The sequence below is a fragment of the Impatiens glandulifera genome, chromosome 1, assembly GCF_907164915.1.
Source record: "Impatiens glandulifera chromosome 1, dImpGla2.1, whole genome shotgun sequence".
In the NCBI taxonomy this organism is placed as follows: domain Eukaryota; kingdom Viridiplantae; phylum Streptophyta; class Magnoliopsida; order Ericales; family Balsaminaceae; genus Impatiens; species Impatiens glandulifera.
Window position 1 is genome coordinate 87587144 of NC_061862.1, and position 70250 is coordinate 87657393.

A 70250-nucleotide genomic window follows, 5' to 3' on the forward strand; every position below is an offset into this window, starting at 1 on the left:
TAAATGTTTTACTAATCTAACAACTAAAAAAGATAAAACATTTATAGTAGAAACAAAACAATAAAAAGATAGAAATAACTTACATTTGATTTTTTTTGACAAACGTGTTGGATGCAGTTCCAGGAATGATATCTTGAAAAGTAAAATAAAAGAACGTTGTTATTTTTCGGCAAAAAAGAGAGTTTCGAATGAAAAAAGACAAATAGTGTTGAAGGCTTACCATTTTCGAACGCCTAAAGATAAAGAACGGGTATTTCCGAACGAAAGTAAAGATGAGAAGACAAAAGAATGGTGAACTAGAGTTTCATAGAAGAATAACAGACAAAGAGAACATTGTACTACGAAATCTTCTCTGCAAGCTTGCTCGTTTCTGGACAAATAAAAATCGTGGAAGAGTAGATTTTTCTTGATAGTGTTTTAATTCATGTTTATCTTGAATAAATTATAATTACGGTAAATATTTTCTAATTTTATGTTGTTATATGTTTCATGTTGAAACAATATGTATCATTGTTTAAAATTTAGGTGATAAGACTCAACTTATAAAAAAATAAAAGTAAATGAAACTCACAAATGAAAGAGAAAAAAAAGATACATTTCATTTATTGAGTTTTGTTTGTGTAATAGTTGTATAAAAATAATAATAATAATAATAATAATAATAATAATAATGATAATGATAATAATAATATATTTGGCTAAGTGCATGAGTGACACCAAAAAATTACTTAAGTTTATATATAAATTGGTAAAAAGTTCTCTTTCTTTGTTTTAGTAAAGAGAAAGTAAAGAATAAAGTAAATAGAGAGGGTGGAAGAAGAGAAAGAAAAGTGTTGAGCAAATGGGAGAAATTTGGGAAGAAAAGAGCTTAGGATCGATTGAATTAATAGATCTAAGGGTGGGATGGATTAATGGTAAGAAATCTATTCTAACTACAGTTTACTTTTATTATAAATATATATAGATATGTATTGTTGTTTCAAGATAGAACATGTTTATTTCAAAAATGAGTTTCTAAAAATATGGATCAAGAATGCATGTATATGTTGATGATAAATTTTGAAATAGTTTTGGTAAAATGATAGTTTAGGATTGATGATTCTGAAATGAGTTTTGATAAAGTGGGGGTTTATGATAGATGATTTTGAAATGAGTTTTGATAAAATGAGGATTTATGATAGATAATTTTGAAATAACTGTGATAAAAGAATGGTTTATGAGAAATGGGTTTCAAAACAGTTTGAGTTTATTATTTCGACAATTAAATGAAATACGATATACTTGGACTTGAAAAATGAAGTTTTACATAATTACGACGATTGGACTATTTATATTACTCGGGACATAATCTTGTACTTGTTTATCTAATAATGGACTATTTGTGTCTCGAGTGTCGGTTATGCGTCAACGCAAGACCTTTATGTCTTGGTTGATGGCTATTGCATCAACGCAGGACTTTTATATCTTGGTTGATGGCTACTACGTCAATGCAAGACCCTAGTTTTGATTGATGACTATTGCGTCTATACATAACTTTTATGTCTTGATAAATGACTTATTATGAAGTTATTACGATATTAGATTCACAATCTTGATCCAGAGCTATTATAAATATATATATACGATGTTGTGATAAATAATTTCTACATCTATTTAAGAATTGATTTCTATCAAGTTATACATTATTTTTGATCCGAATGTAGAAATATGTGATTTTCTTACTAGGCGTAGGGGTGAGCAAACGGGTAAAATCGATCGTTTTGTCCGATCTGAATTAAATCCAAACAAATTGATCCAATTCGTAATCCAAACTATTTTACTAATTAATACGGATCGGATATGGATTGAATATGGTTTGGACAATCTAAACTAATATATATATATATATATATATATTATTATTATTATTATTATTATTTAAATGTGAAATTAAAATTATTTAATAATATTTTTTTATAATCAATTAACTCATTTATTTTATTTGTATTTAATTAAAAAATGAAAAAAATGAATTAAATATATTATATATTTTAATTCAAATTATTTTGATCCTAATTAAACTAAATCCAAATTTAATTTAATCTGAATTTAATCTAAACCGAAATAGTCAATCAAATTTTATAATCCGAATTCGGTTCGGATTAATCCGTCAAATGTTCACCTTTAAGCTAATCTCATTTAATATTTTATTATTTAATTATTTAATTTTGATTAATTTTATTATTTTTATTAAAATTTTAATGTTATAATTAAAAATATTGAATATGAAAGAAAAAAAAATAGTTGAATAAGTGATGCGAAAATAAGTCAAAAATATATTATATTAAATTGAAATTTAAAGAAAAATAAATTAAAAAATATATTTTTATTTATATAGTTTGGATAATCCTAATCCAATCCGAATTTAATCTAATCCAAACTCAATCAAATCAGATCTCAATCTAATCCGAATTATCCAATCTGAATTAGTATTTCAGATTTGGATCGGATTTAATTTCAGATTAATTCACTCAATATTCACCCCTAACGGAGTGTGTTTAGCTCATCCATTTAAATGAATTTCTTTTGGATAAGAATAATGATTAGTCAAGAAGACGATTGAGAATAGACGATATATATTTAGACTAGCCAGTAAAGAAGTTTAACTGTCTATTTTGTAGTGGTAAAGATATATAAAGAGTGTGCAAATATGAAAAAACAGTTCTATATAAGAATGTGATATATCATCACCTACTCTGAACTATTGTTGAAGGTTTTAATTTATGGCAAAAGCATTAGGTAAGTTTGATGAATGTATTAGTCTATTATGTCAATGCTTAAATATTTTTGGTTAGCCTAGCATGTTATGTATGGATAATGACATGCGGCGACTTCGAAGCGTGACAGTTTGAGCCACAATGATTGTCCTAATTTTAGGATGATATTTTATTTCTCTACAAAATTTGTGTGACTTTTAGACAGAAATGTTAATTTTTAATCTAATAAGACCAACTCTATTTGTCCTATCAAGATTTGTCTTATTAAATAAAGCAATACCATAATAATGAAAATTTTATAAATTAGCATATTTTATTATCTTTGAAAATTTTATTTTGTATATATAAAATTTCAACATTATATTATAATTGTGCAACTAACTGTCACAATTCTAACATTATGCTATAATAGTGCAACTAACTAGCACAATTCTAGTAAATACTTTAATTACATTACAACTTTTTTATTTGTATTGTAAGCCCACATTCAAACAAGTGTCTGTGTTTATTTTATCTAATGAAGTCCAATCCAAGAAGATACATTTCAGCTTACAATTTTTATAAAATTTTATTTAATTTTTTTCTTTATGTTAAAGATAAAAAAATATTAATTAAACATTACACAAATGAGTTGAATTCAAATTACGTTCAAATTCACATGAATAAATTTTTCAAATTCAATTTTCTATATCATTATAGTAGGTTTTGAAAAGTTTTGAGCATGTAATTGTATGATATATGGGTGTTTCTTCATGTATTATCAACTGTCTCGAGAATTCTGGTGTCACCCGAATTGGCACGACCCAAAGGAAGGGAGGTATGCAAACTACCTATGCCGAGAATTTCATGGCCCCAAAATTTCAAATATCCCTTATTTTAACTCTTTCCATATATTATAGTAGTATAGATATTAAATTTTATCATATTTAATATTTTTAGTTTATATATATGTATTATTTTGTTAGTATTCAAATTTATTATGTATATATATTTTAATTTTAATTTTAATTTTGTGGTAACCAATTTTGTATTTGCATTATGCTCAATTTGGCCCGGCCCTTCATCCGAATAGATAATAAATCTAAAAATGAATCATTATTGATGGATTCAGTCATTTATTTTTTTAAACAAAATATCAAATGTATGTTTCTGTATATAAAAATAAAAAATATCATATAATATAATAGAAAAAAATATAAATATATATAAAATAAATAAATTTTATATACAATGAGAAAAAAATATAAAAAATGTCAACTTATATTTATCTATTTATAAGTAAAAATTAATAATTAAAAAAGACCATAAAAATATAATATTAGAGTAAATATAAATATATATAAAATAAATAAATATTTATATATAATGATATATATATATATATATATATATATATATATATATTAAATAAATGGATAGAATAATGAAAAAAGAAAAAAAAATATATTTATATAAGTTACTAAATTAGTCCTTCATCTATTTAGAGTGTTAAATAAAATAGCTCAAACTTAAAAAGATTTAATTTTGAACAACATCGGTTTCATCGAACTGATTGGTTTAAGGAGATTCAAAACCCTTCTTTCTTCTTCGTCTTCCTCACAGCCTCACACTCTCTCTCTAGCAACAATCAAGAAGAAGAAGCAAAACATAGTTAACAGAGAGAGAAGAAACATCATTTACTACAATGCAATCACTTCCATCTGTTGCTTCTTCTTCTTCTTCTCTTCGAACTTCTCCTCTTGACTCATTTCTCAATAGGTCTCCACAACTATGTGCCAATGTCAGGCCAAAACCCATCAACAAAAAATTCAAAATTTCTGCTTCTACCATCTCTGCGCCCCAGCGAGAGAAGGATCCAAAGAAACGTGTGGTGATTACGGGTATGGGTCTGGTATCAGTCTTTGGGAATGACGTCGACACCTATTACGAGAGGCTTCTAGCAGGAGAGAGCGGAATCGATCTGATTGATCGGTTCGATGCTTCTAAGTTCCCAACTCGATTCGGCGGGCAGATCCGGGGATTCTCTGCTCAAGGGTACATTGATGGGAAGAATGATAGACGGTTGGATGATAGTCTCCGTTACTGCATTGTTGCTGGCAAGAAGGCGCTTGAAGATGCCGATCTTGGCGGAGAAAAGCTAGGAAAGGTTTGTAATTTTGATATTGTCAAATAAATTAATCTTTCTGCTGTCTAATTCCATGGAAATCGAACATGCATGGCCAAATTGAAGCATTTTGTTTTGTCTGAATTCTGAAATCTGAAATCAGAGCTGTATTGGGTTACTAATTTTGATAAAAAGTAGTATGATTGCTCTTATGCTATTTAATTCCATGAAAACAGAACATGCATGTCCAAATTGAAGCATCTTGTTTGTTATCATCGATATTAGAATGATCAGAGCTCTGTTCTTTTTGATTTGATGTTCAGATTGATAAGGAGCGAGCTGGTATACTTGTTGGGACGGGAATGGGAGGTCTTACGGTCTTTTCTGATGGTGTTCAAGCTCTTATAGAGAGGGGTCATAGGAAAATAACTCCATTTTTCATTCCTTATGCTATAACTAATATGGGATCTGCTTTGCTAGCAATTGACATTGGTTTTATGGGACCAAATTACTCAATATCTACTGCATGTGCTACTTCAAACTATTGCTTTTACGCTGCTGCAAATCACATCCGGAGGGGAGAGGCAGATCTCATGATTGCTGGTGGAACCGAAGCTGCTATTATCCCCATCGGTCTTGGAGGTTTTGTTGCTTGTAGGGCTCTTTCTCAAAGAAATGATGATCCCAAAACTGCTTCTAGGCCATGGGACATCAATCGAGATGGTTTTGTCATGGGAGAAGGTTCCGGGGTCTTGGTAAGTGAGATTGTTTTGTATCTTTTTATTATTGTTATTTATGATTGTATCCCACCAGGTAGCTCAAGTCTCAGGATCGATTTCTACTAAGAACGCCCTAAAATTGAAGTGGGATCATGGTCGTGCTAGCTTCCTCTAACAATGAAAACCTGGTTTTTTGTTCTCTCAATTAAAGACTCTTTTTTAAACAATTTATCTCATTCTTTACTAGTTCTTTGACCACACAAATTATTTATCTTTGAGCTTTGTTGGCTAGTGGTGTAACCTTATTAAAAGATTTTGTTCTTTATAGAGATGTATCACTTTTAATGTTAGAGTCAAAATTTCAATTAAACTTTATATGGTTCGAGTTGAATTCAAATTATGACCAAAGGTCTCAGAATCGATCTCCACCAAGAACGCTTTGGTTGAAGTGGGAGGTCGTGTTTGCTTCCTTTAGAGAATAAAGCCTAGTTTTAATTTTGTTTTTCTATGATTGTGGTAGGTTATGGAAAGTTTGGAGCATGCAATGAAACGAGGTGCACCAATAATTGCGGAATATCTTGGTGGAGCTGTTAATTGCGATGCTCATCATATGACTGATCCTAGAGCAGATGGTCTTGGTGTTTCTTCATGCATCATCAGCTGTCTCGAGAATTCTGGTGTCTCACCCGAGGAGGTAGTAAATCTAAAAATCAATGGTTATTGATGGGTTCGATCATTTTTTCCTAAAGTTTTAAAAAAGAAACCAACTTGTGTTTATCTGTTTTTAGGTCAACTACATTAATGCACATGCAACCTCAACTCCGGCTGGTGATGTAGCTGAAGTGAATGCTGTCAAAAAGGTCTTCAAGAACACATCGGAGATCAAGATGAATTCCACCAAGGTAGTGATTTGATTATTGCGGTTTTTATGCTGAAATTTGCAATATTAACCACTAACTTTTTTCAATTTTTTTTCCATATAGTCCATGATTGGACACTGTCTTGGTGCAGCAGGAGGTTTGGAAGCTATTGCTTCAGTTAAGGCTATTACTACAGGATGGCTGCATCCCACCATTAATCAATTTGTATGTGTCCTTTTTTTTATGATCATCATATGTTCAAATTGGAAAATTGATTTTCAAAAAAGAAAGGTAATGTAACATTTTTTGTTTTGATATATTTACGCAGAACCTGGAGCCTTCTGTTGAGTTCGACACAGTGGCAAACCATAAGAAACAACATGAAGTGAATGTCGGTAAGATTCAAATTTCGTTTGCTGTTTGTTTTAGTATTTTGTGTAAAAATCGATTTGAAGGCATCTTTTTATTTACATAAAATTAAGTTCCTAATTCATTTTAACCTGGATTTGCTGCAGCAATTTCAAATTCTTTCGGATTTGGTGGACACAACTCTGTGGTGGCGTTCTCTGCGTTCAAACCCTAGACGTGTTTTCTTAATCTACAGAAACCGAATTAAGTGATAACATGGTTCAGGTTTTTTGTTGTTATTTTAACTTTTTTCTTGTAAGTTTCTGTTGTTTTTTCTTTACGAGATTTTGTGTTCGCAAATGAGTCTCGAGAACCATTTTCATCAAACCTTTGGCTATTTTCTATGTAGTTGGTCTATCTTAATAATGTGAAAACTATTAGCATGATTAATCTTTTTCAATAATTAAATTTGCTCTTTTTTATAGTTATATGTCTATAATTTGTTTGACAATGTTAAGTTCTTATTATCACTAAAAATGCTTTCAGGAATTTACAATCAGATTTAAAGATCTTATTCAATTCAAATACTTTTTAGAACTTGTTATAACTTTAAATTCCAACAATATTTTAATAATATAATTGAACTTTTGGTTTATATTGTTTATCTTTTCTCCTTTTAGTAGGTATTTTTCTTAACAAATTTGGGATCATGAGTCAGCTATATCATTTTATTTGTCAAATTGATCTGATCATCTTACTCAACTTTTTTTTAAAAAAAAATATTTATTGTAATTAAATGGTTTTGAGAAATTAATTATTGAGAGTTCAAAGTATTGACTATTAAATCAAATTATATATATTTTTAAATTTTAAGTTGATAAAGCAATTCAATTTCTATTATATCATTCAAAATTCTTTGTCAGTCGGTTATATAAGTTTTTCACTTAACCCTTATTGGATATTGATTTGCATTTGCTTCACTTTGAATTATTTTGTCATTTATTTAGTGACACTTATAAATGGTCAGAAAATAACAAAAATATAATGTTTAAAATATTGTTTGTCTACTAACTTGTTTTTTATAAAAATTATTTGTGCATTTATTTTTAATTGATTTTGTTCTTTATCATTACACCAAATTTCATTTTACAGCAATACACAATAGGTTACTCTCAATACAATTTTTTTTTAATTATAAATAAAATATTATTAAAAAATTTTTTTGATTTTTTTTTATTTACAATCTTGAATTTTTTTAATAAATTAAAATATATTTAAAAATTTATATAAATAAATTAGTTTCTACAAGTTTTAATTAAAATAAAAATATCCTTGTTAACAAAAAAATATATATATTATTACCTAATAAGAAGGGATAGTTGATATCAATTTTTGAAACTTATTTTCATATAAATATTTTATTGTTTTTTAAAAAGTGTTACATCCAAGAGTTTGTTTATTCTTGGTTTTATGGGATTTTTTTGGAATTTTGTTGAAACAATAATAATATAATAAGTTATTTGGGTTTTTATTTAGTTTAATTATTTAATGATGAAGTAAAAGTTATATAAATAAAATAATTATAAAAAAATAAATCAAAATAAAAGTTTATAATAATTTTGTTTGCAATTAAAAAAATGGTAAGACACTCACTGTATATTACAAACAAAATATAATGTACGGAAACAAAATATATATCATCCGAGATATAATATTGTTTTCAAACAAACAAGGTAGATTATTTAGGCAGAACTCCATCTAGTCACATGGATATGAAATAAAAGATTTGAAGAACCAATTCTCCTTATGAATTGACATCTATGATAGAATATATTCCGAACAAATTGAAAGATTTTGAAATCTTCACCTAGCTTAATACTTGTTTCTCTTGAAATTATTGTAATTTTTCTTCCATCATTTTTTACTTCATTTCTTCATTTATATAAACAAATTCATTTAAAAAAGGAAGTTATTTTTCCCACCCTCTCTAACATCCATATCCCAAGTCTGTAAAATTGAGAGTTTACGTAAAATCGCTGTCAATTGTAAACTCATAAAATCTAGAGTTTACTTAAAATCGTAAGAGTTTAATTTAAAAAAATAATAGTTATATATTATTATTATTTATATATATAATTAAATATTTTATACTTAGTCAATTTAAAAATTTATATATTTAAATATAAAATTAATTAAAAATAATAATAATTAAATAACACTATAAAATAATTATACTTATAAAATTAATTATATTAATTAATTTATTTGAATAAATAATAACTTTATTTTTTATTTTTTAAATATAAATTTATTTTTTAATGTAAGATTGTTTAAAATCGTAAAATCGAAATTATTTATAAACTTATAAAATCGTAAAATTTTATTAAAATAAATTTAAAATCGTAAGAGTTTAAATATTTAAGAGTTTTACTTAAACTCAAACTCGTTAATATGTGAAATCGTAAAATCGTAAGATTTTAAGAGTAACTCGAGATTTTAACAGTCTTGTCACCCACAATGACATCCCCACCCACAGCCTCACTTTTAACTCACCCCCAAAATTATTTATTTATCTCTATCATCTTTATATATTTACTTTTTTTTTTTATTTACTTTTTTTTTTATTTAATTATTAAGTTTTTTTATCATTAAATATAATTAATTAATTAATTTTTAATATATTTTTTCTACTTTATCTATTTAATTAAAAATACAAAATATTATTATTTTTATATTATAATTGTTTAAAATATATAAAATATTAAAATGTGTTTTAATTTAATAAAATATAAATATTTAATATTTTTTATATTAATTATATATATATATATATTAAAATATTTATAAAAAAAATAAGTGAATGATTCAATTTTTTTATTTATAAATAAAATTATCTATCAAATTATCAAGATAAAGTATAATATTATATATACTTTAAAATATTATATATTAATAATTAATCAAATTAAATATAATATTTTATCGCATAATAAGATTTAACTGAAACACAAATGAATTTATATTTTTTTTAAATAAAAAATAATTCTTAACTGAAATAAGAAAACAAAAATAAATATTCGAAAACCGATATAAAGAATATTAAATAAATAAAATAAAAAATCTAAAAAATAATTAATTAAATTTAATGAATAAGAAAAATATAATAATTAAATTAAATTAAAAATTAAATAAGTAAATTTAATTTAAATAAGTAAAATAAATAAAATTAAATAAGAAATGTAAATATATAAAAGTTAAGTATAAATATGTAATTTTGGAGGTGAGTGAGAAGTGGGGTTAGATAGGGATGTCAAGAGGGGTGAGAAACAATTTGTTTTAATTTTCTTCTTTAAATGTAAAAATCAATTCCTCTACCATTTAATTAAAGAAGGATCCATTATTTTTCAATAAAAACTGGAAAATACATATTTTGTAAGTTTAATTAATTAAGAAAAATAATAAATTTAACGAAAAAATCATCTAAAGCAAATCAATGTGCCATGCCATGCGAGTATAAGAGAGAAAATCTTAAAAATGTCCCGAAACGATATTTCGGGATGAAAAAAAATAAGAATAAACTCTTTAGAGTAGCTCAATTGGATTTTTTTTTTTTTTTTTACCAATATATTAAAAGTCTTAAAGAGAATTATGATTGTGGAAACAATATTAAATACATTTGATTAAAACAAATTAATTAGTAGGAATAGTCTAGAAGTATATTTTCTTATGCTATTAAAATTAATATTTGGGTGGGAATTAGATGAATATAATTAAAGATCCTCCACTCATATATTCTCTATCTCACCTCTCTATTATATATATAGAACATCATCAAACCATTTCTTAAATGTATCAGCCAAGCTCTTGATTGAAGAAGACATTGCAGGTATTTTTATTTTTTAACTTAGAAAACTAAACCAATTCTTCGCTTCAAAAATACTTTGGATCTTTTCGACAAAACTCTTTTTACTTAAGCTATCACAATGAATTACGGTGTGCAAATAATATTTCTTGTAAACAATAAAATTTGTATTTATAAGTTGATAGCGCATGATTAGGGTAAACTTGCTTTTATTTTTAACTTCATTATGAAGTGTTAAACTCAATCCCACTTCATATATACCACTTAGGACTTAGGAGGTGGAGAAAATGGAATCCATTAATAGTGAAGGAGCTAAGTACGAATGTTTGCTCTTTGGTAAGTAATTAACTATTCTAATCCACAATTTGTATAAATTTTAACTAATCATGTCTTAACTAATTAGACATGGATGATACTTTATACCCATTGAGCACGGGCCTCAATTTTGCTTGCCGATTAAACATACAAGGTGCATTTCTTAAGCAGTAACATATAAACAATTTTATTAGGAATAACTGTTTATATGTAACTAATAATGAGATGCGTTTGAAAATGGAAGATTACATGCGACAATATTTGCATATTGAAGAGAGTTGTGTGCCAAAAATGTGCGTTGATTTGTACAAAGAACACGGAACCACCATGGCTGGTTTAAAGGTAAATCATACTCATATTTACTTAAAATAATCATGTGCTAAGTAATTTAAAATGAAAATTTATAAATTTTTCTTTAATGATGCAGGCACTTGGTTACCAATTTAATAATGATGAATTTCATGAATATGTGCATGGAAAATTACCATATGATGTGCTCAAAACTGACCATTTGCTCAGGACACTTCTACTTTCCATACCACATCGCAAAATCGTCAGTCTATTACTTTGGCCTTGTTTCTGTTTATTTGGATAATCACTTTTTAATTATTTGAATGAAAAAATAAATATTATTGACTTGTAAAAAATATAAATAAATAATAATTTGAAAAAGCTAAAATTAAAAGTGCTTTTATTATTGAAATAGGATCATTTATGGATCAGATTATTTTGTCATCATAATAATAATCAACTACCAAAATTAATACCAAAACAGTACAATTAAAACACTTCACATGTTGACAATTGACACCCATAAATCTAATAATAAAGAAGGTTCTAAAAATCTAATTTAAAGATGCATAATAATAATAAGTTGCTTATACATTTTAAAAGGTACATTAATGATTGGTTTGTTTTTTTAGGTTTTCACAAACGCTGACAGAGCTCATGTAGATCAAGCTTTGAAGAAACTAGGGCTAGAAGATTGTTTTGAGGATATCATATGCTTTGAAACCCTAAACCCATGTAGCCAAATTGATGATCATATTAATGGTGACAACTCTAACCCTTCGATCCTATGTAAACCATCTCTCAAAGCATTTAGTGATGCCATTCGGATTGCAAAAATTGATCCAAACAAAACTGTAAGAAGAAGAAATGAAGATTTCTTTCTCTAATTTGCCAAGTAAATTGTTTTCAACTAAGACTCACTCATTTTTGTCAGATTTTCTTTGATGATAGCACTCGAAACATCGCGAGTGCTAAATTGGCCGGTCTGCACACCGTTATTGTAAGTATAATTGGAGTTTATTTACATAGTAGACAACATAGATTATAAGTAAAGAAAAATCATATTAATATTTAAATTATAAGTAATTAGGCTTATATAAGAAGAGTTCAAGAACTAGAAGAAACCCTAAAATAATAATAAGAATAGAAATGGGCCAATTAATGCAGGTAGGGAGTTCAAAGCTTGTGGATGGTGCAGATCATGCATTAACAAGTATCCATAATATGAAAGAAGCACTCCCTGAGATATGGGCAGTAATGGCTAACAATGAAAATATTGGAGAAGCTGAAGAAGATTTGATCATCCAGCCAGATTCGGTTTAAACTGTAATTTATGCTTAGATTAGCAGTTAGCTCATACAATAAACAATATCTATATAATTGCTGATCAAGGGTTCCTAGTTCCTACATAGAGATTGATGAACTAAAATCTCTAATCATGTCCAATTTACATTAAATAAAATGAATGATGGCTGTGGCTGATGCTACTCTCCATTTATGAAAACCAACCAGTTCTTTGTAATTGAATGAAATGAAGATTAGATCAAGAGAAACAATCTCCCCCTTTAATTTCTTGCCAATTTATATGAATGCTTTGGAAATTTTTAGCATTCTTCAATAGATATGAAATGAATCAGATATACATATATAAGAACAGATGGAAATCATTTGTTGTTAATAGTGCTTTATACTAAGTCCTTCTTTGATGTGGGTTATAGTGATTATTTTCAAATAACTCACTAGCCAATCAACAATCAAAATATCCAAATAACATCATTCAAATCAACAACCAAAATACTCAACCCACTTCTTACACCAAACAAGGTTATTTGGATCAAACAAGGCCTGAAATAACTAATATAGACAGGTACAAGTTTTTCACACAAATAATAAAAATTCTAACTGCATTTATCCCTACAAAAGTTGATATTATTAATGATTTTCACAAATATTGAAATTGATGAAAAAATAAATAAAAACTAATTTTTTATTTATTAGAATGGTAAAAAGTAAATATAATTTTAAAGTATTTAAGTGACCCAAGCGATCTTCAAAATTCAGACACTTTTAGGAATAAAGATTTAAACATACTTCATTGTAAAAATATATTAATTAAACCATATAATGTATCAATTAACTAATGGTACTTATGAACTTAAATCTACTTAAAGAACAAAATATTCATATCTTGAACAATTATGTACATGGAATTACCAATATTTCAATTATCACTCTACCAATTCCAACGAAAACCAACAAATTGAAAATGTCAACAATATATTATCATGATACTTACTTGGAAGATTTAACACCATCTTTGAATTTGACCATCTCAGTCAGGGCTTGAGTTGCAGTGGTCATAACTGAAATACACTTGCTCTCTATGGACCTCATCTTCAGAAACCTGGCCAACATTTTATTAGATATTTTTTCTCATATTCTTAATGTCAATGCGGACAAGTATTTAACTTAGACTAGGATAAACATTTCTTATGATTATAAAAGACAATCATATGCAATTGAATCATAAGGGCTTTCATTATTTTCTGGACTCACTTGGGTTTGGAGATGGTTTAGTGTAAATATGAACCTCATAATATATGATTTTCTCCTTTCTTAATCACAACTGTCCACAGATATTGGTTGTTCCTCCGCAGTTACTCCATCTTCACAATCACCATCATCTTGACAGTCTAAATATACTTGAGAGCTCACCACTTGACCCATCAAATCCTTGTGCTTTAGATTGCCTGAATTATTAATAGGACATGACACAAGAATATTATTTTGTACATAGTTAATTATTACGACCTATTATCAATTTTCATAATCTATCGACAAGCATCGCTTGTTTAGCCTCTTGGACTCTGTTTGAACCAAAATACTGAACTCATAAAATTATCATGATTCAGGTCCAAGAAAAAGATGTGGAGAATGGATTAGTTGAGTGCTTGTACAAGAAAAGAAACAATGCTATATAGTTACAGTTAATCTTTTTCACATAGGGATATCCTATTAGTACAGTGCCAACGTGCTAGTCTTCTGGATCGAAACTCATGGTCTTCCCTTAGAAAAAATAATAAGTAATGGGTTGTTTTGGTATATTATTTTTCCATATTGATCATGATTCGAAAAAAATATGTTCGCCAAAATAATTTTTCATGATCTAATAAACAAAATTATCTTATACACAATGGAACAAAAACTTACATCATAATTTGGATAATGATATAGAAAACAATTTGTATACCAAATGTAACATAAACTACAGTATAATTTGGATCATGATTAAGAAGATAATCTGAATCATGATCCAAAAAATAATTTGAATCATAGTGCAATTAGTTTTGGCGATTTTCCAATGGGATTGTGATTGTGACAAAGATCACGACATAATACAAGTTTCAAAATAGGTTCAATCTTTTCACACAGAGAATCAGTGCATACCCATCCAAAAAGTGCAGCCACTTGTTGTAGTGTGGAGAAGAGCCTTAACATGGAATAAAAAACTTTCCAGAGATCTCTTTGTTACGGGAATTTTGCGAGTGATGGCTGTTTGCTTCAAACCCTACAAAACAAGAAAATGAAGCCATAACATATGAGGGTGAAAAGGAGAACAATGTGGAAGAAAGATTTGTGATTGCGCATCTAACCTTTGCTTCAGAACATAAAGTTTGCAGTGTTCTTGTTGCTTTCTGAAGTTCTCTCACCTAAGTCCATATTGTTTAAATTAATTGTTTCAACATGACAAGATTTTTCCAAATATATAAGCATAAATAAAAGTTTCTCCAGACTTACCATTTTTATAATGAGAACACTGTGACTTTGGAATTGACTCTGCAAGAAATCAAAAACTGCAGTACAAACTTTAGACTCATTGAAAAAAAACATGACACTTTGTTTTTGAGACCATGGTTTTCTCCCTGAAGGAGGTGAGCACAATCCCACCATTATAACACCCACTTCAATCAAGGTGCTTTCAGTGAGAATCAAACTTGAGACCTCAGCCTCTTAGTTCAAAACTCTTACCACTTGAACTACCTTTAGAGGGTAAACCATGACATGGCAAACCAGAAATGTCAGTAAAATACCTTTGAGGAAGCAATCCATGAAATTTCCACCATATTTGATGGCCACAGCATGCACAGTTATCTGCATCACATTGCCAGATTTATGCACTAAGCCAGGGGAACAAAACTTGGGGATAAAATAAACTAAGACAAAAAGCATACTCTTGTTACAAACCTTCTCATGGATCCTGCACAAATTAACCAAAGACACTACCACATTTACAGATTTCTCTAGGTTTTTCAAAAGAACTTCAGCATCTTCTGGCTGACCAGCTGAACTAGGTTTGCCTATAAGAGTGACTTCCTTGATCTAATTTCAAGGGAAAATAATAAGATTCAGTTTGTAGAATGAGTGATAAAATAGAAAAGTTTGAGAAACAGAAGCTTACCAGCTTTTTAAGAACAACTAGGTTCTCTTCTTGCTATAGGTCAGATAACAACTGTCAGAAGCCTAAAGGATAACACCTATAAACATTCATGTTATATCATGCAATTGATCCACTTACCAATACACGATACCAAACAAGGAACGTAGCAGAACTAAGTGCTGGGAACACTTCAGCATCATTTCCTTTGCTTGCTCTGCCTGTTGGAACCTGGAAGTGAGTAACAGTCATGACAGAATATTTAGGTTTCAGCTAATTCATTTTCTTGAGCCAACAATCAGTTTGTGTGCCATCTTAAGCAAAATAAACTATTTTAATAAGATATTTAGCAGTTAACTTGGTAACAAACTTAGTAACAGAAAAAAAAAATCGGAAACAAACACCGATGACACGAAAATAAAAACAGTGAGGTACTCTTTGCAACATTAATTGTAAAATTGTTCACACCTGAGGTAATACATAGCAAGCAAGCTCCTCCAGCAAGTCAGAAGTGGAGTCACTGTTTACCAGGTAAATATGCAGTATCTTGCCAACTCTCTCTCCCTGCATTAGTTGATATTATAATGGAGAGACAATAATACAAATGAAAAAAAAAAAACTTATTCAAAAGCACAAATTTCTCAGAGGAAAGCAGGTTGAGAACCTTGCTCTTCCATCCATTATCATTACTATTGTCTAAACTGTCACTGTTGACGCCATGCTTTAATATTTTTGAAGCAGAAGTACTGAGTCTATTGTCCAGCTTTGGAAGGAAATCCATGGAAAGGCCTTTCTGAAGCCTTTTATCATTTTCTTCCTCCAATTTATGAAGAAAATTCCTGGCAGAAATAAGTAGTGATTCAAGAGTAAATAGCACTTCTGAAGCCAGCATAAATGACTTGCATATTCCTGCAACAAGGCAAACATGTAATATTTAAATAGACAAATCTTATATTGTTAAGTTGCACAAGGGATTAACCTAAGAATCATAAGGATACTGAAAAGGAACAAAACACATGAACAAGGTACCCACTTACATTATAGACATTGTCAGATAGTGCAATAACTTTTCCCCAAAATTTTAGACAATTAAGAAATGAAATATATATATATATATATATATATATATATATATATATATATATATATATATATATATATCGAGAATTCTTTATATTGTTGTAAGGTTAAATGCAAAGCAGGAAAAGGATCATAATAGAACTTAGATTGTTTACTATAAATTTGAAGAATGAAAGTGCGTATTTTATTTAAAACATATTCTCTAATTCATTCAAAAATTTTCAATAGTCTCCCTCCCAAGGTTTGTATAGAATGTACATCCCTAGGTTTGTATAAATTCGCAATTGAGTTCTTCGAATCTTGCTCTTGGTCAGTTTTTAACACCTGAATAGATTTTTGAAATTGATTCCTAATTATCTAATGAAAGTTCTTGAAGATATTCCCTCTATTCAATTTTATTAGATATCTAACAACAAATGAGTTTGAAAATCAATGTAAAAAATCACAAAAGTGCATCAAAATCTAAGTAATAATAAAAATAAAATGGCACAAGTAGAAAAACAATCAAGACAGGGCAAAGGGTTATACGTATAAAATACGCACAGCACTACAAGCACTAACATGTAATAAGTTCAAAAGCTCACTCAACCTAATAAAAAATGCTTTGGCAAGTCATAAGTGTAATACCTGACTCTAGAAGCTCTTCTAGGAAATAATAAGCACCACAATACAGGTAGTTGATACTCCCAGGTAAAGGGGCTGCTTTCATTTCAGAAAAAAAACTACAAGGTATCTCCCTGGGCTGAAATGCCCCAAGAAGATCTGATAGCATTGATCTTTCTATAAGAATTCCAGGTAAATTTATGATCTGCATACAACATGAAACAAGGGTGCTTAAGTTGATGGATAAAGCCTTGTGGAATAAATTGTTGTGATTTGGGAAGACAGGTGGTGGCACCACTCGAAGAGACAGGTAAAATGGTTTGGATGATAGAACAGAAGATTGGATCACCTTAATAAAACAATTGAGTGCTTCTTTGAAGACTGAACCAGCAATTGCTGACTTCAGAACAACCCTGTGGGTTAAATTTGGGATGCCAAATGAAGCAACCTCAGTATCAAAATGCTCATCGGATTCAATACCTACAAATATAAGTTATTGGTATTAGCAAACTCATCACCCTAGCCTGCTAAACAGGTGCATATTGAGTATAGACCTGAAGTTGTATAGTACCTTGTGTAAGAATATCTAGCGCAGAACACAGATGTGTCCTTAGGCTTGGAAAAAGGGGGCGAATATTGCTTAAGAAGTCAATCCTGGTCAAACTCCTCAAACTAGGTGAACTGGTCAAGCATTTGGACAATAGTTGCTTGTTTGGAGGATAATATGCATCCAACCTGTAGTGAAGCTCTCGCAGTAGGTACAGATGCAAGGGTAGCTAGAAAATGAAAAATGTGCAGTTATAGGACAATAATCCAACTTGTACATGGGCAGCAAGTTAAAATTGCAATAGTAATTAGAAAACAACAAAACAGATTTCAAGAGATTGATGGCCATTTAAATTAGATGTCTCTTGGATTAATGAAAATGGTTCTATTCTTTCAAAGAAAAGTAGATCTCTCTTCACAAGTTGCTTTTTATAAAGCTCAATTCGTGTAATAAGATTTTCTTTAGCAAGAGTTGTACCTCAATTGCAGAATCAACACAATCAGAATCTTGATTCTGAACCTGAAAACAAGTAACACTAACCTATTAGTCTAGATTACATGACACACCCATGAATTTTAGGAGCTTAGCTACTTTTAGTTACCAGGCAATAGAGAAGAAAAATTGAAGTCAATAAATTATATTGTGAGCAGAAGTACCATTGAGAAACCCAGGATCGAAAAACATCCAACATCAAGAGGCCTGAATTTGTATCTCTGTGCTTCAACTAAATTAGCAACTGCTGAGATATCTACAGTTACAGTTTTGCTGGAGTCATTGTTTTGATTTGCAGGTGGGTCAGTTGGCCTGTCAATAGCGCTGCCAGATGAATCACGGGTATTTTCAGCTTGGCTTGTTAACTTATTTGCTTTCCTTAATAACTCAACAACAGTCATTTGTCTAACTTTCATGTTAGCGTCTGTAGTAGTTTCCTTAGATACTTTTTTACTTTTCTTCTTTTTCATAGTGGAGGAAACCTCGTCATTCTTCATATGCTCAGTCCTCTTTTCCAAATCCAAAAAGCTTGGCTGGGTTAAACAAGAAGCAGCAGAGTTCTCCATATGAGGAGAGAGTTCAGGTAGAGACATAGGATGCAGTTTGAGGCAATTGTTCAAAAGACCCTCCAGAACTCTGCACATAATTGACTAGAGTCATATGCCTATTTAAAGTCATAATAGCTCCAAACTAAGAGCAGAAAAATGAAGGATTGAGATTTAACACTTGGAGCCCTCATGCTAAAAAACAGCATATATGAGAAAAAAGTAAATCGGAGAAAACAATGAAGTAGCAAGGTCAAAATCTAAATAAAGGTCAGACTTTTAAAACATCAATGAGACTCCCCCTTCAGATGGAGTTTTACAAAATTATTCAATGCAGTTGGCAGAGCACAAACTCTCATTTCCAGAGCCACCAAAACCAATTTCAAAGGAGGATATTTCATGTTGACACCCTTATAGACAACAAGCTTCCTCGCAAACCCAAAGAGCAAAGCCCTAGAGTTACCATTTTGACACACTACAGTATAGATAACCGGTGATGAATTTAATATCTGAAATGATGTTTAAAACAGGGGAAAACTGTCAATAAATATCTCATAGACAGCTACAATTGATGCCAAATCTAAGGGAGAGTACGAAGACAATATTTTTCTGTGTACCATCATATAATTGAGCATCTTTATGAACTAAGTACAACTGAAGATCTGTTATGAAGAAACATCCTGAGATTACACATAGGGAGTGAAGGAAGTGAATTGTTTTTTGTCTTTTTCCCAAGCAATATACAAAAGAACACAAAAAGACGTACACAAGGTTCCGTAAGCGCTTCATTAGCTTGGAAATGATCTCCACTTTCATAGTTTGGCTTATAGCATTGAATTTCCCAACTTGTGTGCAGAAAGCATTAAGCTGAATCATCATAAAGAAGAACAGCATTAATGAATAAAAAATGGTTCACCCAGCCTTATTCAACCATGAAATTTGGAATTTGGAATTTAAACCTTACCAGCTCCCTTATCCAATTAATTGCATAATAGAGAGAGAGACAAATAACTTGCTTCTGCTTCCCTGACAAGTTGTTCCAGCTTGACTCACAGATGATCTAATAACTCATAGGACCGCCATATATTAGCAAACATCATATTTTTGGTTGGTTAGATACATGTATTAAATTAATAAAGCTACCATCAGCTCAAGCATGATTAGACAATGAGATATGCTTCACTATTCACTGTCAAACAAAGAGATCCAAAATGTGTATATGGATGTGGGATTTTTAAATGAAGAGAAAGAGAGATCTTTTGTATATTATTCTCTTAAAAGTTGGACATATTTATACAAATATTAGAGTTGATTTTCATCAATTAGGATAGATAAGAATCCCTAAAAATATCTCAACTAACTTAACATATGCAGACATAAATTAGAGAACAAATAAAACAAAGATAATCCTAGATTGAGTATTTCTAGAGGATTCATGGAATATTTTCAATATGCAATACACTAGATTTTCTAATTACGGGCTGAGCACAGTAATAAGATAAATTGCTGCAAACACTAGTTTATACATTAATAGAATGGACGGCACACCATATCTATAAACACAAGATTTGTTTTTTCCTGTGCCGTTTCTAATGGAAGTGGTATCCTAGAAAAATCAACTTTATGCAATTTATTTATCAGTAGTTATAATAATATTTTGATAATACATGAGGTAGGGTTTGGGCTACAACATTAACCCTAGGACATGATGAGTTGGCAGAATAGTCAAATAAACAGCTGTGTTAGCAGCTAGATTAGTCCAATAACAGCTAGAGTAGTTCAGAGGCAGTTAAAGGTTGTGACGATTAATAGTTATAACAGCTCAAGAATGGTTGAAGAGGACCTTTAAATTAGTGGAACAGTAGAAGGCAAGGATATGATGAATGTAGTTGATGATTCTATTTCCTTCCTTCAGCTCTCTCTTCTCTCCTAAATGTATCTCACCCTAGGATTAGGGTTTTCTCTTCCCATCCCAATCTGTAATTCTTCCCTAGCAGAGCTAGAGTAGATTCTCTCCACTCAGTCAAATTCTATATACAAGAACCTTTTTCTCATCTAATTCCATATCACTATGCTCATATAGGAAAAATTCAATGCAATCACAGAAAGTGGGACAGATGGAGTAATTATCATGTAAATGGTAGGAAGAATGTTAAAGATACTTTAACGTGATTAAATATGTAATATTGTAGTTTACTCTTGCTTTTAGCAATTTTCATGAAAATAGTTATATTGTTTGAACTTGAATGGCATGGTGGTTATGGGCTTTGTCTTGTATCAAGTTATAAGTAGGCTTAGTGTCACTGAAATCTTCTAGTTGTTCTTTGAGTAAGGTAGCGGTTGGTATCAATGTGTGACCCTTCACCAGATTCATGAGGGTAGATCCCAGTGTTGTTTGACATTCACAAGGTCAAGAAAGCTTCAGCTGGAAAAAAATTGACACTTGCCACATAAAAACTGTAAGGGTTAAACCCTAGAGTTCAATAGGGAAGAAGTTCTAGCTAATATTTTCTTGAGTTCTTTCAGGAAATGAATTGATGCGACACATATTGTGTTGTACCATTGTTGATGACCCTGACATAGCACACACGCAGGAATGAAACAAGAGGCATGATGTACTAATAAAACAAAGTTTTAAAGGTTGTTGAAAATTTGTAAAGGTTAGATGTAATTTTCTAAGAAAACAGTTTTAGAACAGTGACAAGAATTCATCTGCAAGGATTGCTTTAGAAGAATAGTTTCCTATTTCTCTATATTCTCTATAGAGGATAAAGCTAAATTGGATGAACTAATAGAATCCAATAAAGTTTAGTGCAATCTTAACAAGGTTTCTGAAGTCAAAACGCAACTAAATCAATAACTAACAAATAATTTAGAATCCTTTTAGCAAGTGCTACCAGTATTTGCTCAAGTTGTCAATCCTTTTCATTTTTACAAAGTTTTTTCTTTTTCTCAAAAAAAAAACAAAAAAAAAAACAGAGGAAATGTGATTGGTCTAGTTAAAGATAGGACAGTCTTTTACTACAAACATTATATGTTGTCAACCAAGCATCTTGTGTTGCACATAGAAGGGGAAAATATATAATAATGCAAGTTAGTGAGCAACATAGTTTTACCTTAGAGGATGGAAGATGCAAAGGGCAACCAAGTACTGCATCAATTCCACTCAGATTTCCCTGATTCATCAATCTTTCAATCTGACAAGAAAATGATTAAACAAAACATGAACAGCTATTTAACACTAGACAATCAAACCCCCAACTAAACCATGCACATACTGTGGAGAGTAGAAGAAACTTGGCTGGGAGCACTTGTAGTAATACAGAAGACCTGCATGAGAACTAGTAATTGGTGCTAGCAAAACTATTATTAACCAACAAACCATATAGCAGAAATCAATTGGCAAATTGCACAATAGGACTTCACTAGCATGAATAACATACAGACTTATATTTAAGGCTCCAAAATATTCAGCTACTTTGTGAGTTATCTGTTGTCAACCTGAAACAAGGCCTAAGTTATTTGGATTTAATCCAAGTGACCCCTTATCCCATCATCAAGTTGCTTTGGACAAGACTAGTTATGAATGAGATCACAGAGATGCGTAACTATATCAATATTAGAGAAGAGCTTTTGTGTTTTCCCCGTGTTCACGTCCTAAATAATAAAAAAAATACAATATTAGCTAGAGAGCAACACATTACTGTTGTGATGAAGAAACCATTGGCAAAATGTTCAAACAAATGGGAGATATGTCACCATCCAAGTTCATCCAGAGTTCTCCTGCATAGAGAAAGGAATTTATGATGCTCCTCAACAAAAAAAAATCATATAATTTTGTCCTTCCTATTACTTCTATCTCCTTCACTTACCTTCTAAACAACAATACAAGTCCTTATTAGGCAATTGTCCTTTTTCGAGATCCAACAAAAATGTTGATTCAAATTCAGCAGCATGTTTAGTTATCCTGCAAGGTAAACAAGGTTAATGATAGGCCTAACTTTTGTGCAAAATCTTATATAGTATCTTACCATTCTATGCTTGAGGGATTAAGAGTTTTCTGATTTAACAAAGAAATCAATTCATCATAAAGCAAGATCAATGGAGAGGATAACTGCTGGCAAGAATTGAGGCATACTTTCAGGAGTTCTAGAGCTTCTCCGTGGTCAACATTCTGCAGAGACAATGAAAGAAAACTAATAATTTCTTCAACGAGAGACATAAGATATGTATTAAGGGAAGGAATTGCATATGGACGAGCATTTTTTATTAAAAAGGTCAACTTTAATTAAAAAGAACGCAAGATGCGTTCAAACGTTACAAAAGGGAAGGAATTGCATATGAACGAGCATTTTGATAAGGCTAACCAGCAAATACTAGATATATTCCTTCTTGTTTGGTGATACATTTTGTTGGGCATTAACCTTTTTGTAAGTGCAGTTTGGCTTCCTTTGGCATTTAACAAAGGTTATTGCACCATTCCCTTAAAAAATGTTTTGAAGTAGTCATGTAAATGTGTATCGTTGTTCATCTAATTAAAGAACTTCATAAGATAAATGCTATGGTAGCCTTCACTTTGCTCAACTTATTTGCATAAATGATGGCTTATATGAAGGGGTGGTTAGATAAGAATTGGCATCAATACAAGTAAAGCTTTATACCAATTTGTAATATTGAATAGTAACAAATTGTTGTAAATGATGTTCATGAGTATGAGACGAAGAAAAAACTAAACAAATTCAAATTCAAATTCATATACTATGCACAAGACAATAAATTACTTATTTTGTGTCCAATCAAGGAAGAATACCAAACTGAGAGCCCGAACCCATATTTGTAAATCATTGGCCTAGCTTGGTAAATGGAGACTATCCAAATCATTTTTCTACACAAAGTCAACTAAATCAACTCCCACGTCCACAAATTTATTCAAACGGACTTCTCTCTCTAAAATCTATGGATAGCAAATGTACAAGCTGAAGTTGTTACAACCTGAACCTATGGTCCTCTCTCTTTGTAACATAGTTGAACTTTAACGAAGGGGGATTTTTCTATTTTTCCTTTCATAACTACAGTGGGTTTAAAGGATTGAACACGAGGAGCTGCAATTTATGAAGATTCTTATAGAGGAAGCCATGGAGGAATTGGGTTTGCAGTTTTTGCATGAGGGTCAAAGCCGGAGATGGATGTGGTTGTCGAACAAAGATGCTGTAATGGTGATTGAGGATGTTCAACATTGAGGAAGAAAGTGAACACAAGTTCCTCTAGCTATCCGGATAGCTACTTGAAGGAGATGAACAGTGGAAAAAAGGAACTGTTTCGTTCTTTTTTGTATTACATATAGCATTGAATTATATTAACACATAACTACTTAACCTCTGAGTGTAACAAAGTCATGTAGAAATTACTAACCTGCAGAATTGAGCAACTTTATTTTAAGTTTAATGCCAATATTAAATATTTCTAAATATAGTATCAAATTTAAGTATTTATGTGAAGTTAATGGCAAAAACTCTTGATCCTTAAAAAGAACTGAAAAAAAATATGCAGTGACTAAGCAATGTATAACTAGTAAGCTAACAAACCTGAGATAACAGCCAGGCTCTATTATTTGCTTCCCCAAAGCAGGCAATTATTCTCAAAGTTCCAATAATACCCATCTTTTTGTACTTTAAATCTGTACTACTGACCTGTTGAGTTTAAAGACAAGATAGAGCAAATAGTTGTATAACTCAAGTGATTTGACTAAATAAACATAGAAATTTATGGCCAAGCAAAGGTGTTCCCAAGGTGCAAACAAGATGTTCTCTTACCTGCTTTCTTACAATCATCAACAGTTCGTCTGCTATGGAAGATCTAAATGAATTGGTTTTGCTGCAGCGTTCAAAATGTGCAAGTAGAGTAAAAATTTCATAAACCTGCAATGTGAAATCTTGTTTAGAGCAAAGAAGACATTATTCAGTAAGAGAAATAAATAAGTGAAAAAAATAATAAGTAAATAACCTTGTGCAGATTATCAACAGTGAATGCCTCTAGGTAATCAAAGATACCTACACAGTAATCAACATGTTATCTTAATTAACCTTGAGACTTTAAAATGTTAATGGATAATAGAATGTAAGACTATGGGGGAAAAAACTCACCATTGATATGAGAAGCAAGTGGGATCAACTGATCTGGATACAGGGAAGCAAGCTTAAATAAGGAATCGAGTGCAGAACTCACTTCAAAAACAATGCCAGAGCCGACATGGCTAACTAGGGCACTCAAAACCTGTAAAGAGAATAGTAAGATTTGAGCTTGACATAATAACCTTGCACTCCCCTTCCAAAGCCCATAAAAAAGGAAACAATGGAGATATACAACCAGAAATAAATATGTTGCATACTTCTTGTCTAGAATAAGTGTCAACAAATTCCTTGAACAGCAATGTGTAAATATGAATGCCAAAATCCCTCATCTTCTCTTCTTTGCAGGCTAAGAGGAATTCGGACAGTGATAGAAATGCAGGGAAGTACTCCTACATCACACACATTAACTTTAAAAGAATTTGAATGATCAAAGTATGATATAATTTATCCATGGAAGTGCTAACCAAGTACCTGTACAAATTCCTTTTTCCCATAAATGCATTGGTCAAACATGGTGGCCACTATACAGCCTTCTGCAATTTTCTTCTTAAACATTTTCTCAACATTCTTTCGAAAAGATTCCCCATTCATGTAAATGAGCATAAGCAACCAAATGTCAATAACCTTATGATCCCTGGCCTTTTTAAGGGAACCCAATTCTTTCAGTATTTCTGAACAAATTATCTGGTAAAAAAGATCAATACTCAATGATGAAAACTATTTATAACTTTGAAGAGAGAAACATTGGATAATATACAAGACATACACTTTTGAAACGAAGACTCGATCTTAAGGTATCAAGAATTGAAGCTTCCACGTTATCAACAGGTAGCATTCCCTTTAGTTTATTGTTCTGTGTAGGCCCAGTGGATAAGCCAACAAGTTTTAAGTGTTCTCTGACCTGTGTGATAACTCTTCTAGCATTTGCAGATGTTGCGGAAAGAAACAAGAACCTTAGAAGGCATGGGAGATACGTTGAATCGATGGTTCTAATACACGATAATGCTATTGTGATTGCCTTCAGAACATATGATGTATATCAGTCATAACAACATCAAAACTAACAATAAGGAAAATGATTGAGATTCATTTTTGCTATCCTATTATCACAACTTAAGAGAAATAACCTGATCTTGTAGTTGGTCATCCAAATTGAGGTTTGAGAAAGAATCAAGCACTGGCAGAATGATGGAGGAGTCATCTTGAAGCATTTGGTCAAGTGAACTTACAACCAGTTTGTTGCTCTGATTGCCAATAATCTCAGGCAGCGAGCCAATAAGCTCTTTCTTCAAATAAACAGGGCATACAGAAAGAATCTGAAGTAATTTCTCGGAGAATGCCTCAGAGTCAACCAGAAAATCAAGCCACCTGAACTGGTTTAGAATGAGCCTTGGCATTGATGGCGAGACACTGCTGCTGGTGTCATCATCATCAAAATACTCTGGTAGCTTCTCAAGTAACATAACTTGAAGATCTAATTGGATACAAGGAACTAGTAACAAAACTCGAACAAGGCTATCATTTCTACCTGAGTAAGACCCGTCTCGATTTGAAAAGGACAATACCCTAAAATTAATCCGAAATAAAACATAAATTAGCAGTATCATACAATGTGGACATAGATGAACATTATCCTAATGAGAGAAACCGAAATTATTTAAATGATAGTGACAACGTACCGCCGGAAGTTGTTTGGAGAACTGAGGTAAGTAGAGAAAGCCGAAAGGAAGTCGTTGCGAAGAGAAGAATCGGAGGAGAAGTTACGGTGGAGACGGGCGCGGAAATTGTGTAGGTCGGATGGGAGGCATGGCGGTCCGGCAGGATTAATAAGAGTACATCCAGCATCAGCCAGTATGGAAGCCATCTTTTCGACCGGAGTTAGGGTATCCGTCTGCTCCGATGATGGCCGAGCAGGCGGCGAGACGGCGGGAGATGCAGCAACTCCGTCGTCAATGGAAACGTCGGTTTTGAGGATTTTCGGAGGAGTGGCTAGTGGGGGGACAAAGGTGCTGGAGGGCCTCTTACGAGAAGGAAGTCGGCGGTTGAGAAGAACCATTGTTTCCGTTCTCTTCTGGTTCCGGTGAATCGCACTAGCAGTGAGAGAGTCGCGCGTCGAGGAAGAAATGGCGCCAACTGTAGATTGATTTCAATTCCTGACAAGGGGAAATTGGATGAAATGACCCTTATAAGACCCTTCACTTCAAAAAAGGACCCGACTAATAAATTTTATAAAAAGGGTCTTTTTGTCCTACGAAATGTCCGTATTATCCATCGCGCCCACTTTATCGTTTAATAACGTGAAATGTCACTCTCGTACTTTTCTTTAAATCGTGTTTTTAAACTCACGCGTTTTAGATGAACGCACGAGTAGCATTTCACGTCTTTCATCGTATATATACTTTATTTGCCCCATCATTTAAAAAAAAACTATTTCCTTTCACGACTCTCGATTCTCTCACTTTCCATTCACGACTCTCGACTCTCTCGACATTCCATTCCAACTTCGTTCAACATCATTATTGATCAACTCTCATCATCGTTCGTCGTCCGTCTCTTCGATCATATATTCATGTGAGTTTAGGGTTTAGGGTTTAGGTTTAATCTGTAATGTTCTCATTATTCTGCCGTTTATATTGATGTATAATCCTTAGCTTTTAAGGTTTATGTAGCTTAAGAGTTTATGTGTGCATGGGGAAAGTTGTCATTTAGAGCAACCCTAAAGGGTTTGAACATGGACCTAAAATACTAAAGGTCGCTATATCTGGAGAAGAAGAAAGCCATGGGGAAGAAGAACAAAGACAATAATGTCGATATTTCTTATATTGTATATGGGTTCGCACTAGCCTTATAAATGTGGACCTATGAGGTTATCAAAATATTTATCCTCAAACTTGCAAAGAATACGATGCTTCAAGCGCATGAGTCTGTCTGTCTAAGGATAATACAGTACAAATCTAGCAAGAAGAGAAGCGCCTCTGATCTTCACACTTCCCTACAAGGCAAGATTGTCAAGAAGATGAAATTGTCTGAAGATGAGAAGATCTTATATGCTGGGAAGGACTTTGAAGATATGGGAGGTAATTTTTTTTTGATTACTTATTTGAACTTGATTGTAGAAAAAGGAAATTTGGAGATATTGAAGATGTAGTTCCCCTAAACCTAACATGAGGAAGAAAAGACAAATTACTTACCCCATCACCTCTCATTCTACTCCTGTCAAACCTTCCACGAGTAGAAGAACCTGCATCCCTACCCTCATCAGCTCTTATTCTATTGAGAGCGCCACAAGTAGAAAAGATGATGATTCCTCTCAAATGAATCCAGCATCAATAGATCCCCATGATGATGATGACCCTCAAATGACTCCAACAGCAACAACTCCCCAGGATAGATGTAGATTGGATCAATTGACGAATGAGCTAAATAAACTAAAAACTGAAATAAATCTCATAAAAGAGATGATAAACTAACTATAAGAACAGTTTGGCATATTATCAGGGTCGGCCCTGAGGATTTGGGGTCCAATGCAATTTTACATTTTGTGGCCCCTAATATTATAAATATTTTAATTTTTTTTTAACTAATAATTCTAAATATTTTAATTAACAAAAAATATATATCTAAATTAAATATATAACAACAATATCTCATATATAAAACATTTCATAATAAATATTAATATAATAAGTTTTAAATGAAAAAAATATACAATAATAATTAACAACTATGAAAACACATATCGATCTAAAAAACAAACAAACTATGAAAACATACTTCTCCTTTACTTAAAATTAGAGAACGTTGATTTTTAGCATTGAACAATTTCGAAATCGAACCCACATATTGTCGTTTCTTGATATTTCTTTTAGAAGCACCAGACTCATATTTTCGAAATCTTATTCAATCTTTATCATTTATAGTTTTCGTCATCATTTTAATCTAAAATATTTAAACTAATTTTTGTAAAAGTATTTAACTAGATCTAGACTTCAAGACCTCAAAAATGGGAAAACAAAAATACCTCGCGGGTGATATGTTTTTTTGTAATAGCCTGATTTGAGATAATATTGATGATATGATATCACTACTCTACAATAAGAGTACAATAAAAAAAATATAATGATTGATATTTTAATTTTTAAAGTAGTAAAGATTAAAGATAAACAATAAGAATAAGAAAAAATTAAACAAATAACTGAATAAGTAACATTATTACCTCAAAAGATGATTGTTGATTTGTTGTTACGAATTTATAAACTTGAAGAAATAGAAAATGACCGGCGAAGACTTAGCATGGATTTAGGATTAGAAAATTATTATGTGAATTTGTAGATTGATAGAATCATAAGATATGAAATAGAAAATGACTGCTAGGATTTAGGGTTAGACTTAGAAACTTAGAATATAAAATGTTTGCGGCGATTAAGTTAGGATTTAGGGTTAGACTTAGAAACTTAGAATATAAAATGATGGCCGCTTAGTCGATTAGGTTAAAAAATACTATTAATATTAGATATTAGGTTAGATATAAACGAGTAAATAACATAGAAAGAGAAAAAAAATATAAAAAAAATTATAAATATATTAATATGAAAAGAGAAAAAAGGGAAAAAAGAATATTAATAATACAATATAACAATTTTATAAAAATTTGGGGCCTATGCAACTGCATAGGTTGCCTTACCCTAGGGTCGGCCCTGCATATTATCACCCACACTAGGTGAGAAATAGAGAAGGAGAAGATTGAATGATGAATATGTGGATGTGCTTGTGGAAAAAAAGAAGGTGAATGAGGAAGACAAGGATGAGGAAGATTTGGAGAAGATGAATGTGTTGATTGAGGATCTGGTGAATGATAATATTGAGGTATGTCTAATTCAAGCATTTGGTGTAATTCAAGCATTTGGTCTAATTCAAGCATTTTGTCTTTTTTTTAGGATGAACTTGTAGAAAAGAAGAATGAGGATGTGCTGGTGCAGAAAGAAGACAAACAGAAAAATGAGGTAGGTCTAATTCGAGCATTTTGTCTAATTCAAGAATTTGGTCTAATTCATGCATTTTGTATTTTTTTTAGGATGTGTGGATAAGTTGAATGGAAAATACAATAATGAGCTTATGGAAGAGAAGAAGAATGAGGATGTGGTGGAGGATGTTGTGCTGAAGAATTAGAATATTGAGGTATGTCTAATTCGAGCATTTTGTCTAATCTCAATCATTTTGTCTTTTTTTAGGATGGGATTGTGGAGAAGAAGAATGAAAAAGACAATGATGGGTTTGTGGAGGAGAAAAGAATGAGGATGTGATTGAGGATGATGTGCTGAAGAATGAAAATATTGAGGTATGTCAAATTCGAGCATTTGGTCTAATTCGAGCATTTTGTCTAATCTCAATCATTTAGTCTTTTTTTAGGATGGACTTGTGGAGAAAAAGAATGAAAAAGACAATGATGGGCTTGTGAATGATAAGGAGAATGAAGATGTGGTGGAGGATGATGTGCTAAATAATGAGAATATTTAGGTATGTCTAATTCGAGCATTTGATATAATTTGAGCATTTTGTCTAATTTCAATCATTTTGTCTTTTTCTTAGGATGGGCTTGTGGAAAAGAAGAATGAAAAAGACAATTATGAGCTTGTGGAGGAGAAAAAGAATGAGGATGTGGTGGAGAATGATGTGCTGAAGAATGATAATATTGAGTTATGTCTAATTCGAGCATTTGGTCTAATTCGAGCATTTTATCTAATCTCAATCATTTTGTCTTTTTTTTAGGATGGGCTTGTGGAGAAGAAGAATGAAAAAGACAATGATGGGCCTATGGAGGATAAGAAGAATGAGGATGTGGTGGAGGATGATGTGCTGAATAATGAGAATATAGAGGTATGTCTAATTCGAGCATTTGGTCTAATTCGAGCATTTGGTCTAATTCGAGAATTTGGTCTAATTCGAGAATTTGGTCTAATTCGAGCATTTTGTCTAATCTCAATCATTTAGTCTTTTTTTTAGGATGAGCTTGTGGAGAAGAAGAATGAAAAAGACAATGATGAGCTTGTGGAGGAGAAGAAGAATGGGGATGTGGTGGAGGATGATGTACTGAAGAATGAGAATATTGAGGTATGTCTAATTCGAGCATTTGGTCTAATTCGAGCATTTGGTCTAATTCGAGCATTTTATTTAATCTCAATCATTTTGTCTTTTTTTTAGGATGGGCTTGTGGAGAAGAAGAATGAAAAAGACAATAATAGGCTTGTGGAGGATAAGAAGAATGAGGATGTGGTGGAGGATGATGTGTTGAATAATAAGAATATTGATGTATTTCTAATTCGAACATTTGGTCTAATTCAAGCATTTTGTCTAATCTCAATCATTTTGTCTTTTTTTTAGGATGGGCTTGTGGAGAAAAAGAATGAAAAAGACAATGGTGGGCTTGTGGGGGAGAAGAAGAATGAGGATGTGGTGGAGGATGATGTGCTAAAGAATGAGAATATTGAGGTATGTCTAATTCGAGCATTTGGTCTAATTCGAGTATTTTGTCTAATCTCAATCATTTTGTCTTTTTTTAGGATGGGCTTGTGGAGAAAAAGAATGAAAAAGACAATGGTGGGCTTGTGGGGGAGAAGAAGAATGAGGATGTGGTGGAGGATGATGTGCTAAAGAATGAGAATATTGAGGTATGTCTAATTCGAGCATTTTGTCTAATTCGAGTATTTTGTCTAATCTCAATCATTTTGTCTTTTTTAGGATTGGTTTGTGGAGAAGAAGAATGAAAAAGACAATGATGGTCTTGTGGAGGAGAAGAAGAATGAGGATGTGGTGGAGGATGATGTGCCGAATAATGAAAATATTGAGGTATGTCTAATTTGAGCATTTAGTCTAATTCGATCATTTGGTCTAATCTCAATCATTCTGTCTTTTTCTTAGGATGGGCTTGTGGAAAAGAAGAATGAAAAAGACAATGATGTGCTTGTGGAGTAGAAGAAGAATGAAGATGTGGTGGAGGATGATGTGCTGAATAATGAGAATATTGAGGTATGTCTAATTCGAGAATTTGGTCTAATCTCAATCATTTTGTCTAATTCAAGGATGTGAATGAGAAGGTGGAGGATGTGAATGATAAAGACAATGTGGTCAATGAGAAGAAGGATGATGTGTTTGTACATAATTTGGAGAAGGAAGACATGCAAAATGTAAAAAGGTGGAGGAGGATGTGTTTGTGGAGAAGATTGAGAAGAAGGAAGACAATGTACATAAGAAGAAGGTGGAGGAGGATGTGTTTGTGGATTAGATTGAGAAGAAGGAAGATTGTCACGCCCCGAACCGAGTCATGAGGCGTGCACAATCGCCGCATGTCCTCCTAAAAACATTTAAAAGCAACATGCAAGGCTAACAATTTTCTTTACTAACTTTCTTAAACAAAACATCATCCATCTTTCATTAACCAAAAATCCTTTCAGCTACAATATGTTCTTGCCACCTCATCAAAAGTCCAAAAATACAAGGTGACAATGCTACCATCTTAAGGTTACAAAATACATAATTTCAACTCTCCCTTAATACATTATTCTAAGGAGATGACTAACTTCCTTACCCAAAATGAGCTCGATAACTAAGATCTTCAATATCCAATAGCTTATGATCCTTGAATTTTATCCTTCTCTGAAAAGGGGACCCATTAAAATGGGTGAGCTAAACTTGCCCAGTAAGAAAATCATAACCTCATTACAACTAGATCAAGAGGCATTTAACTAAGTATAAAAATATTAACCTTTATTCAAAATATAATACGTACTTTTAAAAACCAATATACTTTCTCTTTTATATAACTCTAGGATAGTGATAATGACTACATTATTGTGATAACTCATTACCATCAACCAGGACTTTAATGTTCTACGTTGACTCATTAACCATTAATGAGGATTTGGGAGTCCTACATTGACTCATTAGCCATCAATTAGGATTTAGGGGTCCTGCATTGACTCATTAACCATCAACCAGACGTGATTGTCACGCGTTGACTCATTACCGGTATAAGCACTCGAGGCATTAAGAACCATTATCAAATAAATAAGTACAGAATCCTATCCAGAGTAATAAAATCATTCTTGTATTATTCACATAATCAAATCCATACATATGTATCCATCTTTCACAAAGCATTTAGCATAGGCTTATCAAAAATACTTTATCAACTAGTTTCGCAAATCATTTTATAAATCACATTATCAAGTCACTTTATCAAACGTTTTATCAAATTTTTTTATCAAAACATTTTATCCAAACACTTCCATGTCAAACTTGATCCATAAGTTTAGAAACACATTTTAATAAAAAATATTTTATCAATATAATCACATTTTAGTAAAATAAACTGTTAGAAGGTATGATGTCTTACCTAACCCCCCAATATCTAGTTATTTCAACTCTTTATCTCTACCAAATATCCTTTGCTATTTTCAAATGGGCCTTTGACACTTTCTTCATTCAATTATCAAATTAAACTCAAATCAGTCTTTATATTTCCACCTACTAATAATCCATATCATTTACTTCCTTAAATCCAACAATCATTTTCATTCTCTTCCAATAAACATTCAAATTTATACATAAACCCTAAATATCTTTTCTCATCTTCAAGTTTATTCAAAACCAAATAATCCACATTCCTTCATTCTCTTTTTTCTCTTCCTCCTTCCTAAACAATAAACAACCTTAAATCATTCAACCATATCAAAAAAATTAACTTCATTATTTCTACCAGCAAACTCCATTTCATTTATAACCTTAATTCATCCATAACCTTATCAAATCCACCATTTACTTACCTTTAATTCAAATGAGTTGTTGATGAAGGAATTAATTTGTTGAAAGAGGTGATTTGTTGATGGAATGATGATCGTGGATCTGATGAAGAAGACGGACAGACGATTAGATGATCTGCTGCTCGATGTTGAAGATGAAGAAACTGCTGGAAGGATAGAGAAGACATAGGGAAAACTCTCTACTTAATTTCCTGCATACCCATTTAACAACGAGGGAGGTGATGACGTGGCTTATCCTCATTGGCTTCTTTAGATTCCTTATCTTATCCAAAAATTCACATTACTTTATTTTTTATTATTATTATAATAATAATAATTATTATTATTTTAAATAACTTAACTTTCAAAGACAATGTGCAGAAAAAGAAGGTGGTGCAGAAGAAGGTGGAGGAGGATGTGTTTGTGGATAAGAAGGAAGAAAAAGTGCAGAATAAGAAGGTGGATGTGGTGGTGCAGAAGAAGGACAAGCAGAAGGTGGAGGAAGATGTGGTGGAATTGGACGATGCAACCCATGTCCAATTTAAGAGAAAAAGGTTGAGGTCGAAAGTACTACTTAATCCCTACACCGACCCTGATTGGAAAAAAATGAGGGTAAAAGATCCAATCATTGTCGATCCTATGGCAAAATTTGATCCAAAACTGTAGAAAGAGTTGATGACAGAGTTGCGGAAAAAAAGTAAATGTAAACAGGTGGAGCTCTGTACTGGCACTGTAGGCTTTAAATTCTTCGATACAATGTTGAGAACAACTAGGTGGCTAACTGATGTAGAGATCAATGTCGGATGTGCTCTACAAAGAAAAAGAGCAATCACCTACCTTAAGACATACACGAAGAATTTCACCATCGTAGATTGTCATCTCGCCCCTTTGTTTACATCACAATATGCATGAGTCACTATTTGTTAAAATGTTGAAATAAATAACAATGTAATAATATGCAATAATAACATTATAAGCCAAACTAAGAGCCACTACTGAAGTAAACTTAGAACATTATGTTTCATACAATAAAATTATTCATACAAAACAATATTATCTTAGGGAATTATTCATACAACATTATCATCAAATGCCACACATGAAAATAGAACCATTCAACATGCTGCTGAAATGATGGTTGATGTTGTTGCTGAGATGATGGTTGATGTTGTTGTTGAGATGATACTCTTGCAGTAAATGGTACAGGCATCACTGATTTGCATGTTGCCCTGTTATGACCTTGACCACCACATGAGTTGCATCGTTTTTGGACCTTACGAGTCTCACCTTGGGATGACCTACGATTTGTTTTCGATCGCCCTTTCTTCACCTTAACAGGTGGTTTTAGATAGACGCGTTGTTTGATAATTTCCGAAATATTCCATTCTTCTTCATCGCCAACAGGATAACATGTCTCCGCATATGCATTCAACCACATTTCAGTTGAGTAATACCTGAAAAAGATAACGATTAAACATGTGAGAAATTTATTAGATAGGTAAATTAAAGATAACGATTAAACATGTGAGCAATTGTTACCTTGAGCAGAAGTCATAGGGATCCAATTTTTTTGTACGGGCAACAGCTATGGCATGAGTACAAGGAAGACCAGATACATCAAATACCATACAACTACAAGTCATTTCGTGTAAGTTAACTTTAAAATGAGATTCACCGTCATGCACATAAAACTCGAATCGGTTAAGTGGATTGACGTTATACAGTCTGGTCTTCTCAGCTTGCTCACGTAAGAACTTTTCATAATATTAAGATAACGTTCTTTGTGATTATTCACTTTTTCTCTTCTATTATGACAACATTGTTGTATTGTGAATCTTAAATAGTCAGCTAAGGTTGATATGTGATACTTTCTAGCTTCCTTGCTCTGACTATTAAAGATCTCGACGTAATTGTTTGTCATTTGATTGTATCGTTTATCGGGGGAAAAGGCACGACTCCATCTCTCCATTCCAATATCTGCAAAATAGACAGCTATACAAGGGTCCTTAATCCTGATCTTGTCAAAAAACCGATTAAACATTAGGACGGTGTATGCACGAGAAACCAATTCAAATTTTGCGTGACAATTATTATTTTTAAACTTGGTCATTATAGTCATCTTGATGTGGTATATGCATGCACCGTCATATGTTTCTAAAAAAACTGAGCACAATGACAATACTATGATTTAAACAATTTTTTAAATACTATGCATTGGTATTTTTAAACAATGATTTTTTTTTTATATATAAAATAACCATTTATATTTTTTAATGATAATCTAAATCATACTATGTGCAACAAATAAAAATTCACAATACCCAGCACAATTAAAATATATTGTTTAATTATGATTATTCTAAATAAAATACTACAAAGCTAAATATATTTTTCATAATATCGTTAGTTAATTTATCAATTTAATAAATTGTTTATAAATTTATCAAATAATTTAAATAAACAACCTTTTACATTAAAACAAGTTTTTCTTTTTGCAGTAAAAAACATTAAAAATATATTATTTTCAAATAATCAAAAAAATTATATATATATATATATATATATATATATATATATATATATATATATATATATATATATATATATATATATATATATATATATAATAATCCCAAAATAAACAATTCCAGCTATTACTCCCCTTTCTTTCTCTTTTTTATTTGGCACATGGGAAGGAAGAAAATAGCCTAAAATGAAATGGACAAAATGGGATATACAAGATTGCTTATTTGGTGGGTTATTTGAAAATAAGTTAGGGCCTTGTTTAATTATTTATTAGTTAATCAAAAAATAAAATATAAAAATAATCTTACTTACTATTCAAAATGATCAAATATTATTCTGACTATTAGACTGATAAAAAATATATATAAATAAATATTGTTTAATTACTATTCAAAATGATCAAATATTATTAATATTTTGACTATTTGACTCTAATTATTAAAACATATTATTTTAAAAATTATATAACAAACAATCATTTTAAATAAATTGGATTATCTAATTTATTTAGATAAATGGTCAAATATCTTAATATTTATATTTTAAAATATTATAAACAAAAACAAAGTATCATATTTATTCTTTGAATTACTTGTATTATTAATATCTTAATTGATTGTTTGGATTGGGTTTAATGAAGAAAATCAGTTAAATTAAAAGTTTTCCTTGAGTCTAGTTTGATATAGTGTTATTTGACAATAATATTGTTTTCATAGAAAATTGACTATTCTGCTAGCTAACCAAATTGTATTTAAAAAAATTATAAATAATACAAAATAAAGTATTGTGGTATTTTAATTGTATTTTAAAAAATAATTAAAAAATAAGTTTATGAGACATTGGATAATGATTTATAATAAAAACATTTCACATTCAACAAGCTCTCCTAAAAACCCAATGTTAACTATAGGTTCCTTGAAGCTAACAACAGTCTTTAGTATACTTGTTTAATATGGTATGAATTTTTTTAACTTTAAGTAATATGAAGTCGGACTATATTTGAAAAAATAAATAAATTTGGATCTGGTATGAATTTTCTAAGAAATTATCAATAATTTTTATTTTAAATAATGTTTTTGTCAAATATCTGAATTTTAATGAGATAATATTTTAAAAGGTAATTTAATTAATATATATTTATAAATTTATTGATTATCTTCTATCTCTAATTAAGAATTTGTTCTATTAGAATTATTTAAATAAATTTATTTGATTTAAAATAGGTTAATGGTGGTAATTTTGAAGGTTTTTTTTATAAAATAATTTGTTTTTTTAATAAATATATAATATTTTAGTTAATAAATTTAATGATTTGAACAATAAGAGAGTCTAGAAATTATGTTTGATTATAATAGTATATTTAAAAAAAAAATCAAAACTAAAGATAATTATTTTTTTTAAATATATTTAATATAAATTGACGATAAAAAGACCATTGACAATAAGCTCATATTTTTTGTCCAGATATTCTATGACATTAAGCTCATTTAAAAATACTAATAAATGTGTATTGTAAAAAAAAATTAGTGATCATTACAAACTTTCATGAATACAGTTGTATATATAATTAAAAGGATTGTAAGGTCAATTAATTATTTAAATGTTATATTTTTATATGGATGGTTAATTTAACAAATTAACTCATACTACATATATAAATATAAATATGGTATTAGACCACTATTTATAACAATAGTTTCACGTGCAAAATGGTAAAGTTTGATGACCATATTAAGATAGTCCAGAGATAAGAGTCGATTTAAAAGATTACGATATCACGTGTTTAATTTTATTTGAAAGCGTTTTAAGTTTAAACGGAAACATAACTGAAAATGTGTCTAATTATCGTCCAATTAAAAAAATAATGATATAATTTGATTCAGAATGAACATTGTGTCATTGTAAATTTGTAATAATTGTACCTTTGTCTTTTCTAATATACATCAAAAACTTCTCTAATTATTATGTCTACAAATGGACTTTTATTTCATTTAATCATAATCAATTGGCCACATTCATCTTTGACTACCATAGAGATAATAGATGTAAAATCCAAAATCTATGTTAATCTTGATAATACTCAATGGAGGTGGTTTCCATTTTTTTAATGTACTCATTGTATTGTTGTACTTAATGGTCGTGTAACATGAATTATCATTCATTCTTTAGCGAATTTGGTTTGATGATACAATTATTAATTATTAAATCATATCTTAAGTTTAAAATATGTGAATTAATTTTGTTTTGAAATTTTTGGTCATGATAAAGTGTCTCAATTGTTTGACATTTAGTCAATTTATATATCATTTTAGTTGTAAGAATTTGATTGTATTGACTGATTGATCAAAGTAGTTCAAATTTTTCACTGTTTAAAATCCTAATTGTTTAGTGGTTAAAACATTAATATTAACTTGTTGAGATATAAAAAAAATATTTATAGTAATTCAAGTAAAAAGAAAAAATATTTTAAAAACAAACAAAGTCAAACATTACAGATAAAGAGAGAAATACTAAATCTAAACTAATTTGACACTAAATGAAGTGTAATTAATTCATTCACATCACCAATAAAGAAAAATAAATCATTTTTAAATTTATATTCATCCTGTTTTTATTAATTCATTGTGATAAAATACTATTACCATTATTATTTAATAAAAAATAAATTATTTTGAACTACTTGAAGTAACTTATTAAAATATTTTGTATTTAAAAGTATTGAAAATGTATTATATGATAAAAAAATATTGAGATATTTTAATTTATAATATAAAATTGGCTATTATTATTTTGGCTGCAATCTGGTTATTATTATTTACAAATTTTGAAGACTTTGTACGAGGAAAGGATTTTTTAGGTTTTACCTGAGTTTTCTCCTAAAACCCGTTCTTAAAATCCCGTGTTTTTAAAAGAAAGTAAGAAAAAACTGATTTTTAAAATTTATAAATTAATTTACTATTTGACTTTAGAAGATATAGTTTAAAGATATGGTTTAAGTGAGAGAATAATGATTTAGATAGAGAGTATAAAATTATAGAATAATTATATGGATAAAAGTATTGAATAAATTATTCATACACTGAATTTTGAGATAAAATCTAGATTTTATACCAAATAATCAAACATAAAACAAGTAACAATTTGAATGGATAAAAAGTCATTTTTTACTTTAACGTAATATTTTACTTTTTCTTAACTAATGTACCACACTTTTATATATATATATATATATATATATATATATATATATATATATATATAAAATAACAACATTTTTTTTCTTAAACTATTCTTGCTCATTTCAAATTCTTTACAATATTCAAATTGCATTTAACAATTTACACGTCTATATGTATCAAAATAAAAATACTCTATATACAACACAAAAATCTCTATATCTACGAATTTATCAAACTTTTACTCATATTGCAAATTTGTGTAATCACTCAAATCATTTATAACAAATTAAAATATATATATTTCAAAAAAATTATTCAATTTAAAAAAAAAAATATATTTATATATATCATTTTATTTAACTAGTGACAAATTAATAAAAATAAAATAAAATGTGATAAGTTAAAAAAAGAAAACAATATTTTTCTATTTTAAAAAATATTAATAACTAAAATTCATTATCTTTCTTTCTAAATTTAATTCATTAATTAAAATAATAAATATTCTCTTCAAAATAACCCATTAAAAGACCTAAAATATTTGATAAAAACTAATAAGAAAGAGTATTTTTAAAAAATTATTTAATCCTTTATCAAACAAGGCCTTAAGTTATCCGTACTTGAGTGTGACGATAGACGCGTCTTTGACGACGCGGTTATCTCTCTGTCCCACCACCGCTTTTTTTATTTATTTATTTATTTATTTCTTCCTTCATCTTCTTCCCTGCCATTGCTACTCTGTTTACTCTCTCTCTCTCACACACAGTTACACACACAGAATCTCTCTCTCTCTCTTAGGGTTTCTCCGTCCTTTTGTCAATGTCCATCCTATAAGTTCAAGAGAGCAACCCTGACTCATAGTCAACATAATTAGACTTATCATCTCTCTTTAAAACACCACCAAATGTTTTAACACTTTCATATTCATCATACAAACACAAACAAAATGGCATCATCATCATCACCATCATCCTCTCACAATTTAGCTACAATCGAGCCATGGATGTTCCGTTCATCCTTTCCCGATTCCTGGATCTCACAATCATTCGAAAGAGATAACCAAACTCTCACCAAAGCACTCCAAGTTTCTCTCTCAACTCCCCACCACCTCCAAACCATTCCTCCATCTATCCCCATCCCAATTCAATCCCCATCTCCTCCTGGAAATGCAAAACGGACTCTTAACCCCCCTATCCCTCTTAAGAAGAAATCGCGTAAATCCAAGAGGGCTGCTACTACTTTTATCATGGCGGATCCGGAGAATTTCAGGCAGATGGTTCAACAAGTCACTGGTGGAGGACAGGTCCGACCGATGAATGTACCTTTGTTGAAGCCGGAACCACAAAGGTTGTTTAATTTGATGCAGGGATGTTGTTTACCCACTCTTGATACCTCGGCGTTTCTTCTCGATGATAAATATCAGCCGCCGCCGATGGCTGTTTCTTCGTCGTCGCCGTCGTTGATGAATCATTCGCCGGCGGTTAATTTTGACTCCTTTTCTTGCTTTCCCACCTTGGAGTCGTGGAAAGTTCTGTAATCGAATCATGTTTTTTTTTCTTGTTTTTTTTTTTTTTTTTTTTGGATGTTCAATTAGTAGAATGTTGTTAGCCAAAAAAAAAAAAAACATTTCAATTAGTAGAATCAATGAATTAACTAAATTGTGATGTTTTTAACTCTCTTAATCTTATGAATTAAATTATAATTATAATTTCACTAGTAAGTAACTATGGCTGTTTTGATAACTAAACCAACATTTTTTAAAATGGAAATTCTTGATTTGTATTACACCATTTTAAGAATTGTAACAAATTAGACTGGATCCCACTAATAACTTTAACAAAACAAAAAAATTATTTATTTTATTTTATTGGTTCAGATAACTTTTTTTTTATAATAATTAATTGGGTAACTCTTGAATGATTAATTTGGATAACTATCCAACTCGTTTTAGGTAAATACAACAATATTCTCATTTTTCGATAATATTTTATTGTTTTTTGTTGTTATTTAATGGAGATGATATGAATATATAATTGACAAAGTATATACTAAGTTTATAGTAAATGAATTAGTAGTTTAAAATAAAATTACCATTAGTAAATAAGTACATTTGAAAATTTAATAACTTAGTAGAAATTAAATAAGGCTCAAGTTCAATATTTACTAAGCATTAATTTGATCATAACATGCTGTATAACATATTGGCTATATTATATATCATTTTCTTGGCACCATATATATATCTAAAGTTGGATTGTTAGTTTGAGGCATAATAAACCTCCAATTATCGCCAATGACTTATTACTTGTATTTCCATTCATAATAGGAATATTTGCAAATAAAGTTAACTTTTTTGCAAATCAAACCATGTTCTTTATAGTATAGTCTTTTAACAATGTTATCGATGATTTTGGTATGAATTGAGATATTTATAAGGTAACCCATGATTCATGTTTGATAGAAATTATAAAATTCTTTTACTCTATATATATGAATGTGATTCTGACTTTATAAAAATAGTAAAACAAAATCATCTATAGTATACTCTATGTATGTATGTCCCACATATTCTTATTTGATGATATATTTTGACTAAATATTGTGTTAGTACTTAGTATTTATTAATAACAATATCTATATAATTATTATATTGTAAAATGATAATGACAGCAAATTGTATAAGAGAAAACCAGGGAAATTTCTTATGCATGGATTGTTGAATTTAGTCAACAATGTCTTAATGATTTAATTAATTAAATAAATATAATAATGAAGTCATCCTCTTGGACCCTCAAAAAATCCTATTCTATATGTTCATTAATTCTATACCATATTTTTTAAATTAGGTTTTCAACAACTTTTTTTCATATGCACCACCATGACTCATCTTTGAAATACTGGATTCCAACTATAATGTATACACAATTTTAAATTTTTATGTCAAGGAAATATTTAAACATACCTATTTATTAAATGAATATGCATAGATGTGTTATTATTTTAATATTTTAAATACTAAATAAATAATGTTAATGGGTCCAACAATTGTAGTATAGTGTTGACTTGGTTGGCTAAGTCCTCACAAGTCACAATTCGTATGGCCCATATTTTTGTTACCTAAGCATGACAACATCATGACATCATAATTTACCTATTATTTATTTTTTAAATTTTATAACCATGCATAATAGATCATCTAGAATAATTTGTTTTTGAAAATATTTTAATTATTATACATAAAAGGGGGTGGCCATTTGAAATTGATTGTATATTTAAAAATGGTTTTGACTTAAAGGGTCGAAAGATTCTTGTGGGTAAACAAAAAACAAAAGTTCATGTGCGTTATAGAAAGCCTTGCAGATGTTTGTTGACTTTCAAAAATAAAAAAGACTGACTATTCTCTTGGGTTTCTAGATGATAAGATCGATGCAACTTTTTTAATCATAAAAATTCATAATATTAGATTAGTTTGATTCAACTTTTAATCATAAAAATTCATAATATTAGGTTAGTTTGATTCACCAAAACGAATTATAGTCATTAAATGAAATAATATTCTAAAATATATTTTAATAAATTTAATAACATTTATTTGATTAACTCTAACTTTCACAATAATTTCAAATGTTTCTAAATATATAGATGGGTCTTAACACTAAAATTATTTCAATTTTTTATTTAGTGAAAACACTTTGAGAGTAATAAAATATTAATTTAAATAAAATAAAAAATATTTTAGTATTTATATTAATAAATTTAGTGACTTGAATAAAAATTAAATGATATTTGAATTTGTTTAAAAAAATAGAAAAATAGTAAAATTAATTATTGTTATATCAAATCAACCATGTATATGTATGGTTTTCCTGACAAATCAATTGCATTAAAAATATATTGTTTGAACATTTGTGTGGGTGCACACACTAATACAATACAACATGATAATTGAATAATTATTCTAAAATTATAACAAAAAATAAAAGGTTGTAGAGCACAATGACATATTCATCCAAATTTTATAAGCAAATATATTTGATTTGATATAATAATATAATTGGGAATTGGAATTCCTATATTATTATTAGTTTGGTATATTTTGGTATACGGATTTGTTTGACTTTTAAATTTATCATGCCAATTAAAAAAATAAAATATTGAAATTGGTTCTATGGCTAACATTACACTATAAGTTTAAGAATGTGACATATTTTTATTTAGTATAAAAATGTCGTTGATATTGTGATACGTTCGTGGTTCATCAACACGTAATCACAACAAAATTATATTTTTGATTTGCAGAAATATATCATGAATATAATTAATTAATATAGACCCATCCAACTTGACGTGGATTTGGTGCTGGATAATTAATTAATAGCGGTTATGTTGCTATCAATTATTTTTATAAAGGTGTTAGACTGTGATGCATTTCTTTCTTTTTCTTTTTAAATCCTGATACATATTAAAAAATATATATATGATATTTTTTTTTTTTTTATCATAATGAGATAAAAATAAGACATACAAAAACTGAATGTTGTAGCTGAGTGAAGTCAAGTTGAACAATAAATTTAGGTTCGGACTCGGATCGTTTAGCATATATTCAAACTCGATCGGCTTAAACTCAAGCTTAGTTTGAACTATTATATTAGAGTTCGACTTATATGTATTTAGTTGAGTTCACGAGTTATTCGGCTCATTTAGAGCTCGTTATGAGCTCTTCATAATTTAGAAAGTAATTTTTTTAATCTAGTTGGTCCCTTTTTACCGGGGAGCTTGGGTTGTTGTGGTCCAATGGTTTGTTATGGGGTATTTGTAGTATATTTCTTCATAGGTAATATACCCGGGTTCAAAGTGTTACAGGTAGTATTAGAGTTCACCCGGTGATAGGAACAAATTGTCATGGAGAGCTATAGTGTCTTAACCAAAGGAGCTGAAACTGCGAATGGAATCGCGATAAAGACGTCCCGTGACTAAGTTTGGGAGACTGTGATGTCTACACCAAGGAATCACGATAAATATAAACCTAGACTAATATATTATAAATAACTTCATTCATACTTTATAAATTTGGGCTGTAATCTAGAGATGACCCATTTCCCTAATACTTCCATGAATCAGCTATTAGTTTACAACATTGTTGATCGTTTGTAACAAATTAACAATACAAGATAAATATTGATAGCAAAAACATCTCACAAAAAAAATGTTTTCTAGATGTCCCGGATGGATGCAATATTCTTATTTACCATTCTTATTTAGATGGGTATCGATTTCTAAAACAAACTTGAGCAGAAACCCAAGTATTCATTCCTTATTTTGGACTCTTAATGACAAAAATTTCTTGGCTACATAAAAATGCACCGCAAATTTTATCCTAGGATGGTTAGTTCAAAGAGCTTAATTGATTGACACAATAGAGCGAACCGACTCACTCTTCCTAGAACTTGTAATTTTATTTTTTAAACATTTTCAATAATATTCAAATAGTTTTGTTAAGATCCAAGACAAAAATAGAGAGATTGAATACTGTTTTTTTTTTTTTATTTTTCACTTAAATACGATTTTATTCCTGTTAATGATTGAAAATATGTTTATATTCTTGGACAAATCGTAGCAAACCTTTGAACTGTTTCAAGTGCAGAAAATGCTTGTAGGATTTGAAGCGGCGGATATAAGAATGAATGAAGGAATGTTCGGAGATAAAAACTTCTACGTCACCACTTCTTCTATTTCCAGAAGGATTTCACTAGAAGATTTTGATTTGTATATGTTATAACGGATACGAGAACAATGATAATAATAATAGTAAAAGACAGAATGAAAGCGACACCCGATTTAACATGGTATCCAGCAAAAGTGCTAACTAATCCACGGGCAGAGCCACTGAAAAATATTCCACTATAATCGTTAACACGGATTACAGATACTCAAAATAGTTCAAGAGAAAACTAACACCCAAGCTCTTTATTTATAGGGCCAGGTCAAAACATTTTTCTTGCTCACTTCCTATGTGGGACAAACACCCAAAAAGAATATTCTAGGCAAAAAAACCAACAAATCTCCACCTTGACTTAAATATTTTCCCAGATAGCCAGATGCACCAAATGTACTTTAAATACCAGATGTGCTAGATACATTATACTGAATGCCCAGATAAACAAAATAGATGCATTACACTGAATGCCCAGATGTGACCTGCTCTGCCTCAGGCCTTGCCCCTTCAAGGGAAATCAATAGCTTCTAACATTGAGCAAGTTCAAACAGTGTTGAAACTTGCTCTGCGGAACCGGCTTGGTAAACATATCAGCTGAATTGTCTACAGTCCCCACTTTATTTACCTTGATCCTCTTCTCACTTCTCAGAAAATGGTACCTCACATCAATGTGTTTTGTTCTTTCATGGTGAACTTGATCCTTGGTTAAGCATATTGCACTCAAACTGTCGCAGTACACTGAAGCCTGATCGTGGTGTAGACCCAAGTCACTAACCAATCCTTTCAACCAGATTCTCTCCTTAGCAGATTCTGTCAAAGCCATATATTCTGCCTCTGTAGTAGACAAGGTTACTGTCAGCTGCAGAGTAGCCTTCCAACTCACAACAGAACCACCAAGCGTGAATACATAACCGGTCATCGATCTTCTACTATCTATATCTCCAGCATAGTCAGAATCTGAGTAACCAAATACTAGACACTGACTATCACCACCATAACTGAGACCAATATCAGATGTACCCCTGAGGTAGCGGAAAATCCTCTTCACTGCTTGTCAGTGTTCCTTACCAGGGTCTCCCATGAACCTACTGACAACACTAACAGCATGTGCAAGATCCGGTCTAGTGCAGACCATAGCATACATCAAGCTTCCCACTACACTAGCATAAGGAACATGTGACATGTATTCCTTCTCTTGAGATGATTTAAATGCAAATACTACAGATAAATGTGCATTTGAAGCACTAGGAGTATCAATGGGCTTAGCAGTAGCCATTCCAAACCTCGATAGAACTTTCTGAATATATCTCTTCTGTGACAAGAATAGATTTTTATGACTTCTATCTCTGTAGATCTCCATTCCCAGAATTTTCTTAGCAGCACCTAAATCATTCATTTCGAATTCTATACTGAGTAGTCCCTTCAACTTTTGAATGTCAGACTTCTTCTCAGCAGCTAGCAACATATCATCTACATACAATACCAAATAGATGAAGGAACCATCTTTGAGCTTGTTGTAGTAGACACAATTGTCATACAAACTCCTTGAATAGTCAATCTTAAACATGTAGCTATCAAACCGCTTATACCACTGCCTCGGAGATTGTTTCAGTCCATATAAGGACTTCTTCAACTTGCAAACATATTCCTCTTTTCCAGGTTCCTGAAAACCATCTGACTGAGTCATTTATATCTCTTCTTCCAACTCTCAATGCAAGAAAGCTGTCTTCACGTCTAGCTGTTCGAGTTCCAGGTCCTGATGTGCAACTATAGCAAGTAGCACCCTAATGGAAGTATGTCTAACTACTGGTGAGAATATCTCATTATAGTCAACTCCCTCTTTATGACTGAACCCTCTAGCAACTAGCCTGGCTTTATACTTGACCCCCTTAACTGGTGACAATTCTTCCTTCTTCTTGAACAACCATTTACAAGTGACAACCTTTCTCCCTAGTGGTCTTCTAGATAATTCCCAAGTCTGATTCTTTTGAAGTGACGTCATCTCATCTCCCATGGCAGCAAGCCATTGGACAGACTTAGTACCCGTAACAGCTTCCTTGTAGGTGGATGGCTCATGATGATCCACTTCCTCTACAACCTCTAAAACATATACAACCATGTCCTCATAGCCATACATTATAGGAGGTACACCAAAATTAGCTCTTTTAGGGAGATTAAGAGCTAGATTTTGATGTTCTACAGATGATGATGGAGCAACTGAAAAATCTGTCGCTAAAAGTGGTTGAGAAACACTCTCCTCTGCTTCACAACTAGCCTCAGTCTTTTCCTGCTCCACCTGTTTCTCGACACCACAATCTACCGGAATGGTGAACTTCACAGTTGGGTTAAGCATGGAATTTTCATCAAAGACAACATTCCTACTCAGAATAACCCTCCTCTCAGAAGGGGACCAGATCCTATATCCTTTCACACCATTCCCATAGCCTACAAATACTCCCTTCTTTGCTCTTGGCTCCAACTTCCCCTCATTGACATGATAGTAGACCGTGCAACCAAAAGTCTCAAAATAGAGTAATCAGCAAACTTCCCAGACCACAGTTTATAAGGAGTTTTCAGATTTATACCTATGTGAGGTCCACGATTAATCAAATAGCATGTTGTGTTAACTACTTCAGCCCAAAACATTCTTGTTAACCCACCATTTGAGAGCATACACCGAGCTCTCTCCAGTAGTGTCTGATTCATACGTTCTGCTACACCATTCTGCTGAGGTGTATTCCTAACTGTATGATGTCTGATAATCCCCTCAGTCTTGCAAAACTCATTAAACTCAGACCAACGAAATTCTAAACCATTATCAGTTCGTAACCTCTTAACCTTCTTCCTAGTTTGATTCTCCACTAATGCCTTCCACTGCTTGAAATTCTTGAAAGCATCACTCTTATGCTTCATTATGAATATCCAGGTCATCCTTGAATAATCATCAATCAACGATAGAAAATACCCGTGACCCCCCAAAGACTCTACACGTGACGGTCCCCAACAATCAGAGTGGATGTAATCAAGTGTGCCTTTTGTTCTATGAATCGCTTTTGGGAACTTGCTGCGATGTAGTTTCCCAAAAACACAATGTTCACAAAACCCAAGATCATTTATATTATGCCCACACAGAAGATCATCTTTAGCCAGAATTTGCATCCCCCTCTCACTCATATGCCCAAGCCTCATGTGCCACAATTTCGTCATGTCTCCTTGGTCAATCTCGGAGGAAGCAACAATAGCAGAATCAGATATCGTAGTACCTTGTAGAAAATACAAAGTGCCCCGCTTCACACCTTCCAGAATCACACCTGAACCCTTGTAAACATGTAAGGCTCCACTTTCACCTTTGAAACTAAACCCCTTCTTGTCCAAAAGACTTAGAGATATCAGATTCTTCGTCATGTGTGGAACATGTCTAACTTCGTTTAGTGTACGGAATTTTCCATCATGAGTCCTAATATTGATCGAGCCCATCCCAACCACCTTGCAGGTAGAGCTATTGGCCATAAAAATATTTCCACCATCCACCTGCTCATAGGTTGAAAACCATTCACTCCTAGGACAAATATAGTAAGATGCTCTAGAATCCAGAACCCACACATCAGTGTAATGTGTGTGACCATCAGCAACTAAGGCAATATCCTCTTCGGAGTTTGTACCATCTTCAGCAACTGCAACAGTACCTGGTGCCTTCTTATGTTGACTTTGTCTTTTCTTTGGACATTCATTCTTCCAATGTCCCTTTTCCTTACAGTAATTGCACACATCTGTTGGTTTCGAACCCCTACTGACTGGTTTCTTGGGGAACTTCTTTTTCCCCGGTTTACCATATCCCTGATGGTTGTTTGCAACTAGCCCATCCCTGATGGTTGTTTGCAACTAGCCCAACAGCCTAACTATCCGAAACAGTGCCACTGCAGCTATGTCGCAATTTTCTATTGTGAAGGGCATATCTAACTTCTTCTAGAGCCAATGAATCTTTACCACTAATGAAAGACTCCTTAAAGTTTTCATATGATATTGGTAAAGAAACTAACAGAATCAAGGCAACATCCTCATCATCTATCTTAATATCAATATTACGCAGATCTAATGATATTGCATTTAATTGATCTAGATGGTCTTTAAGAGGTGTACCTTCCTGCATACGCAGACTGAACTAACGTTGCTTCAAAAGCAACTTGTTGGTTAAGCTCTTCTCCATGTATAAAGTCTCCAGCTTAGACCACAAACCAGCAGCGGTTTCCTCCTCAACCACCTCAGTAATGATATCGTCTGCCAGAGCCAAGAGCAATGTTGAGTGTGCCTTATCTTCTAAAGACTCCATATCAGCAGGTGGTGGGACAGGTGCATGCTTCATCAAGGGAGCCCTTAGGCCGTGTTGTTTCAACAATGCCCGGACCTTGATATGCCACAGACTGAAACTATTCCTCCCAGTAAACTTGTCGGCTTTCAAACTTTTACCTCCAACCGTCGTTCTTGCCTGAGCAGATCTGAACAACTCTACTCTGATACCAATTTGTTATAACGGATACGAGAACAATGATAATAATAATAGTAAAAGACAGAATTAAAGCGACACCCGATTTAACGTGGTATCCAGCAAAAGTGCTGATTAATCCACGGGCAGAGCCACTGAAAAATATTCCACTATAATCGTTAACACTAATTACAGATACTCAAAATAGTTCAAGAGAAAACTAACACCCAAGCCCTTTATTTATAGGGCCAGGTCAAGACATTTTTCTTGCTCACTTCCTATGTGGGACAAACACCCAAAACGAATATTCTAGGCAAAGAAACCAACAGTATAGACGCTACGCAAACCCACTCAGATCATAGGTCTTAACATTTGCTTGTCTGAACTTCTAGCTCTCACACTATGGTTTTCAAGGAGGATATTCGTGAGATTCTCTCCTGAGCCTTTGTGAATGTTAGTTGCATTCGAATTTTCTATCTTAGGATCAATGGATCAGGTGTTGCATTCACCCATTACCCGATTAAGAGAGCTGGCTGGACTTGTACCAGCTGTTGACAAAGAGAGAATTGCCGGTACTGCTGAAGCTACGATGTTTGTAAAAGTCATATTTAAAGTGGCCGACACAGACGGATTCGTGTCAGCGAAGTTTTTAAAAACTTTACAGTGCACATAAGTTTGAAATTCGTAAAATTTCAAGCAATTGATTTCCTGATGTACTATAGTCTTGACCGAGAATGGTATCAATTGTCAATCGAAAGAGATCGACGAGGAGATTTAGTAAATTTCTACGAAAAGACGACCCTTCCGACCGAGAGATGAACGCACACTACACATAGATCACACAGTTCGCACGACAATGAACGGTGTGTGATATTTTTACGACTACGACCGAGGGTTTCTTCAACGACGATTACGACCACGACAATATTGTCGGCATATCGCGACGCACTGTTGTGACTCTAATATTCACAACAATGAGGATTCTATTACCGATATTTCTGAGTTGGACTGGCTGAAATAGAAGAGGTTATATCTTTTAGGGGTTATTTTACAATTTGTTAGTCTATAAATAAGGTTAGAATTGTCTAAAGAGAGGGTATTAAGGAGAGGGTATTGTATTTTTGATATTCTAATTGCTATATTTTCTGTTTCTAATTACTAGAGTCGTCGCTCCTGGTAACCCTAACCCTAAACTCCCAATTTCTATTCAATCTGTTATTTTATCAATTTATTATTCTATTCAATATGTTCTTCTATTCAATATGTTATTTTATTCAATTTGTTCTTTTATCAATGTATTCTTATATTCAATTTGTTCTTCTACTCACTTTTTTATTCTTTTTTCTCCTCTAAGAAGCTGTTATTGCGGAACTTATATCGTGATTGACAGGGTGATCAAGACAAGTGGTATCAGAGCTTACGATCCTCGGACTTTCGTTGAGAATGGTGATTTCACGTAACAAAAGTAATGAAGAGATGATCCAGAATCTGTCTGAACGCATCGAGACAATGAAATCACAAATGAATGATAAGTTCCAGTTACTGTAGCTAAAGAATCTCAAAATTAATCAGAATATTGAAGCAAAGCAGATTGAAATTGCTCGTCACTTGGAGATTATGCAGAAATATAGCGCTAAGAAGTATGAATCTATAATAAGACTACTGGAATCCAAGAATTCGAACACAAATAATAAATCAGTCGAAGACAAAGGAGGAGGTTCAAATACACCTCCACTACAATCGAGATCTGAACATGGAACAACTCCTTATGAGAGAGATGGTATTTACAGAAGGCTAGATAAACAGACGGTCATACAAAATTTTGGAACAACTAAGACTTCTATTAGTAATCGGAATCAAACTACAGGTCCTAATTCGATACGGACTTCGGGAGGTATGTCAATTAAGCAACCACAGATGGATTTGGACAAATTTGATGGTTCAAACCCTAAGGGATGTATCAAAAGAGTCAATAAATTTTTTCGATCACTTCACCATGCCTGAAGAAGAAAAGGTAAGCTACATGTCTTATTTTCTTTCTAGTGAGGCTGATGTGTGATTCTATGATTTCTGATAGATCATCCATTACCAAATTGGGACGAATTCTTTGAAGAAGTGTTATTGGCATTTCAAGAAGAGGGACACCAAGATGTGATAATAGAATTTAATTAGTTGAGATAGACAAGAACTTTGAAAGACTATATCTATCAATGGCAAGAGCTAAGAGCATTGGTTGCAACTAAATGCCTTCCACGAAATGACAAATACTACGTGAAGAGTTTTATGAGAGGCTTACGACCTGAGTTGAAAGTGGTTTTAAAAATGACAGGACCCGTGAAATTAGATCGGGCAATAAAGCTAGTTAAGGTGAAGGACGAGTTCCTCGAACTTCTTGGTAAGGAAAAGAAATTGTTCACCAAATTGCCAACTCATACCTCAAATGTAATACAACCAAAACCTCCATGGAGTAATATCCAAGAAGGTACATTTAGACCAATTATTAACGAAAATACTACTGAAATACCAGATAAAGATCTCACATTTGCAGAAATGAGAGAAAAATGTGATAAATGTATTTGTTTCAAATATGATAGAAAATATTCCAAAGATCATGTTTGCCCCAATCGTCATCAGCAATTCAATATTGAAGCAATGGAAGACGAGATAAACAACTGGTTTAAAGCTAAAGAGGAGTCCAAAGCCGAATATATCTATGATGACGAAAATGACTGTCTTAAGGCTAAAGAAGAGGCCATAGTCGAAAAGGTTAACGATGGGGGTTCGATTTCAATGCACGCTCTTAATGGGAGTGTTAATAATGCTACGCTCAAGATTATTGGGCAGCTCAAAAAATGAAAATCACTATATTAATCGATAGTGGTAGTACACATTCGTTTATTGATGAGGGTACTGCATCTCAGTTGGGCTGTGTTCTAAAGGAAACAATGCATATGGGGTTGACTATTGCAGGCGGAGGCAGAATATTTAGTCAATTCTTATGCACGAATTTGGCTTGGAAAATGCAGAGTCATGATTTTCTACTAGACTTTCAAACGATCAAGTTGGGAGGTTGTGATATGGTTTTGGGAGTTGATTGGATGACTAAATATGGACCAGTGAGCCTTAATTTCGAGAAGAGAGTTATGAAAGCTAGGTTATCCAGCAAGAAGATTCGACTATCTGGTGATAAGGAAGACAATTCCTTTTATTTAATGACAGGGGACGACGTAGCTCGTAATGTGAAGAAGGGTTACGATTGTTTTGGGGGTAAACTATTTTTTATGAATGCTGAGTCTATAACTCTGTTATCAGCCTAATTTCCTGAAATCTGTAAGCAATTTCCAATGCAGAAGCCACGTTCGAAAAGGGCAAGGAAGTTCTTAAGGGGAAATAGATGTTGTGACTCTAATATTCACAACAATGAGGATTCTATTACCGATATTTTTGAGTTGGACTATGGCTGAAATAGAAGTGATTATATCTTTTAAAGGCTATTTTACAATTTGTTAGTCTATAAATAAGGTTAGAATTGTCTAAGGAGAGGGTATTGTATTTTTGATATTCTAATTGCTATATTTTTTGTTTCTAATTACCAGAGTCGGCGCTCCTAGTAACCCTAACTCTAACCTTAAACTCTCAATTTCTATTCAATCTGTTCTTTTATCAATCTATTATTCTATTCAATATGTTCTTCTATTCAATATGTTCTTTTATTCAATATGTTCTATTATCAATTTATTCTTCTATTCAATTTGTTCTTCTACTCACTTTGTTCTTCTCTTTTCTCCTCTAAGAAACTATTATTGCAGAACTTATATCGTGATTGATAGGGTAATCAAGACACACACACGACACACTGATCACACAGTTCACACTTCACTTAGGGTTTTTCCGTAACCCTTGTATCAATTATTTGGTGTAACTAAATTATAATGGAAGAGCCTTGTTTTCAATTTCTTAAAATTCAAATTTGAGTTTTTTTGTTTGAGATTGATTGATCGATCTTGGTTTTAACAGAAAGCTCATACATGATTATATGATCGATTTCCCATAAAAAAATCCTGCAACCAGACAACATACAAACTTATGAAATCTGAAATATAAAAATTTCAAATTCAAATTGGAGGTATGAATTAAAGGGGAATTGCAAATATACCAAGGATTGAAGAACACTCCTTAGACCTTAGGGAAGTTTTGGGTATGCTAAAATCCAAGATTTAAGGCCTTATATAGAATTTCGAAAAATCCACCAAATTTGAGCTTTAATGGCATATTTTATGTAAACCCTAATTCGAAGCTTGAGAGTGGATATCTTGGCTTCAGAATTGTTAAGGGGGGCTATTTATAACCTCCTTAAGTCGGTTGATACATCCAAGTGGATTGAATCAGCCAAAAGTCATTAATGACATTTTGGATGTTCTTGGATTAACTTATCGGAATAAGCATGATTGATGCCTAAATGTGTATGGGAAATTATCATTGAAGTATGGTGATCATATCACCTTTTGAATCAGCCGAAAATGTGGACTATCGGTTGAGTTCCATCTTTGAAAAATCAAAGATGGGATTCAATCTTATCTCTTCGGCGATTGCGATGAAAAAGATGATCCGAGAATGAAACAACGTCGATTTAGGCGAGAACACGGACACAGAGCAGTCTGTTAGCATTTTGTCATAGTTCCGTCGCGTTCCGTGAGCTCCTTTGCGATTCAGCTAACATAGTGTTAGCTGGTCGGGTGCAGCGTGAGTGCGTGTTCCTTTCGTTACAATGGGCGACGCGGGTGCGCGTTCCCTTCGTTACAACGGGCGACGCAGGCGCTTCTGAGGCGCATATCCAATGATTGTGTTTTCGGTTGTAGAGATCCTTTTAGATTTTGGCTACACCGATTACAGATTTATTTTTATTTTAAAATCTTAAAGGTTTGTTTGAAATTGATTTTTTTTTGTACCCTTTTGGCTTTAATTTTAATCTTGTAAAATACACAAAATTATTAAAATAAATATGACAAATATATTTTCAATTTATTTTTGGATATTTTTGGATTAAATAAATAATTTTGGGATGAGATGGGTACCACATTTTATCCATTTATTTATTTTAATCTTTTAATTTTTTTAAAATTGTTTTGAGATAAAATGAGTGAAACATTTATCTTAAATAATTTTATTTATTCTGTTGGGTCATTATCCTTAATTAATTAGATTTTATTTTTTCACAATAATTAATCTAATTAATTATTTTATTAGGTTTTTGGTCTTAATTAATTAATTTTATTTTATTTATTTAAAAATAAATTAAAATAATTATTTTAATTTTATAAATTGGCTATATATATTTTTAGTGCTTATATATATATAAATATTTTGTCTAATAATTATATAAATATAAAAGTTAATGATAAAAAATAATATATTTTATATAAATAATATATATATATATATAAAAGATATTTAATAACTATATATATATAAATATTAATAATTAAAGATAATATATATAAAATAATATCTTACAACTTATGTTTAATAAAAAATTGAAAAAAATGTCATTGATAACCTCTCTGAAAGTTTTAGGTGATTAATTTTAAAAAATAATTTAAAAACTAAAAAGTAAGTGATGAAAAGAATTGAAGGACTAATCTAATTAATTTGTCATAATATTTAGGGGTGGGTCGGTATACCTTAATGTTTTATCCATACCTTATACCTTATCTAAAATTTTAGTATGCAAAAAAATGCATACCTTTACCTTACCTCGATTTTGTTATACCTTGATTTCGATATACCTTAATTTCGGTATACAAAAATTCATACATTTACCTTACCTTTATTTCGGTATACCTTAATTTTGGTACGGTATCAGTATTATACCTTTGATACTTAAAAAATATATTAACTTTAAAAAAATCAATCTCATCGGTAAGGTAGAGAGACATATATAGAATAATATTTCAATATAATTATAATTTGATATAATTCAAAATTATATTTTTATAATTAAATTAATATCAAATTTATTTAATTATTTCCTTATAAGTATTATATATATATTTATATATATTTTAACTTATGAATACTATTTCGGTATTTCAGTATATCTCGATATACTAAAATTTTAAAAATATCATACCTTTACCGTATCAATAATTTTGGTATCGGTATCATACCTTATTTTTTTTCGGTATACCTTAAAAATCGATATTTTTGATATATTACGGTACGGTATTTTCAATATACTTTTAATATCGTTATTTTTTTTCCACCCCTACTAATATTATCAAACCGTTAAATTTTTAATAAATTAAGTCTAAATTATTTTTCTATATTTATTATTAATAAAAAAATAATAATAAATTACTTTAAACTTTAAATATGAAAATATTAAACATATTTTTCATTCCTATAATAATAAATATACACAATTTTTATAATTGTTACTCAAATAATATTAAATTTTAAATCGTTTGATAATATTTGTTTTATATATATTTGAAAACTAAAAGTTATAGTAAATTAGATCGATTCATATAATATTTGTAAAATATTATTAAACATTTATTATTTACAAAATATACCTCTTATTTAGATTTAGGATAGCTAATATTTGAAAAATCTAAAAAGATCATATAGATTTAGTGTTGAAAAATCTTAAGCTAACCCTAGTTAATATTATCCTTCTATTAAGGGTTTTAGATTCTCATTCTAAAAGTTTAGGGTTTAAATTAGTTCCTCTAAACTTTAAAGCATTAAATTATCCTTTAAAAAGTTATATTCCAAAACCTTAAGCGGAAGAATATATGCAGCAGCAGCGCAGACGGGACTGTGCAGGGTTCGTAGCTTAATTTTGTTTGATCGAGAAATGGACCTCAGCGGAATGGAGATGGACCTGGAACGGATTCCGGCAATGGAGATGTGCTTGAGCAAAGTCGTCGACGACGGAAGCGTAGAGAGCCAAAGGTACTATCTAGCAAGAAGGACAGCGTTGGAGATGTTAAAGGACAGAGGCTATGCTGTTGCCGATTCTGAAATAACTCTTTCGATTAAAGAATTCCGTGAAATATACGGCCAGTCTCCCGAGACTGACCGTTTAAAAATCTCCACTTCTCTCAAATCCGATCCTTCCAAGACGGTATTATACTACTGAACTCATTCTCCTTCCTTACGTTTTTCCAAATTTTAGGGTATGGACTTTCTCATATTTCTCTTTGCATGTTGTTTTCTTCTTGTTATGGGGAATAAGGGGAATGTTTAGAGGATTCAAAGAAAGGAGATGACATATATATTGAGAAAAGGGAAGCATTAGAAATGATATATATTGAATATTGTATATAGTTGTTTTTCCTCTTTGAATGAGAATTGAAACATCATGTTTACAGGGGTTTTGTTGTTCTGGTTGATCTGTGATATACTTGTAAGGTGAATTAGCTCCCTCCTTAGTTAAATCTAATGGGTCTGATATTCGTAAATGGGAGAAGGAGAAATGAGGATGAAAGGGTTCAATTTCATGCATATTGTAAAATAGAACTGAGGATTAGAAATAGAGAAAAATCGGGGATGAAAGGGTGTAGACTAACTTTTTTATTAATATCAAACCGGATAAGTTAAATGTGTATTGTATACAAGTCTTCTATCATCTGTTTATACACATCATTAATAAGATGTACCAATTGTATCCCAAACTAACTTGTGTACTTAATATATAATCTAACTAATATGTCTCCATTAAATCTTCTTTCATCTCAACCCTCTATTATACTTATTTTGTGATTGTTTTATTTTGCAGGTTCTTGTCCTTTTTCTTGGAACAGGTGCAGTCAAGGTGAGTTCCATCAGGTCCATTGGAAACCAGATAATGGACAAGGACAATCTGAGTCTGCTTATATTGATAGTGCAAAGTCAAGTAACTAATCAAGCTCAGAAAGCTGTAGAACTTTTCCCTTTCAATGCTGAGATATTCAAGGTGAGTGTGCCATTAATAATAGCTTATCTGTTTTTCCTTCATTTGTTCAATTCTTCCATCTTTAACTTAGGATAATTAGGAATTGTAGCTTTTCTTAACTGCTATCTAGAAAGTTTTCCTTCAAAGAAGGTACTTAACTTGTTACAAGAGTAAGCACCCTTGTTTTTAATTAATTTTCTCCAGTATACTGGCTTTATTTGAAAACATCATTTCCGTCAAATTTCTTACCTGCATGTGGATCCAAAATGGATTGCATTTGAAAACTGAACTTAAAGTGCGTTTCATAAAACTGAAAATTAAGTACTCAATGCTCAGTTGCTCACTACTAAATTTTTTAAGTGTCCAAAAAGTTAGGTGTTTGAAAAGTAATTCTTAATAAACTGAATGAAAATATCTAAATTTTAAGTAATTGATTTGATAAAATGAAGAACTAATGTCGGTGAAAGTCATTAAAGACTATTTTACCCTTATTTGATTATTTTCAAGGGTAAAGCTGTCTTTGGAATGCTCTTACCGTGTTATCGAGTTACGTCAACTATAGCTTACCAAATGAAATCACAGTTTTTAGCTTAGTTTGAGTTTAATATAAATAATTAAGTGATTTTAAATAATAGTTATCAAATGAACTTAATTCAAATAAGCACTTAATCATGTGGATTAAGTGATAAGTTGTGTTATCAAACACCACCCTAGAGCTTGATTGACGTGGAGTTATTTGATTTGTTTTCCAAATAACCTCCTATTCCATCATCCATTATTTCATCGACTAAATATTTATAATCATCAGTAAAATACCAAATTACCCATACTTTATTTAAAAATAAATATCAATACAAAAGGATATTTTGTAATTGAACCAAATAATCCATCTTTTCATCCAACAAGGTTATGAATTCATAATCCGTATTTTTTCAATTAACCCCCCCACATCAAACAAGGTCTTAGTCTCCCACAAATTAAAGAGTTTTACTGAACATGTTTTGGTAATAAATACTAAGAAGCTAGACCATACAAGTGAGCGCCTGAGCGGGCTTACATACCACTAGCCACAAGTGATGAAATAAATCATAGTGATCCAGTAAAATGGAACATTCATTGTGTTCATCAACACATCCAAACTGTTTACAACAGGATGTGTAAATTCACACACAAAACCGAGACCTTTATCATCTTTTTAATTTCTGCATACAACAATTATGTTCCTTCTCTAGATTGCAGACCTGCTTGTCAATGTCACTAAGCACGCATTGAAGCCGAAGCATGAAGTCTTGACTGATGATGAGAAGCTGGAACTCATGAAGAAATATAGTCTTGAAGAGAAACAGGTTAGTAACTGAAGTTTATTTTTAACTATGACTAGTACTCAAGGAAAACTCTTTTGTGTTTTACATGTCTTCCCTAAACCTTGTGATTTATATGCATCATGAGTAAATTATTGTTGGTATTGTGTTCACTAGATAACATTGGTTATGCTTATCTATGTTGAAACTCTTAAAAGAGATTTGTAAGTCTCTAAAAGGGATTGTTTGATATGGGGTTGGGGTTATTTCAAAATAATCTGATATTTTGGGAAAAATATTGTTCTACGGAAAAGTACATTATTTGGGTTATTCGGGTGGAATGATTAAAATATCATTGTATTTAATATTTTTAAAAGTTATCAAGAATAAAGTGTAAGGCCTTGTTTGATGAAGGGTTATTTTGATTTTACCCACATAACCACTTATCCCGTCATCAATCAAATCATTCAAATGATCAATTAATCTACTGAAATACCCTTTCTTTATTTTTAAAATATTAAGTTCCAAGTTAATTTTTTGTCATTTAACTTAAATGATCCATTTTCTCCTCAAAGAATGGTTTTTAATTTTCTTCCAAAAAATTGGATTATTTCAAGAAACTAAATCTTACAAGCCCTTAGTGTATTTTAGTTGATTTGAACGATTTGATGGAAGACGTGATTATTGATTTAATCCAAACAATTCACATAAAACAAGGCCTAAGTCAGTTTCAAGAATCAGGATTATCCACCACTTTTCCATGGCCTGCTATAGAGATTGTTTGTGACAAATGTATTAATATTAATTCAAACTTTAACAGTTTTTTAGTTTTCTAGTAGTATGTATACAAGCTCAAAGTAACAAAAAGTAAAATCTTGCAGTTGATCAAGTTTTTTATTTTTCATTGAAGTTATTATTTGCATTGAAATATTTACTGTTTTGTCTATAGCTTCCAAGGATGCTGCTAAAAGATGCAATTGCTCGGTACTATGGGCTCAAGAAAGGCCAAGTTGTAAGAATCTCCTACAACAGCAATATTATGGGCTCATTCATAACTTATCGTTGCATCTGGTGAAATTCAAAATGGTAACTAAAATGTTGCAAGTGTAATGTAAATCTGAAGCCTGTCTTTTGTTTCTTCTTGGTTAGTTCAGTACTAATGGTTGTTACTCTTTAATGTATATGTATTTAGTATTTACTATTCCTATTTTACTTCTTATTGCTATTGTGGTTTTGGAGAACAACTTGATATTTTAAAGTACTAGACAATGACTGCTCTATTGTTTTTGTTTTAATAGGGTTCATTATGATCAGTTTTAAACATTTTTAACAAATATTTCATTGATTTGTTATGTAGAGGTGTTTTAATCAAATCATTATTAGATTTTTAAAATGTGTTAAATACAATTTTCTTATAATATATACCGTTTATAAATACACTGTGTTTTTTTTTTTTGTAAAATTTTCTGATATTCACTATTTGACAGAATCTTTACAAGCAGTTGAGATTTTTCATTTTCTTTATTTAAAATAGTCTTTTAACTTGCTGGAGTTAAATTTGATCTCAGGTCTGAAGTCAAATTGAATTTAAACATTGTTTTAAATTTGATTTATGTCATTTCACTTCTTGGTCCAAAGTTTTATATTTGTATAACTAATAATTTTTTTATTAATAATATAATACTAATCTTAAATTATTATTTAATAATTTATAATATTTTAATTAAGATATCATTGATTAATTAATTCTTTAATACCATCTACAATCTAAATTTATATGATTGAAAGGTTGGTTATATTAATAAGTATTAGGGCTGACAATTTTGGACACGACACAAAAATATGATCATCGAACACGAAAAAATTAGATTAGGGTCATGTATTTTTTTGTTCAGGACAAAATCAGGTCGACCTGTTTAACCTGCTTAATAAACAGGTCAAAATCGGGTCGACCTAACATAACCCAAAGTAGACCCGATAATTCGTTTACAAGTTTTTGTTGTTGTTCAGTTTTGTTTCTTTCTTATTCACTCACTCATTTTCTTTTGTAAAATATTTTATAAGTGAATTTGTGATTTAATTTCATTTTTATTTTGCATTGATGTCATTTTAATTTGAAATAGAGATACGTGAATTAATTAAATCGGATTTGGTTCGAGTTGAGTTAGGTAAATCGGGTTAAACGGGTCAAACAAGTCAGGTTCAGGTCAAACACAAATACACAGGTTAGGTCCAGGTTAGAGATTTTTGACCCGAATTATTAAACAGGTCAGGTTTATGTTATAATCGTTCAACCTGTTAACCTGCCAACCCGAACACGCTAACCCGAAACTTACTTAAATTGTCAGCCCTAACAAGTATAATTACAGTCTTAATTTATATGATTGAACGGTTAGTTATATTAATAATATGATATGAAATCGAGATGAGAGGTAGAAAAATTAGTGAGTCAAAAGCTCTTACATTTAACATACATGTCTAACGTGAGGAATTCACCGAGTATAAATACCCAAATAAATTCAGTAACAACTTATTGATGAGTTTGCATAACAGAAAATGGCCCAAATGAAACAGAGAAAGTAAATTTAAAGAGTATTACAGACAAAACGTAAATTAATAACTAAACCTAAAACAATTCATCCAACCGTCCTCTAGCGTCCACGTGGAGCCAAGGACGGATCTAGGAATTATAGTTAGAGACTTAGAGTGGGCTTGAAAAATTATTAAAATGAATTTAATTTTTTTTGAGTGAGGTTGAATAAATTAAATAGAAAATTATAGATTTAAAAGTGGATGAACATGAGTTTAACCCTCTTTTTAGATTTATAAAAAAACTAGTGAATAAAAATTAAAACAAAAAATTAAGGAGTTACATTTCTTTTCTCTTTTCTACCATGAAAAATATATATTTTTTCGATCATTTTCAGCCTAACCTAGATCTACTGTAAAGAGAATTATTTTTATATATAAGGGAATATTATTAAAAAAAATATGTTATTAAATCGAAATAAATTTAGTAAAGCAAAATTTTAATTAAATTTCTATACAATTAAATATAATAAAATATTTCAAATTCAATTTGAAACCGATAAAATAAATAAATAAATGTTCAACCAAATAAGTGATCACTATCAACATTTGTTATTGAATATAAATGAATAAAATAATTAGCACAAAACATAATTAATTTTTATTGATAAACTTACTTATATATTTATATATGTTTATATTGAATGTATGGTTCATACATATCATTAGGGTGAACTTATATAAAAATAAAAAATAATATTAAGAAATAACTAAAAAAATATATAAAAAATTAAATAATATGTAACTTTAAAAAATCAATAAGATTAAATAATAATAATATTATTACATTTTGAAAGATTAAAATATACTATTTTAATATTAATTATTTAAATAAAATAATTATTTATTATAAAATATAATTTATATATAAAAATAAAATAAAATAAAAAAATAAAAAATACCCATAAATTATAAAAATATTAAAAATTATATAACAAATTTTAAAACATAACTAAAATCCAAATAATCATTCAAATCAAACGTTTATATATCTAACATCTTTTCATTATATTTAACACCTTCCTGAAAATTAATATATATATGGATGGGCCCACCTCAGCTCTATGCTCGGTACGTCCCTCCGTAACATAATATTGGCCTAGTTTGAAATACTTGAAGTTTAATATTTAAATGGGTTAATATAAACATAATTATTTTTTTAAAACTTTTTTTCTTTTCGAAATTAATATTAAAATAAAATATTAAAAACAAAAATAAATTTTAAATAAATTAAATTTTATTCTTTTTGTCCAAACTCAACTCTGGAAGGGAGTTTACAAACAAAGTTATTTTTATATTTAGTGATTTTATTTAAAATTGTTTTTTTACATTTATTTTGTACTCTTGCTTAATTTGTAGACACTCCATCTTTACACCCTAGGTATCCAATAAATAACTCAGTCGAATATAACATCATTGCTTGTTTATTGGACCGGGAAAACCAAAACATAAAAATGTCTTTTGAAAACCGGCTCAGCAAAACCTAAATATGCTGATCCAAACGACGAACTTAAAAAATGCTCGAATCATGAGTGCCCTCGTACTTTTAAAATGACCGGCACGGAAAATTATGAGTTTTGAGTATAATATTATTGTTGAAGAAAATATACCGAATGGTCATTTTGGAGCTCTTTTATGGGTTAAAACACCATTTTTTCATAAACGAATTGGTTTTCTGGAAACCCGTGACACATTCATATTATTCATTTTGAAAATCATGAATTTTGAGTATAATATTGCTGTTTGCAATTATGTGCAGATGATGTTCAAAAGAGGAGAGATCGAGAAAACGAGTCAAACCGACGAGTCAACTCGCCAACCGACGAGTCAACTCGCCAACCGGCGAGTCAACCCGGGTAAACCAGCTGTGGAAGGAATTTGGCCATCCTTTTATAAAATCTGAATTTTAAAAGGGTTAGATTATTTGAAAAGGTGAACTTTAACTTTTTGGAGTTTCATTAAGCTTCAAATGGATTCAGAACTTCCAAAATTCATACAGGCCTCAATACTCAATGGAATTCGATAATTTCGGATGTTTTGAAAAGGGAAATGATCCCTCTACAAGAATCATTCTAACAAGGTTTGCGTTAGGATTCCCTAACCGAGCTAAATATCGACATCAAGAACATGTGTCTAAATGAAATTCAATTCGGACATCCTTTCACTCATAAATTCTTAACTCGAGTTGTAGTTGATGGATTTGAGTGATTAAACTTGTGTTAGGAATCTGATCAACATAACTTTCGAATGGAACCGGCCCTGAACCATGGCTCGACGATTAGAGTACTTTCCCGGCCAATTCAAGAGAACCAATGCTCCAGGTCTGGATCCTAGGGGCTAATTAGAGGTAGGCTACACTTCTAAACTTTGTATCTTTTGACTTACTCTTGGCCATTTTGGGTGAATGAACTATAATTAAAAAGCTCTTTAATTTAGCTTTCCAATGGTACTCACCCTAGGTCGCCTTTAGTGAGACTGATGAATGTGGTGACCCGTCTTTGTACAACCATTTTTCTGGTCATCACAGACTTTATTCGTTGATCCTTAAAACATAAAAGTTGTAGGCAAGGATCATAACTTTCTAATGCCTACTCACCCTGAGTAAGAAGTTGTGAGCATTTGAAGTCTCGGGTATGGAAATCGCGAGAGTACTGGAGTCCGAATAAAAGATGAACTTTGAAAAATTATAACATGTGCTAGGGTGAACCATTTGAGCTGATTCAAAGAGGCGATTCAAGTTCGTTGTGTTGTGAATTCTTCATAAAACCTTCGGACTCAATGGATCGACTCATTTAGAAGAAGGCTGCTGGAAGAGATCAAAAGGGAAGATGAAATTCAGAATTAAATAAAAAAAAAAAAAAAAGGGAAATGTGACTCAATTTAACAACCAAGGGTCCACGTTTAAAAGAAAAATGGAGTTCGGTCATCTTGAACGGTTTAGAGCTTGAAAAGAGGGAGATCCCATTTCGAATAAAAGAGGAACGGTTTCAGTGGTGTTTGGTTTGCGAATCCCGTTCTTCAAGAGGAGTTCCTCCGTTCCGTGGATGCGAAGGAAGATAAAAGCAGTTCGACCGAGAAGAAACGAAAGACAAGAAGAACAAGCGCGGAAGATCCAGCCAGGCGAGCTCCGATTCTTCATTCACTCTTTCGATTTCTTCAGTTCAGGTAACTAACTGTTTATTCATAATTCAATGTAAACACCTTCATACTATGATTGAGGCATCGGTTCTGTACACCGATGCCATTTGTTCATTAAGATCTGATTGCATCTTCTTTAGCTAGCTAGATTCATTGTTTCTTATGTGTGCTGAAGGTTAAACTTTAGCTGGTAGTAGTATTGATTAGGATTAGTTCGGACTTAGGTTAAGATTAGACTTCACTCTGTCCTAGATTTCCAGTCGCATTTGCCGAAAATAAGAAGATACAGACTGTTTTCTTCAGTCGTTCTCCAGTGAGTTCTTTGACGGCAGGAGTTTAAGCACAACTCCAGAGTGCAGAAGAGTCCCAGCCTACAAGACGAAAACCATCGCAGTTGGCGTTTTCGCAATCGGAGGTCCTGCGATTTGGGGGAATAATCCCGATTTCTTTCCTTTTGAGATTGAAATTCGTTTGAGTCGAAGCACCGAACGACGATAGGATGAAGGAGGAGACGAGGTGGACTGAAATGGTATGCGAGCCGAGGCATCGTTTTCGAGCAACGATCGGCCTCGGGTGCGTACGATCCCGGAAATCACCCCTCGCCGGAAGATGAACGGAGCAGTCGTCGGAGGCGGGTTGTTTCCGTTATATCTTATTTCCTCAATTTTTATGGAAGTTGCAAAGAGGCCCTCGGGACTTTATTATTTTTAAATATGCCTAAGTACTTTGATTTGAATTAATTAATTAATTCGAAATTAAAGTAGAAATGATTTTTTTCTGTTGTTTTAATTGAACTCCTGAACTCTCCTTTCATTTTATTTTGATTTTAAATTTTAAAAGTTCAAAAATAAAATAATTTTTAAAGTCCTGTTTGTTTATTCCTGAATTTAACAAACAAATTCTAAAACTACGATTCAAATTCCTTCAAATTTAAAAAAAAAAAAAAATTCAAAATATCATCACAATTCACGTATTTATTATTTTAAATTTATTTATTAAAAATGATTTTAATAAAAAAAAAAAGGAAAAGAGAAAATAGGCGGCAAAATCAAACAAGCCTTTAGGGTTGTTCTTTTTGCTAAAGCCACGACGGGGGACGTTAGACTTGCAGGCCGCGGACAAGAAGACGAAGAACGCGGTCGATCTGCTGCTTGGAATCGCACGAAGACTTGCGATTTTCCGTGGGTTTTGATGGAACATCGAAATCACTTGATTTTCTAGCCTCCATTGCAAGTTGCAACTATAAAGGGGAGTAGAACTCACCTTCAAAAAGAGGACCCCCATTTTCGGACGAGATAATTAATCCTTAGAAGCTATCGCACAATCAAAAGCTTCTTAACATTCTGTACTCGATACTAAATTTATTCCATCTCTCTCTGGTCTAGAGCTCACTGTCGGCAGCCTTTGGAGCAGCAGCAACTAAAGCAGACTGGCGTGACTGGTTCTGGTCGGAGCAGTAGGGCAGAAGCCGGGAAAATTAAAAGCCTCAGCTGGGTTTGATTCCTATTTCTTGTAAGTCCCTCTTTTCAATTCCTAGCTAGGTTTAATTCTTGCAATAGATATGCTAAGATGACCCTAGAATCCTGTTTAGGATCTGGGAAGTAGTTTAGTGTTCTTGAATGTCACTGAAATTTATCAAATGATGAGTTCATTTCTATTTGAATCTTGCACTAGTTGAATGAATGATGTAATACCAATGTTTTGATTGGATTCCATGATTCAGTGCTAATATGAATTTAGACTTGAATTGAAATTTTTGATTTCGGAAGTAAAAGTGTTGAGAATTTGAAATCAAACATTGCATTGATTTGAAGTGTTTGGAATTGAAAACCAAATTGGAGAAAACTCTTTTGCAAAATGTGGGTTGAAATTGAATAGGTGTGTTAATACTCATGAATGCCATTAGGGCATAGATGGATTGAGTATAAAGTTGAAATTGAAATTCAAAATTTAAAATGATAATGAATTTGAATTAATGAAATTTAGCCAACTTGAAGGATTTCCAAATGTTTGATGATTTGAGGTCTAACCTTAGTGATAAACTTGAATGAATCAGAATTTTTCTAGAAATGAGTATTTTAGAACCACTTGGTTTTAGAATAAGAAAAACCCTAAGAATTTGAAAAACCCAAAAGTAGAGATTGTCGTTTGGGACCGAACACCATACCTTTTATCTCTGCTTCACTTAACACGTTGCCTTCACTTTCTTCTTTCCCGGTTTCTCAAGGAGTAAAGCAATATGGAAACTCTAAATAAAACAAGATGTCTATTCCTCAGCTTTTCATCTTCTAGTTGCATTCATTATTTCTGCTATGGTGAGGGTTGTAAAAGACGTAGTATTAACTATTTGTGACTACATTTGCATATTTGATTTGTTTTACAAATTATATTTTCTTTGCAACTTAGAGCTTGTTTGAATGTGGGTTTATTTGAAGGTTATGAAGTCAAAATCTTGTTTTATGAAAAAGTGTTTTTATTTTGAATTATTTGAGTTAAATTACTAAAATGTTCTTTGTATTTAAAATTTTATTTATAAAAGATAATGTAATGGTATTTTGATTGATGAAATTAAGTGATTTGATGATGGAAAAGATATGTGATGTGATAAAGATATATATTTTTTTATATAACCCAAATAGCCCATAATCAAATAAGTTCTATGTACTTATAGTTGCTTTATTTTCTATGATTTTTTGTTTGTGTGTCAAAAAAGAAAGTTGTTTAAGGTAGCCCAATGCTGGTGGCCAGCCCTGATGTTTTGTTTCACCTTTTGCAGGGTTATTTATGTTTATTTACATATTCTGAAAACAGGAAAGTTGACATGAGTAGTGATATTGGAGTATCTGTGGGTGATTCATACACAAATGAGGCAAAGGCTGGCGGATCGGATGCCAGTCGAATAGCAGAAGTGAAAACTTGGCTTGCCTCCCAATTTGATGCTTTAGGCAAAGATGTACCTGAATTTGAATATACGCCCCGGAGTGTTGCACATTTGCATTACCTTGCTACTGTCTCTCAGTCAAAAACGCAAGCTGCAAGAATTGTTGCAACTGATTTTCGCCAAAAAGCTGCTGAATACCGTTCACAAGGTTTTACTGCTATTTATGGCATTCATATATGGGATGCTTAAATGCTTTAGATAGTATTATTTTGTCTGTCACAATCATTTTTAAAAATTGTCAAATTAAAAAATAAAAGTGATGTTTGCATTTGGTATAAAAAATTAGACTGAATTAGATAAAACCTTTTCAGTTAATAAATGCATGATGAAAATGTACTTTTTTTGTTGATAACAACTTTTTTCCAAATATATTTTTTTCATTTTTGGCCATGAACAATTAAGTTACAAAAAGGCTCAATATCTCTTTTGTTTAATGTGGAATATTTGGCATTCTATATAGCTGCAAGGATTAGGGAGATATTGGATAGTGTGGGATTGGCACAGGATAGCCTTCCATCAAATGTGGTTTCATCTTCACAAGTTCTTGCAAATGTTGCAAATTTGTTGAATATTAGAGATACAGAACTAAGCAGGTGTCTAATCTTTCTTTTCCTTTGATTTCATATTTGTGCTAGTTCAATCTTCTTATTTGGTACTTGTGTACAGTTTTCTTGTAGCAATGGGGGATATTTCTTTGAGGAAAACAGTTGTAGAGGAGAAGAGGGCTGAAGTTCAAAAGGAGTTCAAAGTTCTTCTTGATTATACACGTAAAGCACTATCAAGGTTGACTTTTTTGAAAAGGTAAAAACATTACTTTCATTTTTTAGCATAATTTATATTTTCGATGGAAAATCAAGACTTGATGTGTCTTTCGTTTTGGCTCTCCATGCTAGAAATTGAACTTTAATGAAGGGAAATAAATTATATATTAGTACAAGATTCACCTACAGATTGAAATTATGTCCACTGACATTTTTTTTGCATTGGATAAGCTTATGACTGAAAAGGTTAATGAGAAGGTTTTCACCTAGGCATTGTTTGATGATGACTCCCTTATCCTATCATCAATTGTTTTATCAATCAAATCATGAACCAATTTTTTTCTCCAAATAATCAGTTTATTTAAAAAAGAACCCTACATCAAACAAGCGCTAGTTTGATAAATCTATTTCTTTCTAGATTTGCCATTTTGCATAAAATTATCAAATGCTCAATAAGCTTAACTTTTGTATAACACAGTATTTAAATTGTGATCAAGATACTCCTATTGTTAACTTGTTTGACTTTCCAAATACCGATCTATTTAGGACACTTGCACAACTTGAGGATGATGTAGCTCCATGTGAGGCTCAAATGGAAAATTGGCAGACAAACTTAGCAATAATGATTTCGAAAGAGCGACAGTACCTGCAGCAGTATTCCAATTATAAGGTATCATCTGATTACACAGTTCCTTCTTAATTGCAAGTTTAGGGCTACTAAGTTGATTGACTTTCTCTCACCCTTAGTTGATTGCTTAATTTATAGTTAATGTGTTATTTTTTCCTTTGGCTAGTGGATCCTGTTCCTGAAAACAAAAATTAAAACCTTTAATCTTGCTTGTACTTTCAAAACCTTTATACAATATTAATTACCTCTATTCTCATATGCATAAAACTATTAAGACAAATATTTAATCCAAAACCCTGACATTTAACATCCTCACATTTCCAAAACCCTGACTGCAATAATTAGTTCATGCTGTATATGCAAGTTCCCAAATGCTTCAATTGTCGGGTATTTATTCTTGGTATTGGTATCTTCCATTTATTCATGAAACCATGAGTCAATTTTTGAAACTTTGTTTTTTATAATAATTGGAGCTTTTATCTGAATCGAAACGAGAAATCTCCAAATTTGTTGTTGTGCTGTAACTTTTTGATGTATCATTGAGAAATATATCAATATTTTTGTTTCTTAAAAATTGTAGTTGATTTTAATGAGTATCATAAGTTGAATTTCAAGCTGGATGGCAACAAACAAAATTTTAGTTGGATGAAATCATAATCAAATTTTATGATACAATAAGGGCTTGATTCCCCATTTGTAAACACTTGGATAAGATCATGCTTGAAAATAAACTTAGTAAAACACAAATTCAAAAGTTTATTTGTTTCTCATCTAGAACCGGATATATAAGTGTTTCCAAAATGGAACCGTTATTGTTGGATGAGAACATATTAATTACATCACCAAATGATTTATATTATTATGAACATTTATATGTAAAATAAAAAGTTGTTTTGAAACAGGCAATACTAAACCGAGTTGGGTACAGCCCGGAAATTAGCCATGGAGTGTTAGTAGAAATTGCAGAGCACAAAAAGGAGTTGGAGAAGAAAACAAAGCCAATTCTTGATACATTGAGAAGCTATCAAGATTTGCCTCCTGTAAAATCTTCTTTCTTCCTCGTATCATCATCTTAGATTTTTTTTACTTTTTTTACTTTTCATTCCATAAAATGACACAAGTGTTCTGTTATAGGACAAAGCTCTGGCTGCGCTTGCGATTGAGGA

At 31.3% G+C, this 70250-nt stretch overlaps 8 protein-coding genes across 12 annotated transcripts in view; 6 read left to right on the top strand and 2 right to left on the bottom strand.

The window, feature by feature from the left end:
- Window positions 1–4333: 4333 nt before the first annotated feature.
- Window positions 4334–7233, top strand: LOC124919210 (3-oxoacyl-[acyl-carrier-protein] synthase I, chloroplastic). The gene is made up of 7 exons (XM_047459399.1): window positions 4334–4902; window positions 5184–5615; window positions 6100–6273; window positions 6368–6481; window positions 6563–6664; window positions 6768–6834; window positions 6955–7233. Exons 1-7 carry the CDS (start codon window positions 4441–4443, stop codon window positions 7020–7022), a joined length of 1419 nt encoding a protein of 472 aa, XP_047315355.1. The 5' UTR covers window positions 4334–4440; the 3' UTR covers window positions 7023–7233.
- A 3411-nt stretch (window positions 7234–10644) lies between these two features.
- On the top strand, window positions 10645–12765 carry LOC124919212 (uncharacterized protein C24B11.05-like). Of its 2 annotated transcripts, none has more exons than XM_047459402.1 (8): window positions 10645–10673; window positions 10925–10985; window positions 11053–11118; window positions 11209–11306; window positions 11392–11517; window positions 11888–12109; window positions 12190–12255; window positions 12423–12765. In XM_047459402.1, exons 2-8 carry the CDS (start codon window positions 10937–10939, stop codon window positions 12576–12578), a joined length of 783 nt encoding a protein of 260 aa, XP_047315358.1. In that variant the 5' UTR covers window positions 10645–10673; window positions 10925–10936; the 3' UTR covers window positions 12579–12765. The 2 variants fall into 2 exon arrangements, with proteins under 2 accessions (XP_047315358.1, XP_047315359.1); XM_047459403.1 differs by having other exon boundaries at window positions 12403–12543.
- On the bottom strand, window positions 12451–27181 carry LOC124919211 (Fanconi anemia group D2 protein homolog). Of its 2 annotated transcripts, XM_047459401.1 has the most exons (33): window positions 26768–27181; window positions 26216–26654; window positions 25855–26106; window positions 25560–25772; window positions 25346–25477; window positions 25101–25230; window positions 24961–25007; window positions 24771–24875; window positions 24543–24647; window positions 22989–23131; window positions 22830–22924; window positions 22662–22740; window positions 22236–22287; window positions 22074–22154; window positions 19922–20017; window positions 19724–19824; window positions 18577–19048; window positions 18398–18439; window positions 17945–18149; window positions 17723–17853; window positions 17398–17578; window positions 16355–16599; window positions 16159–16254; window positions 15832–15921; window positions 15715–15747; window positions 15501–15635; window positions 15347–15407; window positions 15054–15109; window positions 14909–14965; window positions 14703–14823; window positions 13812–14005; window positions 13552–13659; window positions 12451–12579 (listed from the first exon to the last, which is right to left on the bottom strand). In XM_047459401.1, exons 1-31 carry the CDS (start codon window positions 27142–27144, stop codon window positions 13872–13874), a joined length of 4506 nt encoding a protein of 1501 aa, XP_047315357.1. In that variant the 5' UTR covers window positions 27145–27181; the 3' UTR covers window positions 12451–12579; window positions 13552–13659; window positions 13812–13871. The 2 variants fall into 2 exon arrangements, with proteins under 2 accessions (XP_047315357.1, XP_047315356.1); XM_047459400.1 differs by lacking the exon at window positions 12451–12579 and having other exon boundaries at window positions 13351–13659.
- Window positions 27182–29912: 2731 nt separating this feature from the next.
- On the top strand, window positions 29913–34798 carry LOC124935319 (myb-like protein X). Its single transcript, XM_047475762.1, has 14 exons — window positions 29913–29954; window positions 30026–30091; window positions 30498–30581; window positions 30678–30761; window positions 30876–30965; window positions 31092–31199; window positions 31308–31397; window positions 31491–31577; window positions 31670–31756; window positions 31827–31934; window positions 32061–32114; window positions 32168–32272; window positions 34268–34498; window positions 34598–34798. The coding sequence occupies exons 1-14, from the start codon at window positions 29913–29915 to the stop codon at window positions 34796–34798; spliced, it is 1437 nt and encodes a 478-aa protein (XP_047331718.1).
- A 154-nt stretch (window positions 34799–34952) lies between these two features.
- LOC124935329 lies at window positions 34953–35529 on the bottom strand. Its single transcript, XM_047475772.1, has 2 exons — window positions 35426–35529; window positions 34953–35340 (listed from the first exon to the last, which is right to left on the bottom strand). Exons 1-2 carry the CDS (start codon window positions 35527–35529, stop codon window positions 34953–34955), a joined length of 492 nt encoding a protein of 163 aa, XP_047331728.1.
- A 4793-nt stretch (window positions 35530–40322) lies between these two features.
- LOC124922070 (calmodulin-binding protein 25-like) lies at window positions 40323–41263 on the top strand. Its single transcript, XM_047462796.1, has one exon. The coding sequence runs from the start codon at window positions 40535–40537 to the stop codon at window positions 41123–41125; it is 591 nt and encodes a 196-aa protein (XP_047318752.1). The 5' UTR covers window positions 40323–40534; the 3' UTR covers window positions 41126–41263.
- Window positions 41264–56604: 15341 nt separating this feature from the next.
- LOC124922074 (DNA-directed RNA polymerase V subunit 5A-like) lies at window positions 56605–60307 on the top strand. Its single transcript, XM_047462800.1, has 4 exons — window positions 56605–56916; window positions 57571–57747; window positions 58959–59072; window positions 59977–60307. Exons 1-4 carry the CDS (start codon window positions 56647–56649, stop codon window positions 60100–60102), a joined length of 687 nt encoding a protein of 228 aa, XP_047318756.1. The 5' UTR covers window positions 56605–56646; the 3' UTR covers window positions 60103–60307.
- A 4351-nt stretch (window positions 60308–64658) lies between these two features.
- Window positions 64659–70250, top strand: part of LOC124919214 (AUGMIN subunit 1) — a 5890-nt gene continuing 298 nt past the window's right edge. The window contains exons 1-8 of one of the 3 annotated variants that reach the window (XM_047459405.1): window positions 64659–64781; window positions 66140–66266; window positions 67531–67843; window positions 68156–68288; window positions 68362–68496; window positions 69003–69126; window positions 69987–70124; window positions 70219–70250. The exon at window positions 70219–70250 is cut by the window's right edge and continues 298 nt beyond it. In XM_047459405.1, coding sequence (XP_047315361.1) covers window positions 67576–67843; window positions 68156–68288; window positions 68362–68496; window positions 69003–69126; window positions 69987–70124; window positions 70219–70250 — 830 coding nt within the window. In that variant the 5' untranslated portion in view covers window positions 64659–64781; window positions 66140–66266; window positions 67531–67575. Of the gene's footprint in view, window positions 64782–65848; window positions 66267–67530; window positions 67844–68155; window positions 68289–68361; window positions 68497–69002; window positions 69127–69986; window positions 70125–70218 lie in introns of those variants that run through there. The other 2 variants (XM_047459404.1, XM_047459406.1) reach the window with 2 other exon arrangements.

What these genes read in the sequence shown, in the direction of transcription:
- LOC124935319 (XM_047475762.1), top strand. Translation starts at nt 29,913, where the DNA reads ATGAATGTGTTGATTGAGGATCTGGTGAATGATAATATTGAG. An exon ending in AGGATGTGGTGGAGAATGAT is followed by an intron (nt 30,762 to 30,875) that starts GTGCTGAAGAAT and finishes CTTGTGGAGAAG; the next exon opens with AAGAATGAAAAAGACAATGA. An exon ending in TGAATAATGAGAATATAGAG is followed by an intron (nt 30,966 to 31,091) that starts GTATGTCTAATT and finishes TCTTTTTTTTAG; the next exon opens with GATGAGCTTGTGGAGAAGAA.
- LOC124919211 (XM_047459401.1), bottom strand. Translation starts at nt 27,144, where the DNA reads ATGGTTCTTCTCAACCGCCGACTTCCTTCTCGTAAGAGGCCCTCCAGC. An exon ending in TGATGATTGTAAGAAAGCAG is followed by an intron (nt 24,648 to 24,770) that starts GTAAGAGAACAT and finishes TAAACTCAACAG; the next exon opens with GTCAGTAGTACAGATTTAAA. An exon ending in AATCCCTCAAGCATAGAATG is followed by an intron (nt 22,925 to 22,988) that starts GTAAGATACTAT and finishes TTTACCTTGCAG; the next exon opens with GATAACTAAACATGCTGCTG.
- LOC124935329 (XM_047475772.1), bottom strand. Translation starts at nt 35,529, where the DNA reads ATGACTTGTAGTTGTATGGTATTTGATGTATCTGGTCTTCCTTGTACT. An exon ending in CCCTATGACTTCTGCTCAAG is followed by an intron (nt 35,341 to 35,425) that starts GTAACAATTGCT and finishes TATCTTTTTCAG; the next exon opens with GTATTACTCAACTGAAATGT.
- LOC124922070 (XM_047462796.1), top strand. Translation starts at nt 40,535, where the DNA reads ATGGCATCATCATCATCACCATCATCCTCTCACAATTTAGCTACAATC.
- LOC124922074 (XM_047462800.1), top strand. Translation starts at nt 56,647, where the DNA reads ATGGACCTCAGCGGAATGGAGATGGACCTGGAACGGATTCCGGCAATG. An exon ending in AATCCGATCCTTCCAAGACG is followed by an intron (nt 56,917 to 57,570) that starts GTATTATACTAC and finishes TTTATTTTGCAG; the next exon opens with GTTCTTGTCCTTTTTCTTGG. An exon ending in TCAATGCTGAGATATTCAAG is followed by an intron (nt 57,748 to 58,958) that starts GTGAGTGTGCCA and finishes TTCCTTCTCTAG; the next exon opens with ATTGCAGACCTGCTTGTCAA.
- LOC124919212 (XM_047459402.1), top strand. Translation starts at nt 10,937, where the DNA reads ATGGAATCCATTAATAGTGAAGGAGCTAAGTACGAATGTTTGCTCTTT. An exon ending in CCATACCACATCGCAAAATC is followed by an intron (nt 11,518 to 11,887) that starts GTCAGTCTATTA and finishes TTGTTTTTTTAG; the next exon opens with GTTTTCACAAACGCTGACAG. An exon ending in AAATTGATCCAAACAAAACT is followed by an intron (nt 12,110 to 12,189) that starts GTAAGAAGAAGA and finishes CATTTTTGTCAG; the next exon opens with ATTTTCTTTGATGATAGCAC.
- LOC124919210 (XM_047459399.1), top strand. Translation starts at nt 4,441, where the DNA reads ATGCAATCACTTCCATCTGTTGCTTCTTCTTCTTCTTCTCTTCGAACT. An exon ending in CTGGTGTCTCACCCGAGGAG is followed by an intron (nt 6,274 to 6,367) that starts GTAGTAAATCTA and finishes ATCTGTTTTTAG; the next exon opens with GTCAACTACATTAATGCACA. An exon ending in ACAACATGAAGTGAATGTCG is followed by an intron (nt 6,835 to 6,954) that starts GTAAGATTCAAA and finishes GATTTGCTGCAG; the next exon opens with CAATTTCAAATTCTTTCGGA.